Source organism: Scyliorhinus canicula, chromosome 14 (genome assembly GCF_902713615.1).
Source record: "Scyliorhinus canicula chromosome 14, sScyCan1.1, whole genome shotgun sequence".
NCBI lineage: Eukaryota > Metazoa > Chordata > Chondrichthyes > Carcharhiniformes > Scyliorhinidae > Scyliorhinus > Scyliorhinus canicula.
Genome location: NC_052159.1, coordinates 4999943 through 5062762, shown reverse-complemented (window position 1 = coordinate 5062762; position 62820 = coordinate 4999943). Strand labels below are relative to the sequence as shown.

General features: G+C 50.2%; 3 protein-coding genes across 3 annotated transcripts in view; 1 reads left to right on the top strand and 2 right to left on the bottom strand.

Annotated features, from left to right (window-relative positions):
• The first annotated feature begins 6951 nt into the window (after positions 1 to 6951).
• Positions 6952 to 47709, top strand: lamtor1 (late endosomal/lysosomal adaptor, MAPK and MTOR activator 1). Its single transcript, XM_038818071.1, has 5 exons — positions 6952 to 7107; positions 21919 to 22070; positions 35394 to 35471; positions 44016 to 44139; positions 44721 to 47709. Exons 1-5 carry the CDS (start codon positions 7066 to 7068, stop codon positions 44811 to 44813), a joined length of 489 nt encoding a protein of 162 aa, XP_038673999.1. The 5' UTR covers positions 6952 to 7065; the 3' UTR covers positions 44814 to 47709.
• A 284-nt stretch (positions 47710 to 47993) lies between these two features.
• On the bottom strand, positions 47994 to 52093 carry LOC119977785 (collagen alpha-1(III) chain-like). The gene is made up of 2 exons (XM_038818993.1): positions 52006 to 52093; positions 47994 to 50344 (listed from the first exon to the last, which is right to left on the bottom strand). The coding sequence occupies exons 1-2, from the start codon at positions 52091 to 52093 to the stop codon at positions 47994 to 47996; spliced, it is 2439 nt and encodes an 812-aa protein (XP_038674921.1).
• Positions 52094 to 56106: 4013 nt separating this feature from the next.
• lrrc51 (leucine rich repeat containing 51) overlaps positions 56107 to 62820 on the bottom strand; it is a 23575-nt gene continuing 16861 nt past the window's right edge. Inside the window, exons 4-5 of the mRNA XM_038818001.1 lie at positions 58921 to 59069; positions 56107 to 56377 (exon numbers count right to left, since the gene is read on the bottom strand). Coding sequence (XP_038673929.1) covers positions 56242 to 56377; positions 58921 to 59069 — 285 coding nt within the window. The 3' untranslated portion in view covers positions 56107 to 56241. The remainder of the gene's footprint in view (positions 56378 to 58920; positions 59070 to 62820) is intronic.

Here is a 62820-nt window from a genome sequence, read left to right as displayed (position 1 = left end):
ACCTGGGAACCCCACCACCTGGAGGTTCCCCTCCAAGTCACTCACCAGTGAGAATAGGGAATGGGGATGAGAAAACTATCATCCATGATTGAATGGCAGAGCAGACTGGATGGGCCGAGTGGCCTAATTCTGCTCCTATATCTGATGATCTCATTAGCATGGATAGACGACTGGCTAATTAACAGGAATGGAGAACCGGGATAATGGGTTATTTACATAGAAATATAGAACATACAGTGCAAAGGAGGCCATTATCGGCCCATCGATCTGCACCAACCCACTTAAGCCCTCACTTCCACCCTATCCCCGTAACCCAATAACCCCTCCTTACCTTTTTTTGGTCACTAAGGGCAATTTATCATGGCCAATCCACCTAACCCGCATATCTTTGGACTATGGGAGGAAACCGGAGCATCCGCAGGAAACACACGGACACACATGGGGAGACTCCACACAGACAGTGACAGCGGGGAATCGAACCTGGGACTCTGGCGCTGTGAAGTCACAGTCGTTTGTGCTCCTGTGCTGCCCACAATCCCAACTTCTCCAATCCATCATCATGTCTGAAGTTCCTCGTCGCTGGAACCATCCCCATGAATCTTTTCTGCACCCTCTCTCTCTCTCTAACGCCTTCACATCCTTCCGAAAATGTGACGCCCAGAACTGAGCACGATACCATAGCTGAGGCTGAACTAGCAACTCATCGAAATTCAGGAGCAAAGAGGTTAGGGGAAGATGAGAATAAATATTTTCACCCAGGGGTGATAGGGGTCTGGAACCCACGACCTGAAAGGGCGGAAGGACCATCAACTCTAAAGTGTCAGTAGAAGAACATTTAGGGGACAGCGGTCATTGTATCGTAAGGTTTGGAGGTGAATATGGAAAGGGGCAAAGAACAATCCAGAGTGAGAATAATCAACTGGGAAAAACCCAACTTCAATGGGGTCAGGGCAAATCAGGGCCGTCAAAGGTTGGAGTAAAAATGGAGCTGAACAATAAGCTGCTTTCAAAGAAGAGATCGTTCAGACAGAGTTAACGTATACTCCCACTTTGAAGGGGGAAGGCACGGCAAACAAATCCAGGGCTCCCTGGATGACAAAAGAAATAAAAATTTAGACGAAGCAGAAAAAATGCTTATGACCGATGTCAGGTGGAAACAATAGTTGAAAACTCGGCCAAAGGGAGAGGGTTCAGAGGAAAGGGGAGGAAGCAAATAAGAGAAGCAAAGAGCGAGCATGAAGAGAGACTGGCAGCTAACATGACAAGGAAACCCAAAGTCTTCTGTGGGAAAATAATCAGTATAAGGATGGCAAAAGGAAGACTGGGGCTGATTGGGAGCCAAAAAGGGGAATTTATTAGACACAAGTAGGCTTACATTAACACTGTAATAAAGTTACTGTGAAAATCCGCACAATTTACACATATGAACAGGTGGAAAAGCTGACATAAATGAATACTTTGCATCTGTCTTTCCTAAGGAAGAAGATGCAGCCCAGGCCCAGCTGAAAGAGGAGGAAATTCAGATATGCAGAGTATTTAAAATTGTTAAGGAGGAGTGTGGTAAACCACTGAACATACATTATATGTATTATGGTACACTGCCATTATACTCCAGTTATTACGGTAAATCCCAGCCTGCTGGCTCCGCCCAGCAGGCTCTGTATAAAAGTGTACGCTCTCCTGTACTGCCCCCATTCTTGGGTCCAGCTACAGGAGGCTTTACATCCAGCACAATAAAGCCACAATAGTTCACCATTCGTCTCGTGGTCATTGATGGTATATCAAGGAGGTATTGGGAATGCTGGCTGTACTGAAAGTTGATATGGCAGCAGGAATGGACGAGATACAGATACCTGGTCAACTCTCAGCAGTGACCATGATATTGGACCCGAAGCAGAGCGTTTTAAAGCTTTAAGGTGGTGCGAAAAGATTGATCCGTTCTCGGAGTGACAACATAAAAAATAGAGCTTGGTTATTTCATAAACAAACTTTATTAAAACAAAAGAAAAGCAATATTTAAACTTTTAAACTTCAACCCTAATAATAACAGATTACATGTAGTTTCTTAACCGTAACACAAAGATTGAGGGAGTTGCTGATAGTGCCGAGGATTGTCAGAGGATACAACAGGATATGGATAGATTGGAGACTTGGGCACAGAAATGGCAGATGGAGTTTAACCCGGACAAATGCGAGGTGATGCATTTTGGAGGATCAAATCTTGGTATGAATTATACTGTAAATGGCAGAACCCTTAGGAACATTAACATACGGAGAGATTTGGGTGGGCAGGGCCACAGTTCCCTAAAGGTGGCAGCACATCTGGCCACGGTGATTAAGAAGGCAAATGGCATGCTTACCTTCATCAGCCAGGGCATTGAGTACAGGAGTTGAGAATTCATGTTGCAGCTGTATAAAACCTTGGTTAGACTGCATTTGGAGTATTGTGTGCAGTTCTGGTCACCACATTATCAGAAGGATATGGACGCTTTGGAGAGAGTGCAAAGAAGGTTCACGGTTGCCTGGTCTCGAGGGTGTTTGGCTATGAGGAGAGGCTGAATAAACTAGGAATGTTTTCATTGGGAAGACGGAGGCTGAGGGGAGACCTGATAGAGGCCTACAAAATTCTGAGAGGCAGAGAGGTTGGATAGTCAGAGGCTTTTTCCAAAGGGTGGAAGTGTCGATTACAAGGGGCCACAGGTTCAAGGTGAGAGGGGGAAAGTTTAAGGGAGATGTGCAGGATAAGCTTATCACGCAGAAAGTGGTGGGTGCCTGGAGTGCGCTGCCAGAGGATGTGGTGGAAGCAGGGACATTAGCAACATTTAAGAGGTATCTGGATGGGCCCATGAATAGGGAGGAAATAGAGGGATACGGACCGAGTAAGGGCAGAAAGTTTTAGTTCGGGCATCATGGTCGGCACAGGCTTGGAGGGCGGAAGGGTCTGTTCCTGCGCCGTACTTTTCTTTCTTCATTGTTCTAAATAGGGTCAGTGTTGGTACCACAACTTGTCATAATAATGATCTGGAAGAAGGAACTGAGGGCACCGTTGCGAAGTTTGCAGATATAATAATAATCTTTATTGTCACAAGTAGGCTTACATTGCAATGAGGTTACTGTGAAAAGCCCCTAGTCGCCACATTCTGGCACCTGTTCGGGTACACAGAGGGAGAATTCAGAATTTCCAAACTACCTAACCTGCCCATCTCTGGGCTGTGGGAGGAAACCGGAGCACCCGGAGGAAACCCACGCAGACACGGGGGTCCAAACTCCACACAGACAGTGACCCAGTAGGGAATCGAACCTGGGACCCTGGCGCTGTGAAGCCACAGTACTAACCATTGTGCTAAAGGTGCCCTGCCCTCTATATGTAAAGGGACAGGTAGTATTGAAGAAGCAGGGGGGCTGCAGAAGGACTTGGACAGGCCAGGAGAGCGGGCAAAGAAGTGGCAGATGGAATACAATGTGGAAAAGTGTGAGATTCTGTACTTTGGTCAGAAGAATGGAGGTATAGACTCTTTTGTAAATGGGAAAAGGCTGAGGAAATCAGAAGCACAAAGGGACTTGGGAGTCCTAGTTCAGGATTCTCTTAAGGTTAACGTGCAGGTTCAGTCAACAGTTAGGAAGGCAAATGCAATGTTAACATTCATGTTGAGACAGCTGGAATACAAGACCAGGGATGTACTCCTGAGGCTGTATAAGGCTCTGGTCAGACCCCATTTGGAGTGTTGTGAGCAGTTTTGGGCTCTGTATTTAAGGAAGGATGTGCTGGCCTTGGAAAGGGTCCAGAGGAAGTTCACAAGAATGATCCCTGGAATGAAGAGCTTGTCATGTGAGGAGCAGTTGAGGACCCTGGGTCTGTACTCGTTGGAGTTCAGAAGGATGAGGGGGAGATCTTATTGAAACTTACAGGATACTGCGAGGCCTGGATAGAGTGGAAGCGGAGTGGATGTTTCTACTAGTGAGAAAAACTAGAACCAGAGGACACAGCCTCAGACTGAAAGGACGATCCTTTAAAACTGAGATGAGGAGGAATTTCTTCAGCTAGAGGGTAGTGAATCAGTGGATCTCTTTGCCATAGAAGGCTGTGGAGGCCAAATCACGGAGTGTCTTTAAGATAGAAACACTGTAGGCGGCACGGTAGCACAGTAGTTAGCACTGTTGCTTCACAGCTCCAGGGTCCCAGGTTCGATTCCTGGCTTGGGTCACTGTCTGTGCGGAGTCTGCACGTTCTCCCCGTGTCCGCGTGGGTTTCCTCCGGGTGCTCCGGTTTCCTCCCACAATCCAAAAATGTACAGGTTAGGTCGATTGACCATCCTAAATTGCTCTTAGTGTCCAAAAAAACCCAAGAATGTTAGGTGGGGTTATTGGGTTAGGGGAATAGGGTGGAGATGTGGGTTGAGATAGGTTTCTCTTTCCAAGGGCCGGTGCAGACTGATGGACCGAATGGCCTCTTTCTGCACTGTAAATTCTATGATTCTATGAAGATAGATAGGTTCTTTTTTTAATATAAAATTAGAGCACCCAATTCATTTTTTTTCCAATTAAGGGGCAATTTAGCGTGGCCAATCCACCTACCCTGTACATCTTTGGGTTGTGGGGGCGAAATCCACACAGACACGGGGAGAATGTGCAAATTCCACACGGACAGTGACCCAGAGCCGGGATCGAACCTGGGACCTCGGCACCGTGAGGCGGCAGTGCTAACCACTGTGCCACCGTGCTGCCCTAGATAGGTTCTTGATTAATAAGGGGGTCGGGGTTATGGAGAGAAGGCAGGAGAATGGGGATGAGAAACATATCAGCCGTGATTGAAGGGCTGAGCAAACCCGATGGGCCTGATGGCCTAATTCTGCCCATATGTCTTAATATACCGGTTCCATTTAAACAGGACGTCAAAGGAACACACAGCTCTCATTCCACTGACACAGTGAGGAAAAGGTGATACTTGCATTTATAAACCAATATTTCTGCTGTTAGTGAAGTTCCTTCAGAACCCTTTTTGAAAGTCTAGTTCTGGGACAGGACCTCTTTTGGTGGCTTTTAAAATCCTTTTCCTCACCTGTTCAAACAGGATTCTTTCTCTCTCCCCCGAGCTCCACCCACCCACCCTCTCAAAGAAAGGTTCTCTCCTGGAGTGTCCAGACTTGAACCCATTATCGTTAACATGCCTCTCTGATTTCCCATTCCTGTTTGTACAAAAGGTCAGGGCCATGCGACTGAGAGGCAACTAACCTCCCATTTATGGAAAAAAAGACCATCAGACTCTGTAATGGGCTAATCGCTGGTTAAACAAGAGTGTCTTGAAGGACAATGGATCTTGAGTGAATCATCCTGGCTGAACTTGGATCTTGAGTGAATCATCCTGTGTATTTACACAAACCAGTTTAAGTCTGAATGGGACAATGTAACTCAGGTCCAGTGTGGTTGTATCCCTCTGACTCTGTACTAGCAGTTTTTTCCCTCAGTCTGTTTAACCCCTAAATTGCCGACCAGATCTTCGATCCCATTTCTGGACCCAAGTTCCTAATATCTCCCTGTCGTAACACAAGGATACTGAGGAATGTGAGAGTGGAAATTGCAGATGCACTGGCCATAATTTTTCAGTCTTTCTTAAGACTCAAGGATGGTGCCAGAGGACTGGAGATTTGGAGACATTGAACCCTTGTTCAAATAAGGGAGTAAAAATAAGTGAGGAACTCCAAGTCAGTCACTTTAACTTTGATGGGGGGATAGCTCTGGAACCAATATTTTGGGATAAAATTAAGTCACATGGACAAGTTGGGTTAATTAAAGTAAGCCTGCATGGATTTGTGAAAGGAAAAGCTTGGTTGCCGAAGTGACTGGAGTTCTTTGAACAGATAATAGAGGGCCAATGAGAGTAATGCTCTTGATATAGCATACTTGGACTTCCAAAAAACATTTTATTGTGCCACACAACAGACTTGTGACAAAAGCTGTTGTCACAGCTTGTGGAATAAAAGGGGCAGTAGGAAAACAAATAAGAGATTGGCCGAATGACAGGAAACAGAGAATAATGGTTATGGATGATTTTCAGGCTGGGGGTAGGTTTGTAGTGGAGTTCCCCAGGGGTCAGTGTTGGGATCTTTGCTCTTCCTGATGTATATTAATGATCTGGACCTTGGTGTAAAGGGAACAATTTCAAGTGGATGGGGAGAAGCTGTTTGAGGACCAGGGGGCACAGATTTAAGGCAAAGGTAGAATAATGGTCCCCAGGCCGGTGCTGGAGCCCAAGGGAAGAGGAAGAATGGTGAAGGTGGGAGAGCCAGCACAGACTGGAAGGGCCGAATGGCCTCCTTCTGCTCAAAACAACACTGTTTTTCCCAAAGGTTCAAATCTCTTAAAGCTTTTGGTGAAAGAATAACCAGGAAGCCCCAGTTTGTTTGTTTATTTCGTTTGCTCCCTGACCTCTAACCCAATCTGGGGCAGGTCACGTGAGAAGCCGAGGCCCGTTACACGTGACCGAAAGTTCCGGTCATGGAGAGCGCAATTGCAGTGCGGGCGGGTGCCGGAAGAGAGGTCAGAACACGGGATGATTGACAGCCCCAGACGGAAGTGACATCAGAAACGTGGTCGTTGGAAGTTGGAACGTTGGAAGTGGTGTTATCATGCGGGCGGTCGGGCTATTGATTACAGGTCATGTCGGAAGTGATGTTTTCATATCGGCTGTCCTGCTGTCGATTGGCAGGCCAGGCCGGAAGTGAGGAAAACATGTGGGCGGCTCTGCTGTTGATTGGCAAGCCACGCCGGAGGTGAGGCAACCATGTGGGCTGTTCTGTTGATTGGCAGGCCCCGCCGGAAGTGAGGCGACCATGTGGGCGGTTCTGCTGTTGATTGGCAGGCCACGCCGGAAGTGAGGCGACCATGTGGGCTGTTCTGCTGTTGATTGGCAGGCCATGCCGGAAGTGAGGCAACCATTTGGGGGGTTCTGCTGTTGATTGGCAGGCCCCGCCGGAAGTGAGGCAGCGGTTGCTAGGTCCGGTCAGGTGATGTTGTAAATAGGGGAGGCCGAGGCCTGCGCTCCGCTCGGCTCCTCCCGGATCCACAATGGGCTGTTGTTACAGCAGCGAGGGTGACACCAGTGAACAGGTGAGGGGGATGACCGGGGAGCTGTCTCCCATTCATTTAATGTCGGTTATTCATGAACCCAAATCTGTTTTCAACAAATAAATTGTTTAATTTCCCTTCATATGTCGACTGGAGTTAAATTTACCCCCTGTGGGGTGAAGGGGACCTGACCTGGAGGGTGGGGCAGCCTGACCTCTGAACTGTACACTTCTGACCCCCTGATCTGGGCACGTCTGCCCCCCTGAACTGGGCACGTCTGCCCCCCTGAACTGGGCGTGTCTGACCCCCTGAACTGGGTGCGTCTGACCCCCTGAACTGGGCGCGTCTGACCCCCTGAACTGGGTGCGTCTGACCCCCTGCACTGGGCACGTCTGACCCCCTGCACTGGGCGCGTCTGACCCCCTGCACTGGGCGCGTCTGACCCCCTGCACTGGGCGCGTCTGACCCCCTGCACTGGGCGCGTCTGACCCCCTGCACTGGGCGCGTCTGACCCCCTGCACTGGGCGCGTCTGACCCCCTGCACTGGGTGCGTCTGACCCCCTGAACTGGGCTCGTCTGACCCCCTGAACTGGGCGCGTCTGACCCCCTGAACTGGGCACGTCTGACCCCCTGAACTGGGCGCGTCTGACCCCCTGAACTGGGCGCGTCTGACCGCTTGAACTGGGCACGTCTGACCGCTTGAACTGGGCACGTCTGACCGCTTGAACTGGGCACGCCTGACCGCTTGAACTGGGCGTCGTCTGACCCCCCCCCCCCCCCCCCCCCGGGCGGGTGTCGTCTGAGCCCTCCCCCCCCCCCCCCCCCCCCCCCCCGGGCAGGTGTCGTTCGAGCCCCTGAACTGGGGGGATGGAGGGGGACCCCAGGGTGGAGGGGGACCCTCGGACTGGCGATATGGTGATCCCTGAAAGGTGGGATGGGGTGACGATGTTGCTGTGTGACCCCTGAATTGCAGGGACAGTGGTGCTTGGTGAGCCCTGAATGGGGATGAGGGGAGCTGTTGAATGGTGGTTGTGGGGAGGTTGACTAGCCCCAGTGACGAGAACAGGAAGGGGTGTCAGGAGCAGCATTTAAATCCATCCTGCCCAATTATATTCGCAACAATCCTCAGCCAGACTTGTCCAGTGGATGATCCATTTCTGCCTCCTCTGGTGTCCCCAGCAACCCAGATGTCAGTTTTTAGCCAATATGATTGACACCACCTAAAATTCTGTACTCCAGAACTTGCTGCACCCCTAGCCAAGCTGTTCCAGTACAGCTACAATACTGGCATCTACCCAGCAATGTGGAAAATTACTCTGCCCTGTACACAAGAAACAAGATAAATCCAACCGAGCCAATTACCGCCCTATCAGTCTACTCTCCATCATCCACAAAGTGATGGAAGGAGCCATCAACAGTGTTATCAAATGACACTTACTCAGCAATAACCTGCTCACGGCCACTCAGGTTGCGTTCCGCCAGGGTCACTCAGTGCCTGACCTCATTACAGCCTTGGTTCGAACATGGACAAAAGAGCTGAACTCTGGAGGTGAGAGTGACTGTACCAAAGGAGCCTTCGCAAACTGGAGTCAGTGGAAATCATGGGGAAAAACCTCTGGTTGGAGTTACACCTGCACCAAGGATTTGATTTGATTTATTGTCACATGTACCGAAGTACAGTGAAAAGTATTTTTCTGCGGCCGAGGGAACGTACACAGTACAGACAGAGTAGACAAAAGAATAATTAACAGAGAACATTGAGGATTAGCTAGGGTGGACAGTGAGAGCCCTTTTCCTCGGATGGTGATGTCCAGCACGAGGGGACATAGCTTTAAATTGAGGGGAGATAGATATAGGACAGATGTCAGAGGTGGGTTCTTTACTCAGAGAGTAGTAGGGGTGTGGAATGCCCTGCCTGCAACAGTAGTGGACTCGCCAACACTAAACGCATTCAAATGGTCATTGGATAGACATATGGATGATAAGGGAATAGTGTAGGTGGGCTTTATAGGGGTTTCACATGTCGGTGCAACATCGAGGGCCGAAGGGCCTGTACTGCGCTGTAATGTTCTATTGACAAATGGTACATCAACAAACAGTGATTGGTTACAGTGCGGAACAAGGGCCCAAACAAAGCAAATATGTGAGCAAGAGCAGCACAGGGCGTCGTGAATAGTGTTCTTACGGGAACAGAGGGAGGACGAGGGAGAGTTGAGGAGTCCAGTAGCTGTGGGGAAGAAGCTGTTCCTATATCTGGATGTGCGGGTCTTCAGACTTCTGTACCTTCTGCCTGATGGAAGGGTCTGGAAGAAGGCAATGCCTGGGTGGGAGGGGTCTCTGATAATGCTGTCTGCCTTCCTGAGGCAGCGGGAGGTGTATATAGAATCAATGTGGGAAGCTTGTGTGATGCATTGGGCTGAGTTAGAAGATAGTTACTGCTGCTGGAGATCATTTATCTCCGTCTTGACAACTGCAGGAGCCCATCAGAGTCATGCTTGGCCCAACCATCTTCAGCTGCTTCATGTCAGAAGTGGGGATGCTCGCTGATGACTACAATTGTCAGCACCACTTGCGACTCCTGAGATAATGGAGCAGTCCATGTGCAAAAGCAGCAAGACCTGGACAATATCCAGGCTTGGGCTGACAAGTGGTAAGTAACATTCATGCCACACAAATGCCATTCAGTGACCATTTTCAACATTAAAGAATCTAACCATCTTATTTTACAGTCAATGGCATTGCCATCGCTGAATCCCCCACTTTGGACAATCTGAGAGTTATCATAGACAAGAAACTGAACTGGACCAGCCGTATAAATACTCTGGTTGCAAGACCAGATCAGAAGCGAGGAATTGTGCGGCGCGTAACTCAACGCCTGATGCCCCAAAGCCTGACCACCATCTACAAGGCACAAGTCAGGAGTGTGATGGAATAATCTCCCCTTGCTTGGATAAGTGGGGCTCCAACAACACTCCATTATTGTGTACAGTTCTGGAATTCATATTGTAGGAGGGATGTGATAGCACTGGAAAAGGTGCAGAGGAGATTGTTGCCTGGGCTGGAGAGTTTTATAGGAGGGATGTGATAGCATTGGAAAAGGTGCAGAGGATTTTTACCAGGATGTTGCCTGGGCTGGAGAGTTTTAGCTATGAACAGAGGTTGGGTAGACTGGGGTTGTTTTCCTTGGAGCAGAGGAGACTGAGGGGGGATATAATTGAGATGTGTAAAATTATGAGCGACATGGATGGAATAAACAGGAAGAAACTTTTCCCCTTGGTGGAAGGATCATTGACCAGGGTGCAAGGATTTAAGGTGAGGGGCAGGACGTTTAGAGGGGATGGGAAGAAAAACCTTTTCAGCCAGAGATTGTTGGAAGTCTGGAACTCCCTGCATCAAAGGGCAGTGGAGGCAGAGACCCACCAGTATTTAGATGTGTAGTTGTGATCCAAAGGCAAACAAGGCTATGGGTCAAGTGCTGCAAAGTAGGATTAGAATAGTTAGGTTTTTGACTGGTGCAGATGTGATGGCGGAAGGGCCTTTTCTGGTGTGGACCTCTATGCATCAATGACAAAGCAGATTGCTTGATTGGCACCCCACCACTCCCTCCATCACCAACGCACAGTGGTAGTGTGTTCTATCTATAAAATGCACTGCAGGAACTCACCGCGGCTCCTCAGGAAGCACCTTCCGAACCCACAACTCCCATCTCATGGGAACCCCTGGAGGTTCCCCTCCAAGTCACTCACCACCCTCACTTGGAACTATATCACCGTTCCTACACTGTCGCTGGGGCAAAATGCGGGAGTTCCAGGTGGTGGGGTCCCCAGGTATCTGCTGCCCTTGGCCTTTGTAGATGGTAGTGGTGGAGTTGGAAACTGCTGTCAAAGGAGCCTTGGTGAGTTACTGCAGTGCATCTTGTAGATGGTGCACATGGCTGCCACCCTGTTTTGGTGGTGGAGGGAGTGAATCATCTGTAAAGCAATTGTACAGCAGTCTCACTTTTCCTCCGTTCAAATCATTTTGTACAGTGTGAGCATCATAACAAGCCTGTCTGTATTCAACCATTTGGATTTTTAACAAGGGTGTGAGGTGCCTAATGCTTTAAAATTTTTAAAAAAGAGTATCCAATTCTATTGTTTCCCAATTAAGGGGCAATTTAGCGTGGCCAATCCACCTACCCTGCACATCTTTGGGTTGTGGGGGTGAGACCCACGCAGACACGGGGAGAATGTGCAAACTCCACACGGACAGTGACCTGGGATCGAACCTGGGACCTCGGAGCAGTGAGACAGCAGTGCTAACCCACTGCGCCACCGTGCTGCCCCCTACCCTGCACATCTTTGGGTTGTGGGGGTGAGACCCTCGCAGGAGAGAAAGAAGATATTCAGGAAGAAAATGGACCAAACAGCCCAATGTAATCATTTTCTTGTTATCTAACAGGTCCCTGATTGGTCAATAGTGCGAGTTAAATGTAGACGAGTAACCTGGATAACCTGGAGCTGAATGCTAAGTAAATAAGATGATTGTGTCTCTTCACAGAGCCAGTGTGCACAGAAACTGACCTCACCCACCATATGTAATTTCTTCAGAACAAAATAACCCCGGATTTTGGGGTGAAATTACTTATTTTGGTAAAATTAATCAGGTGGAATCTTGAAAGAAATATTTGGATTTCCATAGTGTCCGTGAAGTACATTCTGAAGCTTAGTCACTGTTGTAAGAAACTGGTAACCAGTTTGTCAAGTCTGGGGAAGCAGTAGTGTTCGTCGCATTGTCGCTGGATTAGTAACCCAGAGATCCAGTCACGCTCTGGGGACCCGGATTTGAATCCCGCCGTGGCAGATGGTGAAATTTGAATTCCAAACCATTGTGGGTTGTTGTAAAAACCCATCTGGTTCACTGATGTCCTTTAGGGAAGGAAATCTGCCGTCCTTACCCGGTCTGGCCTACATGTGACTCCAGACCCACAGCGATGTGGTTGACACGGAAATGCCCTCAGGGATCGGCAACAAATGCTGGGCTTGCCAGTTACACCCACATCCCTTGAACAAATTTTTAAAAACAGCAAGAACTCGGCATCGCGGTGGCGCAGGGGGTAGCACTACTACCCAGGTTTGATCCCAGCTCTGGGTCACTGTCCATGTGGAGTTTGCACATTCTCCCCGTGTCTACGTGGGTTTCGCCCCCACAACCCAAAGTTGTGCAGGGTGGATGGACTGGCCACGCTAAATTGCCCCTTAATTGGAGAAAATGAATTGGGCACACTAAATTTATTTTTTTTAAACAGCAAGATCCCACAACCAACCATGTCATTGGGACCAAATAATTTGTGTTGTGATAATCTATGATATTTGTTAAAGAGATAAACATTTGAACCAGTAGTGCCAGGAAATCCATCTGAGATGAGGTAAGGGGACCCTTATGGGGTTTAATGTCTCATTTGAAAAATGGCACCTCTGGCAAAGCATCTCTCCCTCAGTACGCACTGGGAGCATCTCCCTCAATACGCACTGGGAGCATCTCTCCCTCAATACGCACTGGGAGCATCTCCCTCAATACGCACTGGGAGCATCTCTCCCTCAATACGCACTGGGAGCATCTCTCCCTCAATACGCACTGGGAGCATCTCCCTCAATACACACTGGGAGCATCTCTCCCTCAATACGCACTGGGAGCATCTCTCCCTCAATACGCACTGGGAGCACCTCCCTCAATACGCACTGGGACCATCTCCCTCAATACGCACTGGGAGCATCTCTCCCTCAATACGCACTGGGAGCATCTCTCCCTCAATACGCACTGGGAGCATCTCTCCCTCAATACGCACTGGGAGCATCTCTCCCTCAATACACACTGGGAGCATCTCCCCCTCAATACGCACTGGGAGCATCTCTCCCTCAATACGCACTGGGAGCATCTCCCTCAATACGCACTGGGAGCATCTCTCCCTCAATACGCACTGGGAGCATCTCTCCCTCAATACGCACTGGGAGCATCTCTCCCTCAGTACGCACTGGGAGCATCTCTCCCTCAATACGCACTGGGAGCATCTCTCCCTCAATACGCACTGGGAGCTTCTCCCTCAATACGCACTGGGAGCATCTCTCCCTCAATACGCACTGGGAGCATCTCTCCCTCAATACGCACTGGGAGCATCTCTCCCTCAATACGCACTGGGAGCATCTCTCCCTCAATACGCACTGGGAGCATCTCTCCCTCAATACGCACTGGGAGCATCTCCCTCAATACGCACTGGGAGCATCTCCCCCTCAATACGCACTGGGAGCATCTCCCTCAATACGCACTGGGAGCATCTCTCCCTCAATACGCACTGGGACCATCTCGCCCTCAATACGCACTGGGACCATCTCCCTCAATACGCACTGGGAGCATCTCTCCCTCAATACGCACTGGGAGCATCTCTCCCTCAATACGCACTGGGAGCATCTCTCCCTCAATACGCACTGGGAGCATCTCTCCCACAATACGCACTGGGAGCATCTCTCCCTCAATACTGTACACACTGGGAGCATCTCTCCCTCAATACGCACTGGGAGCATCTCTCCCTCAATACGCACTGGGAGCATCTCTCCCTCAATACGCACTGGGAGCATCTCTCCCACAATACGCACTGGGAGCATCTCTCCCTCAATACGCACTGGGAGCATCTCTCCCACAATACGCACTGGGAGCATCTCTCCCTCAATACTGTACACACTGGGAGCATCTCTCCCTCAATACGCACTGGGAGCATCTCTCCCTCAATACGCACTGGGAGCATCAGCCTAGATTTTATGCTATGTGTCTGTAGTGGGATTTGAAGCTGGGACCTTCTGACAGATGAGGGCACTGGCGGGTGTCTCCTAACTGACGATACCTTTACCCTGCTGTGCCACTGCTTATCCAGTTCTCTGTTGAAATGTAGGATTGAACCTGCCTCCATGTCATTCACTGTGTGAAAAAGTTTCACTTGTCAGCATCGCTCCTTTTGCCAATAACCTTAAATCTGTGCCCTCTGGCTCTCCCTTCCTCCATCAATGGGAGTAGTTTTACTCTATCTGCTGTCCAGTCCCCTCATGATTTTGAAGACCAATCAAATCTTCTCAACCTTGTCTTTTCTAAGGAGAGACACTTTTTCAATCTGCCCCCGTAACTAAAGTTCCTCATCCCTGGAATGCTTCTCCTCTGTCTCTCCAGCTTCTCCTCTGTCTCTCCAGCTTCTCCTCTGTCTCTCCAGCTTCTCCTCTGCCTCTCCAGCTTCTCCTCTGCCTCTCCAGCTTCTCCTCTGCCTCTCCAGCTTCTCCTCTGCCTCTCCAGCTTCTCCTCTGCCTCTCCAGCTTCTCCTCTGCCTCTCCAGCTTCTCCTCTGCCTCTCCAGCTTCTCCTCTGCCTCTCCAGCTTCTCCTCTGCCTCTCCAGCTTCTCCTCTGCCTCTCCAGCTTCTCCTCTGCCTCTCCAGCATCCTCTATGATGCCTTCACCACCTTCCTCCAGTCTGGTGCTTAGAATTGGACGTGGCATTCCAGTTAAGGCCAAACCAATGATTTTGTAAAGGTTCATCACTGCTTTGAGCTCTGTCTCTATTTATGAAACCCAGAGTCTCCTGTGCCTTTTAACCACTTTCCCAACCAGTCCTGCCACCTTCAACGATTTGTGCATTTATGCCCCCAGGTCCCTCTGCTCCTACAGTCTCTCCCCCCCCCCCCCCACCCACCCACCCACCCACCCACTTTTTATTGTCTCTCTGCTTACTTTGTACCAAAATAAATCTTCACACATCACTGTGTGCCTGCCCATTTTACCAACCTGTCTGTGCCCTCTTAAAGTCTCTCACTATCCTCACAGTTCACGATATTTCCCAAGTATAGGTCATTGGTGAAGAAAACCACTGACCCTGGGAACTCGTCCAGTCCAAAAAAACAGCCACTCACCATTACTCTGCCTCCTGTCCCCCGGCCTGCGTTCTATTTCAACTTGTGTTCTGTCAGCTTCAACTTTGCAAATAAGCCTATGGTGTAGCATTTTATTAAATGCCTTTTTGAAGGCCTTATAGACATCAACCCTGTTTGTAACCTCATCACAAAACTCAACTTACTTCAACAGAAAATACTCAGCAGGTCTGGCAGCAACTGTGGAAAGAAACAGAGTTAACGTTTCGGATCGGTGACCTTCAGAACCAAACATGATTTGCTTCAATTTATCGATGCTGGTTCTCTTTAACTGACCCACACTTCCACAGGATCCCTGCAGTGCAGGTGGAGGCCATTCGGCCCATAGAGTCTGCATGACCTTCTGAAAGAGTCCTCTACCCAGGCCCACTCCCCCACCGTACCCCCACACATTGGTCATGGCCAATCCACCTGCCATCACAGGACAGTAGGAGGAAACCGGAGCACCTGGAGGAAACCTTTGCAGACTTCCCAAGGCTGGAATTGAACCCGGGCCATAGAATCATAGAATTTACAGTGCAGAAGGAGACCATTCAGCCCATCAAGTCTGCACCGGTCCTTGGAAAGAGCACCCTTCTGAAGCCTACGTATGTACCCTATCCCCATAACCCAGTAACCCCCACTTAACATGTTTAGGACACTAGGGGCAATTTATCATGGCCAATCCACCTAACCTGCACATCTTTGGACTGTGGGAGGATACTGGAGAACCCGGAGGAAACCCACACAGACACGGGGAGGATGTGGAGACTTCGCACAGACTGTGACCCAAGTCAGGAATCGAACCTGGGACCCTGGAGCTGTGAAGCACAGATCTAACCACTGTGCTGCCTGTGTGACTGTTAACTTTGTCCCAGGTGATCATTCCTAAAACTTTCTCCTCACGAGGTTAAACTAACTGGCCTTTGCTTTTTGGAATTCACCTTTTTCTCTTTTCTGAATAATTATGTAACATTTGCAATTCTCCACCGCCTTGTCGTCATCCCTGTTCCTCAGAAGCATAGAATCATAGAATGTACAGTGTAGAAAGAGGCCATTCGGCCTATCTTGTCTACACCGGCCCCGGAAAGAGTACCCTACCTAACATTTGGACACTAAGGGACAATTTATCATGGCCAATCCACCTAACCTGCACATCTTTGGACTGTGGGAGGAAACTGGAGCACCCGGAGGGAAAATGTAGACTCTGCACAGACAGTGACCCAAGCTGGGAATCGAACCCGGGTCCCTGCCGCTGTGAAGCCACAGTGGTAACCACTGTGCTACCGTGCCGTCACAAATTTGAAGGTTATGGCCACTGTCTCCACAATTGCCACCTTTACTTTTCCTGTATCCTTGGACAAATCCAGTCCTGGTGACTTTAAGCACAGCCAGCATTTTTTAAACTTCCTCTTTATCAACTCTTAGCCCATTCAGTATCAACAGCTTTCTTTTTCACAATGACTTTGGTAACATTTGTTTCCTTGGGAAAGACAGATGGATTAGATGGATTGGCCATGATAAATTGCCCTGAGTGTCCAAAATTGCCCTTAGTGTTGGGTGGGGTTACTGGGTTATGGGGACAGTGAGGAGCTGTTGACCTCTGGTAGGGTGCTCTTTCCGGGAGCCGGTACAGACTCGATGGGCCGAATGGCCTCCTTTTTGCACTAAATTCTATGATAATCTATGATTAATCTAGGACAAAGTTTCGGCACAACATCGTGGGCCGAAGGGTCTGTTCTGTGCTGTATTTTTCTATGTTCTGTGTTCTAACTACCCCAGGCATGTCCTCTACCCCCATGGGTAGCTCTGCCTTCTGGTCCCCAACTGGCCCCACTCCTCTTACTGATTTGTTACTACTTCTTTGCCCGTAGAAGATTTTTAGATTCCCTTTGATGTTAGCTGCCAGTTGCATGTAGCTTCTCTGCCCCTCTTATTTCCGTTTTCACTTCCCCTTCTGAGCTTTCTATAGACGGCCTGGCTTGAAAGTGAGCATGAGTGAAGCTGCAGTTATTGATGATCAGGCTTGAGTTTGGAGCTGCGGGGCAGGGAGACGGGACTTTGGACACGGGATGGAAACGCATACGTCAGTTTTTGAATTTCTGGGAAATTGAGTTGGAGCGGGATACAGTGTCTGTAAATCCCTACCCTGCAGCAGGAGGCAGATGTTTGGGGCTGGTGACGACCGATGTGAATGCGGAGAGGAGATGATTATCACATCAGATGGGGAAGAATTAGTTATTAATGGTTTTTAGACTATTTGGTTCATATGTTCGTCAAATTGCAAGCAAATTTGCGTTGTTTGTTTCCAATGTTGCTCACTCACTCTCTCTATGCTGTTCTACACATATTTTATTTGCTATGAGGTTGTTGATTATCTGTTCTGAGGGATGATATTGTTTGTGGTGGTAATTACAACAGGTCGGGAACTGAAGAACCTATATGGGGGGGGGGGGGGTGTTTGAGGGTAAATCAACATCTGACATGTGGGAGGCTTTGAAATGTCAGTTGAAAGGAATTCAGGACCGGCATGTTCCTGTGCGGAAGAAGGATAAATATGGCAAATTTCGGGAACCTTGGATAACGAGAGATAATGTAGGCCTCGTCAAAAAGAAAAAGGAGGCATTTGTCAGGGCTAGAAGGATGGGAACAGACAAAGCTTGTGTGGAATATAAGGAAAGTAGGAAGGAACTTAAGCAAGGAGTCAGGAGGGCTAGAAGGGGTCATGAAAAGTCATTGGCAAATAGGGTTAAGGAAAATCCCAAGGCTTTTTACACGTACATAAAAAGCAAGAGGGTAGCCAGGGAAAGGGTTGGCCCACTGAAGGACAGGGGAGGGAATCTGTGTGGAGCCAGAGGAAATGGATGAGGTACTAAATGAATACTTTGCATCAGTATTCACCGAAGAGAAGGAATATCATAGAATTTACAGTGCAGAAGGATGCCATTCGGCCCATTGAGTCTGTACCGGCTCTTGGAAAGAGCACCCTATCCAAACCCACACCTCCACCCTATCCCCATAACCCAGTAACCCCACCCAACACTAAGGGAAATTTTGGACACTAAGGGCAATTTAGCATGGCCAATCCACCTAACCTGCACATCTTTGGACTGTGGGAGGAAACCGGAGCACCCGGAGGAAACCCATGCACACATGGGGAGAACGTGCAGACTCCGCACAGACAGTGACCCAAGCCGGGAATCGAACCTGGGATTTTGAAGCTGTGAAGCAAATGTGCTAACCACTATGCTACCGTGCTGCCCACGGTGGATGTTGAGTCTGGGGAAGGGTGTGCAGATAGCCTGGGTCTCATTGAGATCCAAAAAGATGAGGTGTTGGGCATCTTGAAAAATATTAAGGTAGATAAGTTCCCAGGGCCTGATGGGATCTACCCCAGAATACTGAAAGAGGCAAGAGAGGAAATTGCTGAGGCCTTGACGGAAATCTTTGGATCCTCACTGTCGTCAGGTGATGTCCCGGAGGGAAATTACTGGAGAGAATTCTTCGAGACAGGATCTGCTCCCATTTGGAAGTAAGTGGTCGTATTAGCGAGAGGCAGCACGATTTTGTGAAGGGGAGGTCGTGTCTCACTAACTTGATAGCTTTTTTGAGGAGGTCCTAAAGGTAATGATGCAGGTAGGGCAATGGATGTTGTCTGTATGGACTTCAATAAGGCCTTTGACAAGGTCCCTCATGGCAGACTGGTGCAAAAGGTGAAGTCACACGGGATCAGAGGTGAGCTGGCAAGATGGATACAGAACTGGCTAGGTCATAGCGGGCAGAGAGTAGCAATGGAAGGGTGCTTTTCTAATTGGAGGGCTGTGACTAGTGGTGTTCTGAGGGATCAGTGCTGGGACCTTTGCTGCTTGTGTATATATAAATGATTTGGAGGAAAATGTAACTGGTCTGATTAGTATGTTTGCAGACGACACAAAGGTAGGTGGAATTGCGGATAGCGATGAGGACTGTCAGAGGATACAGCAGGATTTAGATTGTTTGGAGACTTGGGCAGGATTTAGATTGTTTGGAGACTTGGGCGGAGAGATGGCAGATGGAGTTTAATCCGGACAAATGTGAGGTAATGCATTTTGGAAGGTCTAATGCAGGTAGGGAATATACAGTGAATGGTAGAACCCTCAAGAGTATTGACAGTCAGAGATCTTGGTGTACAGATCCACAGGTCACTGAAAGGGGCAACACAGGTGGAGAAGGTAGTCAAGAAGGCATACGGCATGCTTGCCTTCATTGGCCAGGGCATTGAGTATAAAAATTGGCAAGTCATGTTGCAGCTGTATAGAACCTTAGTTAGGCCACACTTGGTGTATAGTGTTCAATTCTGGTCGCCACACTACCAGATGGATGTGGTGGCTTTAGAGAGGGTGCAGAAGAGATTTACCAGGATGTTGCCTGGTATGGAGGGCATTAGCTATGAGGAGCGTTTGAATAAACTGGAATGAAGGAGGTTGAGGGGCGACCTTACGAGGGGCATAGAGAGAGTGGATAGTCGGAGACTTTTCCCCAGGGTACAGCGGTCAATTACCAGTGGGCATAGGTTTAAGGTGCGAGGGGCAAGGTTTAGAGTAGATGTCCGAGGGTAAGGTTTTTACACAGGGGGTAGTGGGTGCCTGGAACTCGCTGTCGGAGGAGGTGGTGGAGCAGGGGCGATAGTGACATTTAAGGGGCATCTTGACAAATACATGAATAGGATGGGAATAGAGGGATACGGACCCCGGAAGTGTAGAATATTTTAGTTTAGATGGACAGCATGGTCAGCACGGGCTTGGAGGGCCGAAGGGCCTGTTCCTGTGCTGTACTTTCCTTTGTTGTTTGTCTAGTAACCCGGAGACCTGAATTAATGCTGTGGAAACGTGGGGATATATCCCATCCCGGCAGCTGGTGGAAGTTAAATTAAATTAATAAATGTGGAATAACAATCTTTATTGTTGTCACAAGTAGGTTTACATTGACACTGCAATGAGGTTACTGCGAAAATCCCCTAGTCGTCACATCCCGGTTCCTGTTCGGGTACACCGAGGGAGAATTCAGAAAGTCCAATTCACCTAACCTGCACGTCTTTCGAGACTTGTGGGAGGAAACTGGAGCACCCGGAGGTGCTCGTGATAAGCTGGTGTCCATAATGGTGATGAACCAAAGGCCTTTTTTAAAGTGGGTGAATAGGGTGATCTCTGGTTTTGTGTGGGCGGGTAAAACCCCGTGAGTAAAGTAAGTGCAGCTGGAGCGATGTTTTTTTTTGGGGGGGGGGGGGGGGGGCCTGGCACTGCTGAACTTTAGTGATTACTACTGGATGGCAAATATAGCCATGATTAGGAAGTGAGTAGTGGGTCGGTGTGGGAGTGAGTAGAGGCAGCATCATATAAGGGCACAAATTTGGGGGCATTGGTAATGGCCCCTCTACCGTTCTCACCGGCCCGGTACTCCACAAGCCTCGGTGTGGGTGTCCAATTTGTGGTAATCACCAGTTTGTCCCAGGGAGGCTAGATGGGGGGTTTTGGGGGTGGCAGAGAGCAGGGATTGAGAGGCTGGGGGATCTGTTTATTGATGGGCGCTTTCCATGTTTAGAGGATCTGGAGGAGGAGATTGAATTGCCGGGAGGGAATGCGTTTCGATATTTGAAGATAAAGGATTTTGTGCGAAGGCAGATTGCGACCTTTCCACTTCTACCGCCACAGGGGATACAGGACAAGGTAGTTTCTAAAACGGGGGTGGTGGTGGGGAAGGTATCGGATATCTATAAAGAGCTCATGGATTGGGAGAAAACTCAGATAGGTGAGCAAAAGCGTAAATGGGAGGATGAGCTGGGAGGGGAGGTAGATGCGGGTCTGTGGGAGGATGTTCTTGAGCAGAGTCAACACGTCCTCACGTTCTTTTCATAGAGAATGTTTGCAATTTCATAGCATTTATAATGCAGAAGGAGACCACCCAGCCCATCGAGTCTGCACCGGCTCTTGGAAAGAGAACCCTACCCAAGCCTCCACACCTCCACCCCATCCCCACAACCCGGCAATCCTGCCCAACACTAAGGGGCAATTTAGCATGGCCAATCCACCTAACCTACACATCTTTGGACTGTGGGAGGAAACCAGAGCACCCGGAGGAAACCCACGCAGACACGGGGAGGTTGTGCAGCCTCCGCACAGACAGTGACCCAAGCCGCGAATCGAACCTGGGACCCTGGAGCTGTGAAGAAATTGTGCTAACCACTATGCTACCATGCTGCCGTTCTCCCTGTGTCTGCGTGGGTTTCCTCCAGGTGCTCCGGTTTCCTCCCACAAGTCCCAAAAGATGTGTGGTTAGGTGAACATCTGTTTATTGATCACTCCTTAATCTTCAATACTCGGCAGCCCATCCCAATTTAACCCTTTCAGCCCCAAGAAGAATAAATGTGTGGGTGAAGGGCAAATGGTTGCGTAGATTAGTCATTTAGGTTTTTTTTTCTTTCATGGGATGTGAGTGTCGCTGGCTGGGCCAGCTTTTATTGCCCATGTCTAATTGCCCTGGAACTGAGTGGTTTGCTCTGCCACATTGCTGTGGGTCTGGAGTCACATGTAGGCCAGACCGAGTAAGGACGGCAGATTTCCTTCCCTAAAGGAACCAGATGGGTTTTTACAACAATCGATGATAGTTTCATGGTCACCATTACTGAGACTAGCTTTATATTCCAATTCTTTTTAATTAATTGAACTTAAATTCCACAAGTTGCTGCGGTGGGATTTGAACTTGTGTCCTCAGCGATAGCCTGGGCTTTCCGATTACACCACCCTCTCCCCCGGGTTTAGCTGAGAGGCAAGATTAAATGTCCGTGGAGCTTGAGGTTGTTGGCTTATTTTTGAAAGTGTTGTCAATGAGTGTGTGAAGTGTTGAGTGTGAACTCTCCCGTACTTAGGTTTTGTACTTTTCTCCACTCCAGGAACGCGAGGAAGGAAAACCTCTGCTCATCCCAGTCAACCACGCATCAAACAAATCATCAGGAGGCACTGACCCCACCTACCATAGTATCCCTTCATCCCGCTTCCCAGATGAACAAGCTCTTCTCAACACTATCCTCAGCAAAACAGCACAGTGAGTATTGTCCTGAGAGAGAGCCGGCGGCCCCTCCCCTCACGCGGCGGCCCCTCCCCTCACGCGGCGGCCCCTCCCCTCACGCGGCGGCCCCTCCCCTCACGCGGCGGCCCCTCCCCTCACGCGGCGGCCCCTCCCCTCACGCGGCGGCCCCTCCCCTCACGCGGCGGCCCCTCCCCTCACGCGGCGGCCCCTCCCCTCACGCGGCGGCCCCTCCCCTCACGCGGCGGCCCCTCCCCTCACGCGGCGGCGGCGGCCCCTCCCCTCACGCGGCGGCCCCTCCCCTCACGCGGCGGCCCCTCCCCTCACGCGGCGGCCCCTCCCCTCACGCGGCGGCCCCTCCCCTCACGCGGCGGCCCCTCCCCTCACGCGGCGGCCCCTCCCCTCACGCGGCGGCCCCTCCCCTCACGCGGCGGCCCCTCCCCTCACGCGGCGGCCCCTCCCCTCACGCGGCGGCCCCTCCCCTCACGCGGCGGCCCCTCCCCTCACGCGGCGGCCCCTCCCCTCACGCGGCGGCCCCTCCCCTCACGCGGCGGCCCCTCCCCTCACGCGGCGGCCCCTCCCCTCACGCGGCGGCCCCTCCCCTCACGCGGCGGCCCCTCCCCTCACGCGGCGGCCCCTCCCCTCACGCGGCGGCCCCTCCCCTCACGCGGCGGCCCCTCCCCTCACGCGGCGGCCCCTCCCCTCACCCAGACAGAGTACATGGGGCGAGGGTGATCCCGAGAGGGAGCAAGCAGAGGTGCTTCCTCCCACCTGTGTGACTCTGGGTCTATCTGCTCTGTGGAGGGGCAGCCCCAGGTCCTCTCGCCAGTCTGCCAAGTTCACTGATGGCAGCCATGGCTGTATTTGCCCCAGTGCCTCTTAACGTGGTGGCAAGGGAGATTAGCTGTGATTCCCGACCATGCTGGGACCGGTCTCTGTGTGGTCAGACAGCAACCCATATAGCTCTAATTCTCCCCTGCCCCCTCCATCAAACAGCCATACATGTGGAACAGCTGTTTGCGTTCAGAACACCCATTCAGCCAAGGCTTCAGGCAGCTGTCAGCAAGTTGCTCTCCATTCAGCGCCTATGATATGTTGTTACCAACCCCCCCCCCCCCCCCCCCCCCCTGCCTAGGTTGCAAGTGTGTCCGTGTGTGACAGGTGTTGAACTAATAAACTGCCTGCTCTGCTATTTCTTGCTCGCAGTTCCCGTTTAAACAAAACTCTGATTATTTGGAAAGTCTCTTTGTAAGTTGTGAGTAAGTGAGCCACTGGACTGCTGAATTAATGTAGGGCAGGGGTAGAAATTCACTTTATTGGTAACTAGTCATAGAATCTTGCAGTACAGAAACATGGATGTTTTTTAAAGGCAGTGTTAATGGTAACCCCAGTTCCGTTCCACCCTTGTCAGCCCTAGCTGTACAGTCAATCTCATCTCTCCCACCCCACCTGTCCTCACCACTCTTTACCCATTGCCCTGCAGATCTTTTCTGGATTACAACAGTGGCTTCACTACAAAATATATATAAAATAATCTTTATTAGTGTCACAAGTAGGCTTATATTAACACTGCAATGATGTTACTGTGAAAATCCCCTAGTCGCCACATTCCGGCACCTGTTCGGGTACACTGAGAATTCAGAATGTCCAAATTACCTAACAAGCACATCTTTCGGGACTTGTGGGAGGAAACCCACACAGACACGGAGAGAACATGCAGACTCCACACAGGCAGTGACCCAAGCCGGGAATTGAACGTGGGACCCTGGAGCTGTGAAGCAACAGTGCGAACCACTGTGCTACTGTGCCGCCCATGAATGCAGAATGGTACAGCAGAGGAGGCTGCCATTTGGGCCATTTAGTCTGTTCCAGTGCTTTCGGGTGCTCTGCTTTCTCCATGGTTCGGCTATTTCTCTCCGAGTATTCAACCAATCCATTCATCCGATCATCAACCATCCATGAACAGCTCCCAATCCTGTTTTCTGTGAAGTCTTTCCAGATGTTCTGAGCTAGTGAAACCAGAGGCAGGAGGATAATTATTTTCTCAGTGAGTTCCCACAAGCCCTGAAAAACGTGCTTGTAATACTAATCAAGATAATTGTATTGTTGTTTTAAGGAAGGTGCTGTCTGAAAGGGCAGCAGAAGCAGACTCGGTAATAACTTTCAAAAGGGAATTGGAGAAATACTTTAATTTTGGGGAAAGAGAGGTGTGAGCGGGGCTGTTACAGATGGGTCGAATGGCCCCCCCTTCCATGCTGCGTGATTGCAAAGCTGCAAGGGGGCTAATTGCAGACAGCATCACTGCCCACCGAGATCAGCCAACCTGTCTGTGCAGCTTTATCAAGTCACATGCAGAGAGACTCGGCCATTTAGTGAAACTCTACTTTGCAACGGCTCTTGTTTGAGCGCAGCTTTGTAACTGGGGTTACCATTAACACTGCCTTTAAAAAACATCCATGTTTCTGTGATGTGTAAATCTGTTCAACCACTGCCTATTCCCGAGGGTATTCCGTCAACAACACTGCTGTGTGAACCCAGAGCAGATACAGGGTTCATGCTCTTCCCTGAAGAAACCCAGGAAGCCTGTTGGTTTTTTACAACACGCTTCTATTTGTTGAATTTGGTTTGAGAGCACTGAACACCACCTTGGAGGTACTGTTACAGCAGCAAAGCTGCTTGACCAGGTCCTGCTCAATATCTGTCTGTTCGACCCCGGCTCTGGGTCACTGTCCGTGTGGAGTTTGCACATTGCCTCTGTGTCTGCGTGGGTTTCACCCCCACAACCCAAAGATGTGCCGAGTAGGTGGATTGGCCACGCTAAATTGCTCCTTAATTGGAAAAATGAATTAGGTACTCTAAATTTTTTTTTAATGTAAATGTTGTAACCCTGTCACATTGAAGTGTAAGATGTGGCTGGAAGAGAGCTGCTGGTAATTGGGGAAAGGTTAGGGCATTTTAATGACCACCTCTGGGAGAGGGACCTGTGTTCTCTGGGTTTTGTTGAGGAAAGGGCGGCATGGTAGTGGCAGAGTGGTTAGCACTGCTGCCTCACAGCCCCAGCGACCCAGGTGACTGTGTGGAGTTTGCACGTTCTCCCCATGTTTGCGTGGGCTTCTTCCCACAGTCCAAAGCTGTGCAGCTTGGGTGGATTGGCCGTGATCAATGCTTGGGTTTGCAGGGATCAGGTGGGGGAGTGGGCCTAGCTAGATGCTCTTTTGCAGGGTCAGTGCAGACTTGATGGGCCAATTGGCCTCCTTCTGCACTGTAGGGATTCTATGGGGTAAGCTACCACTATACTGTCCACATTAAACACTCCCAGGACGGGTACAGCATGGGGTTAGTTGCCAAGTAATAATAATATTGATGTTCTCTCTGCTTCCGGGACATGCTGGACTTCAGCCTCTAATGGTCTGATGTATGAGTGATGTTTCTATCAGATACGCTGGCAATCTTGAAGGTCCATTACCAGCGTCACTGGCTAGAACAACACTTGCTGCCCATCCCCAATTGTCCTTGAGAAGGTGGTGGTGAGCTGCCTTCTTCAACCGCTGCAGTCCATCTGGTGTAGGGTTTGGAAGATGCTGTCTAAGGAGCCTTGGTGAGTTACTGCAGTGCATCTTGTAGATGGTGCACACGGCTGCCACTGTGCGTCGTTGATGGAGGGAGTGAATGTTTATGGATGTTTTGTCAATCAAGCGGGGTTGCTTTGTCCTGGATGGTGTCGAGCTTGTTGAGTGTTGCTGAAGCTGCACTTATCCAGGCAAGGAGACTTGTGCCTTGTAGATGATGGACAAGCTTTGGGGAGTCAGAAGGTGAGTTACTCGCTGCCTGATTCCTAGCCTCTGATCTGCTCTGTAGCCACAGTATTTTTATGGCTAGTCCAGTTCAGTTTTGTGCTTAATGGAAAGCCCCAGGTGTGGATAGTGGGAGAATCAGTGATGGTAATGCCATTGAATGCAATGGGGTGATGGTTAGATCCTCTCTTGTTGGAGATGGTCATTGGCTAGCACTTGTGTCGCCTGAGGGCCCACCGTCCAAACTGTCACTGAGGGTCTAGAAAAGGGGCAGATTTACAAGGAAGTTGTCAGACGGGGAAGATCTAACGCAGCAGGTAGATTGACCAGGCTGGGCCTCTTCTCTAGAAAATAGAAGACTCTGGGTCGGCCTGATATAGGAGTTTAAGATGGAGAACTTGATTCTCTCTGTGTACAGGATGTAAACATCACTTGATCTGTGTAAAATAGGCCCTTTGGCCCATCGTGTGTGAGCAGCTGTTTAAACGAGCTGTCTAATGCGTACCGGACCCCCTGCTCTTCCCCCATTGTCCTGCAAGTATTTACCCAATTCCCTGTGGAGTTTCCTGTTGAATCAGTTTCCACCCTTCTTTCCAAGAGTGCATTCCAGATCACAAATCACTGTGTAAAATGGTGGTGTCATGACAATGTCACTGGGCAATCCAGGTCAATGCCCTGGGGAGCATGGGTTCAAATCCCATCACGGCAGCCAGTGGAATTTAAATTCAATAAATCTGGAACATAAAGCTTGTCTCAGTAATGATGACCATGAAACTATCATGGATTGTTGTAAAAACCCATCTGGTTCACTAATGTCCTTTAGGGAAGGAAATCTGCCGTTCTTACCTGGTCTGGCCTACACGTGACTCCAGGCCCACAGCAATGTGGTTGACTCTGAAATGCTCCTTTGGGGTCCAGCAAGACCCTCAATCCAAGGGCAGCTGGGACCCTCAAAATGCTGGGCCTTGCCAGAGATCAATTGGAAAATAGGACATGTTTCCTCATTGTCCCCGGATTGATTCTTTTGCCAATCACCTTCTAGTTACTGACCTACCTCTGGGATTTTCGTACAATCAGAATCCTTACAGTGCAGAAGGGCACCATTCGGCCCATCTAACCAGCACGGCTCTTCAAATGAGTGCTGTACATATGTCCACACCCCTGTTCACCCCACCCTGTCCCCGTAACCCAACCTGCACATCCCTGGACACTAAGTGGCAATTTATCACGGCCAATCCAAAAGGCAGAGAAAGAGCAGGAAGGCAGTGCAGGTGTCCCCTGCGGTCATCTCCCTCCGAAACAGGTATGCTGTTTTGGATACTGTTGGGGGAGATGTCTCACCAGGGGAAGGCAGTAGTAGCCAGGCTCATGGCACCGTGGCTAGCTCTGCTGCACAGAAGGGCGGGAAAAAGGCTGGCAGGGCTATAGTCATAGGGGATTCAATTGTAAGGGGAGGAGACAGGCGTTTCTGTGGTCGAAAACGAGACTCCCGAATGGTATGTTGCCTCCCGGGTGCTCGGATCAGGGATGTCTCAGATCGGCTGCAGGACATACTGAAGGGGGAGGGTGAACAGCCAGTTGTCGTGGTGCATATAGGCACCAACGATATAGGTTCAAAAAAAAGGGATGAGGTCCTACAATCAGAATTTAGGGAGTTAGGAGATAAGTTAAAAAGTAGGACCTCAAAAGTAGTAATCTCAGGATTTCTACCAGTTCCATGGACAGTCAGAGTAGAAATTCAAGAATAGTCAGAATGAATACGTGGCTTGAGAGATGGTGCAGGAGGGGAGGGGTTCAGATTTATGGGACATTGGAACCAGTTCTGGGGGTGGTGGGACCATTACAAACCGGATGGTCTACACCTGGGCAGGACTGGAACCAATGTCCTAGGGGGTGCTTTTGCTAACACTGTTGGGGAGGTTTTAAACTAATGTGGCAGGGGGATGGGAACCAGATTAGGAAGTTAGAGGTCAGTAAAGAAGCAACTAAAGCCAGTAAGGTACGAGACAATAAACTCAATGTGACTAAGGGGAAGAGTAGACAGGGAAGAGATGATGAACGCAAAGGTGGTCTGAGGTGCATTTGTTTTAATGCGAGAAGTGTAGCAGGTAAGGCAGATGAACTTAGGGCTTGGATCAGTACCTGGGAATATGATGCTATTGGTATTACTGAGACTTGGTTGAGGGAAGGGCAGGACTGGCAACTGAATATCCCAGGGTATAGATGCTTCAGGAGGGATAGAGAGGGAGTAGAAGGGGTGGAGGAGTTGCATTACTCGTCAGAGATGATATCACAGCTGTGATTAAGGAGGGCATGATGGAGGATTTGAGCACTGAGGCAATATGGGTGGAGCTGAGAAATAGGAAGGGTGCAGTAACATTGTTGGGACTTTACTACAGGCCTCCCAAAAGCGAGCATAAAGTAGAGGTACAAATATATGCAGACAGATTATAGATGGGAGATTTTAACTTCCCTAACATTGAATGGGATTCGTGTAGTGTTGGAGGCGTAGATGGAGCAGAGTTTGTAAGGAGCATCCAGGAGAGTTTTTTAGAGCAGTATATAAATAGTCCAACTCGGGAAGGGGCCATACTGGACCTGGTATTGGGGAATGATCCCGGCCAGGTGGTTGATGTTTCAGTCGGTGATTACTTTGGGAATAGCGATCACAATTCCGTAAGTTTTAGAATACTCATGGACAAGGACAGGAGGGGTCCGAAAGGAAGAGTGCTAAATTGGGGAAAGGCAGAGTATAACAAAATTCGGCAGGAGCTAGGGAATGTGGATTGGGAGCAGCTGTTTAAGGGTAAATCCACATTTGAAATGTGGAAGTCTTTTAAGGAAAGGTTGATTAGAGAGCAGGACAGACATGTTCCTGTGAAAATGAAAGATAGAAATGGCAAGATTCGGGAACCATGGATGACGGGTGCAATTGTGAGACTAGCTAAGATGAAAAAGGAAGCATACATAGGATCAAGGCAACTCAAAACTGATGAAGCTTTGGAGGAATATCGGGAAAGTAGGACGAATCTCAAACGCGCAATAAAGAGGGCTAAAAGGGGTCATAAAATATCTTTGGCTAACAGGGTTAAGGAAAATCCCAAAGCATTTTATTCGTATGTAAGGAACAAGAGGGTAACTAGAGAAAGGATTGGCCCACTTAAAGACAAAAGAGGAAATTTATGCGTGGACTCAGAGGAAATGGATGAGATTCTTAATGAGTACTTTGCATCGGTATTCCCAAAGGAGAGGGACAAGACGGATGTTGAGGCTAGGGATGGATGTTTAAATACTCTCGGTCAAGTTGTCATATGGAAGGGGGAAGTTTTGGGTATTCTAAAAGACATTAAGGTGAACAAGTCCCCAGGACCGGATGGGATCTATCCCAGGTTACTGAGGGAAGCGAGGGACGAAATAGCTGGGGCCTTAACAGATATCTTTGCAGCATCTTTGAGCACGGGTGAGGTCCCGGAGGACTGAAGAATTGCTAATGTTGTCCCTTTGTTTAAGAAGGGTAGCAGGGATGATCCAGGGAATTATAGACCTGTGAGCTTGACGTCAGTGGTAGGCAAACTGTTGGAGAAGATACTGAGGGATAGGATCTATTCACATCTGGAAGAAAATAGACTTATCAGTGATAGACAGCATGGTTTTGTGCAGGGAAGGTCATGTCTTACAAACCTAATAGAATTCTTTGAGGAAGTGACAAAGTTAATTGATGAGTGAAGGGCTGTAGATGTCGTATACATGGACTTTAGTAAGGCGTTTGATAAGGTTTCCCATGGCAGGTTGATGGAAAAAGTGAAGTCGTATGGGGTTCAGGGTGTACTAGCTAGATGGATAAAGAACTGGCTGGGCAACAGGAGACAGAGAGTAGTGGTGGAAGGGAGTGTCTCAAAATGGAGAAGGGTGACTAGTGGTGTTCCACAGGGATCCGTGCTTGGACCACTGTTGTTTGCGATCTACATAAATGACCTGGGGGAAGGTATAGATGGTCTGATTAGCAAGTTTGCAGATGATACTAAGATTGGTGGAGTTGCAGATAGTGAGGAGGACTGTCAGAGAATACAACAAAATATAGATAGATTGGAGAGTTGGGCAGAGAAATGGCAGATGGAGTTCAATCCAGGCAAATGCGAGGTGATGCATTTTGGAAGATCAAATTCAAGAGCGGGCTATATGGTCAATGGAAGGGTCTTGGGAAAAATTGATGTGCAGAGAGATCTGGGAGTTCAGGTCCATTGTACCCTGAAGGTGGCAGGTCAATAGAGTGGTCAAGAAGGCATACAGCATGCTTGCCTTCATCGGACAGGGTATTGAGTACAAGAGTTGGCAGGTCATGTTACAGTTGTATAGGACTTTGGTTCGGCCACATTTGGAATACTGCGTGCAGTTCTGGTCGCCACATTACCAGAAGGATGTGGATGCCTTGGAGAGGGTGCAGAGGAGGTTCACCAGGATGTTGCCTGGTATGGAAGGTGCTAGCTATGAAGAAAGGTTGAGTAGATTAGGATTGTATGGTTGAGGGGGGACCTAATTGAGGTCTACAAAATTATGAGAGGTATGGACAGGGTGGATAGCAACAAGCTTTTCCCAAGAGTGGGGGTGTCAGTTACAAGGGGTCACGATTTCAAAGTGAGAGGGGGAAAGTTTAAGGGAGATGTGCGTGGAAAGTTTTTTACGCAGAGGGTGGTGGGTGCCTGGAACGCTTTACCAGCGGAGGTGGTAGAGGCGGGCACGATAGCATCATTTAAGAAGCATCTGGACAGATATATGAACGGGTGGGGAACAGAGGGAAGTAGACCTTGGAAAATAGGAGACAGGTTTAGATAAAGGATCTGGATTGGCGCAGGCTGGGAGGGCCGAAGGGCCTGTTCCTGTGCTGTAATTTTCTTTGTTCTTTGTTCTAATCCACCTAACCTGCACATTTGGACTGTGGAAGGAAACCGGAGCACCCGGAGGAAACCCACGCAGACACTGAGAGAACACAGCACAGACAGTACCCAAGGCCGGAATTGAAGCCGGGTCCCTGGCGCTATGAGGCAGCAGTGCTAACCACTGTGCCACCATGCCACCCTGGCGCTGTGAAGCAACAGTGCTAACCTTGGGGCTGGTTTAGCACAGTGGGCTAAACAGCTGGCTTGTAATGTAGAACAAGGCCAGCAATGCGAGTTCAATTCCCGTACCAGCCTCCCTGAACAGGTGCCGAAATGTGGTGACTAGGGGCTTTTCACAGTAACTTCATTGAAACCTACTTTGACCCCAATATTGACTGGGACTCACGTAGTGCGAGGGGCTTAGACAGGGCAGAGTTTGTAAGGAGCATCCAGGAGGGCTTCTTAAAACAATAAGTCCAACTAGGGAAGGGGCTGTACTGGACCTGGTATTGGGGAATGAGCCCGGCCAGGTGGGAGAAGTTTCAGGGGACCATTTCGGGAACAGTGACCATAATTCAGTAAGTTTTAAAGTGCTGGTGGACAAGGATAAGAGTGGCCCTCGGGTGAATGTGCTAAATTGGGGGAAGGCTAATTATAACAATATTAGGCGGGAACTGAAGAACCTAGATTGGGGGCGGATGTTTGAGGATAAATCAACAGCTGACATGTGGGAGGCTTTCAAGTGTCAGTTGAAAGGAATTCAGGACCGGCATGTTCCTGTGTAGAAGAAGGATAAATATGGCAAATTTCGGGAACCGTGGATAACGAGAGATATTGTAGGCCTCGTCAAAAAGAAAAAGGAGGCATTTGTCAGGGCTAGAAGGCTGGGAACAGACAAAGCCTGTGTGGAATATAAGGAAAGTAGGAAGGGACTTAAGCAAGGAATTAGGAGGGCTAGAAGAGGTCACGAAAAGTCATTGGCAAATAGGGTTAAGGAAAATCCCAAGGCTTTTTACACGTACATAAAAAGCAAGAGGGTAGCCAGGGAATGGGTTGGCCCACTAAAGGATAGGCAAGGGAATCTATGTGAGGAGCCTGAGGAAATGGGCGAGGTACTAAATGAATACTTTGCATCAGTATTCACCAAAGAGGAGGAATTGGTGGTTGTTGAGTCTGGAGAAGGGTGTGTAGATAGCCTGGGTCACATTGAGATCCAAAAAGACGAGATGTTGGGCGTCTTGAAAAATATTAAGGTAGATAAATCTCCAGGGCCTGATGGGATCTACCCCAGAATACTGAAAGAGGCAAGAGAGGAAATTGCTGAGGCCGTGACAGAAATCTTTGGATCCTCACTGTCTTCAGGTGATGTCCCGGAGGACTGGAGAATAGCCAATGTTATTGCTTTGTTTAAGAAGGGTAGCAAGGATAATCCAGGGAACTACAGACCGGTGAGCCTTACGTCAGTGGTAGGGTAATTACTGGAGAGAATTCTTCGAGACAGGATCTACTCCCATTTGGAAGCAAATGGACGTATTAGTGAGAGGCAGCATGGTTTTGTGAAGGGGAGGTCGTGTCTCACTAACTTGATCAAGATTTTCGAGGAGGCCACAAAGATGACTGATGCAGGTAAGGCAGTGGATGTTGTCTATATGGACTTCAATAAGGCCTTTGACAAGGTCCCTCATGGCAGACGTACAAAAGATGAAGTTGCACGGGATCTGGGGTGAGCTGGCAAGGTGGATACAGAACTGGCTAGGTCACAGAAGGCAGAGAGTAACAATGGAAGGGTGCTTTTCTAATTGGAGGGCTGTGACTAGTGGTATTCCACAGGGATCAGTGCTGGGACATTTGCTGTTTGTGGTATATATAAATGATTTGGAGGAAAATGAAACTGGTCTGATTAGTAAGTTTGCAGATGACACAAAGGTTGGTGGAATTGCGGATAGCGATGAGGACTGTCAGAGGATACAGCAGGATTTAGATCAGTTGGAGACTTGGGCGGAGAGATGGCAGATGGAGTTTAATCCGGACAAATGTAAGGTAATGCATTTTGGAAGGTCTAATGCAGGTAGGGAATATACAGTGAATGGTAGAACCATCAAGAGTATTGAAAGTCGAGGAGGAGCTGGGCGGGGAAATGGAGGATGGGCTGTGGGCAGAGGCCCTGAGTAGGGTAAACTCGACCGCGACATGTGCTAGGCTCGGGCTGATCCAATTTAAGGTCGTTCACCGGGCCCATATGACGGTGGCTCGGATGAGCAAATTTTTCGGGATAGAGGACAAATGCGCTAGGTGCGCGGGAGGACCAGCGAACCATGTGCACATGTTTTGGGCATGCCCTGAGCTGAGGGGGTACTGGGAGGGATTTGCGGGGGTCATGTCCCAGGTGCTAAAAACAAGGGTGGTGATGAGTCCAGGGGTGGCAATTTTTGGGGTTTCGGAAGACCCGGGCGTCCAGGGGGAGAAAGCGGCCGATGTGCTGGCCTTTGCTTCCCTGATAGCCCGGCGACGAATATTATTGGCGTGGAGGGACTCAAAGCCCCCGAAGACTGAGTGGTGGCTTGCGGACATGTCAAGTTTCCTGGGGATGGAAAAAATTAAGTTCGCCTTGAGGGGATCTGTACTGGGGTTCACCCCGAGGTGGCAACCATTTATTGACTTCTTTGCGGGAGAGTGAGCGTCAGCAGGGGGGTGGGGGGGGTAGGGTAGAGTAGAGTAGGAGGGAAAATATGGCGGGTAGTACGGGTGGGAGGGGAGCGGGCTTGTGCAATACGGTACGATGGAAGTATTGAAAGTACGTGGACGTTTGCACATTTTTGCCTTTTTTGCTTCCTTTCTGATGATGTCTGTAACTGTTTATAAAGCCAAAAACTACCTCAATAAAATTGTTTATTAAAAAAAAATATGAAGAGTATTGAAAGTCAGAGCGATCTAGGTGTACAGGTCCACAGGTCACTGAAAGGGGCAACACAGGTGGAGAAGGTAGTCAAGAAGGCATACGGCATGCTTGCCTTCATTGGCCGGGGCATTGAGTATAAGAATTGGCAAGTCGTGTTGCAGCTGTGTAGAACCTTAGTTAGGCCACGTTTGGAGTATAGTGTTTAATTCTGGTCGCCACACTACCAGAAGGATGTGGAGGCTTTAGAGAGGGTGCAGAAGAAATGTACCAGGATGTTGCCTGGTATGGAGGGCATTAGCTATGAGGAACGGTTGAATAAACTCGGTTTGTTCTCACTGTAATGACGGAGGTTGAGGGGTGACCTGATAGAGGACTACAAAATTATGAGGGGCATAGACAGAGTGGACAGTCGGAGACTTTTCCCCAGTGTAGAGGGGTCAATTACTTGGAGGCATAGGTTTAAGGTGCGAGGGGCAAGGTTTAGAGGAGATTTACGAGGCGAGTATTTTTTTACACAGAGGGTAGTGGGTGCCTGGAACTCGCTGCCGGAGGAGGTGCTGGAAGCAGGGACGATAGTGACATTTAAGGGGCATCTTGACAAATACAAGAATAATGTTGGGAATAGAGGGATACGGACCCATGAAGTGTAGAAGATTTTAGTTTAGAACATAGAGCATATAGTGCAGAAGGAGGCCATTCGGCCCATCGAGTCAGCACCGACCCACTTAGTCCCTTTACATCCACCCTATCCCCATAATCCAATAACCCCTCCTAACCTTTTTGATCACTAAGGGCAATTTAGCATAGCCAATCCACCTAACCTGCACGTCTTTGGACTGTGGGAGGAAACCGGAGCACCCGGAGGAAACCCACGCAGACACGGGGAGAACATGCAAACTCCACACAGACAGTGACCCAGCGGGGAATCGAACCTGGGACCCTGGCGCTGTGAAGACAGGCTGCATGGTCGGCACGGGCTTGGAGGGCCGAAGGGCCTGTTCCTGTGCTGTACTTTTCTTTGTTCTTTGTACTTGTGACAATAAGTGATTATTATTATTAACCACTGTACCACCATGCCACCCTGGTGCTGAGGCAGCAGTGCTAACCGCTGTACCACCCTGCTGCCCTTGTTGTTGTTGTTGTCAATAATAAATTAATAAAAGTGGGAGTTGAGGGGGAGCATTTTTTGTTACCCAGAGAGTTGGAAGAATGTGGAACTCACCACAAAGGGTGATTGAGACAGATAGATTGGATGCATCGGGGGAAGCTCAGCAGATGAGGGAGAAAGGAATACAGTATAAGGTTACTCTGATGGTATTCGCTACACTGGGCGAAGGCTCGGATGGAGCATATACACCAGCATGGACTAGTTGGGTCAAATGGCCTGTGTTGTATGATCCAATGTAATTTACTCTGAGGCTTGGATGTCTTTAGGATTTCGGGGGCATTTGTCCAATTTATTTTCAGTCTGTTTGGCCTCTCAAAAGGATGTGTGGGCAGTGTGTGAGCTGGTAGGGAGAAGGGTGTTAAAGGACCTCTGAAACTGCAGTGTTTGGTTGGGACCAGTTGGTCTCTTCCTGTGTGTGTTTTTTGTGTCTGATTTGCTGTTGTGGCTGAAGCTGCCCGCTTGCGACACTGCTGCTCTCGCCACTCGTGAAGCTGACTGAGAGCCGGTTGACCAGACGAGGCACTCTAGGCATGTTGGGTTAGAAAAACATATCCCACTGGCCCCTGCTGCAGCTCACTAACGTGATTGTCCTTCCATCCCCAGTAACATCATCGATGTGTCAGCCGCAGATTCACAGAGCATGGAGCAGCACGAGTACATGGATCGAGCGCGGCAGTACAGGTGAGGGGATCGAGCGCGGCAGTACAGGTGAGGGGATCGAGTGCGGCAGTACAGGTGAGGAGATCGCACGCAGCAGTACAAGTGAGGGGATCGAGCGGGCAGTACAGGTGAGGGGATCGAGCGCGGCAGTACAGGTGATGGGATCGAGCGCGGCAGTACAGGTGATGGGATCGAGCGCGGCAGTACAGGTGAGGGGATCGAGCGCGGCAGTACAGGTGAGGGGATCGAGCGCGGCAGTACAGGTGAGGGGATCGAGCGCGGCAGTACAGGTGAGGGGATCGAGCGCGGCAGTACAGGTGAGGGGATCGAGCGCGGCAGTACAGGTGAGGGGATAGAGCGCTGCAGTACAGGTGAGGGGATCGAGCGGGGCAGTACAGGTGAGGGGATCGAGCGGGCAGTACAGGTGAGGGGATCGAGCGGGCAGTACAGGTGAGGGGATCGAGCGGGGCAGTACAGGTGAGGGGATCGAGCGGGGCAGTACAGGTGAGGGGATTGAGCGCGGCAGTACAGGTGAGGGGATCGAGCAGGGCAGTACAGGTGAGGGGATCGAGCGCGGCAGTACAGGTGAGGGGATCGAGCGGGGCAGTACAGGTGAGGGGATCGAGCGGGGCAGTACAGGTGAGGGGATCGAGCGGGGCAGTACAGGTGAGGGGATCGAGCGGGCAGTACAGGTGAGGGTATCGAGCAGGGCAGTACAGGTGAGGGGATCGAGCGCGGCAGTACAGGTGAGGGGATCGAGCGGGGCAGTACAGGTGAGGGGATCGAGCGGGCAGTACAGGTGAGGGGATCGAGCGCGGCAGTACAGGTGAGGGGATCGAGCGCGGCAGTACAGGTGAGGGGATCGAGCGCGGCAGTACAGGTGAGGGGATCGAGCGCGGCAGTACAGGTGAGGGATCGAGCGCTGCAGTACAGGTGAGGGGATCGAGCGGGGCAGTACAGGTGAGGGGATCGAGCGCGGCAGTACAGGTGAGGGGATCGAGCGCGGCAGTACAGGTGAGGGGATCGAGCGGGGCAGTACAGGTGAGGGGATCGAGCGGGGCAGTACAGGTGAGGGGATCGAGCGCGGCAGTACAGGTGAGGGGATCGAGCGGGCAGTACAGGTGAGGGGATCGAGCGGGCAGTACAGGTGAGGGGATCGAGCGGGGCAGTACAGGTGAGGGGATCGAGCGGGGCAGTACAGGTGAGGGGATTGAGCGCGGCAGTACAGGTGAGGGGATCGAGCAGGGCAGTACAGGTGAGGGGATCGAGCGCGGCAGTACAGGTGAGGGGATCGAGCGCGGCAGTACAGGTGAGGGGATCGAGCGGGCAGTACAGGTGAGGGGATCGAGCGGGGCAGTACAGGTGAGGGGATCGAGCGCGGCAGTACAGGTGAGGGGATCGAGCGCGGCAGTACAGGTGAGGGGATCGAGCGCGGCAGTACAGGTGAGGGGATCGAGCGCGGCAGTACAGGTGAGGGGATCGAGCGCGGCAGTACAGGTGAGGGGATCGAGCGCTGCAGTACAGGTGAGGGGATCGAGCGGGGCAGTACAGGTGAGGGGATCGAGCGTGGCAGTACAGGTGAGGGGATCGAGCGCGGCAGTACAGGTGAGGGGATCGAGCGGGGCAGTACAGGTGAGGGGATCGAGCGGGGCAGTACAGGTGAGGGGATCGAGCGCGGAATACAGCTGAGGGGATCGAGCTCGGCAGTACAGGTGAGGGGATCGAGCGCGGCAGTACAGGTGAGGGGATCGAGCGGGGCAGTACAGGTGAGGGGATCGAGCGCGGCAGTACAGGTGAGGGGATCGAGCGCGGCAGTACAGGTGAGGGGATCGAGCGGGGCAGTACAGGTGAGGGGATCGAGCGCGGCAGTACAGGTGAGGGGATCGAGCGCGGCAGTACAGGTGAGGGGATCGAGCTCGGCAGTACAGGTGAGGGGATCGAGCGGGGCAGTACAGGTGAGGGGATCGAGCGCGGCAGTGCAGCTGAGGGGATCGAGCGCGGCAGTACAGGTGAGGGGATCGAGCGGGGCAGTACAGGTGAGGGGATCGAGCGGGGCAGTACAGGTGAGGGGATCGAGCGGGGCAGTACAGGTGCGGGGATCGAGCGCGGCAGTACAGGTGAGGGGATCGAGCGCGGCAGTACAGGTGAGGGGATCGAGCGCGGCAGTACAGGTGAGGGGATCGAGCGGGGCAGTACAGGTGAGGGGATCGAGCGCGGCAGTACAGGTGAGGGGATCGAGCGCGGCAGTACAGGTGAGGGGATCGAGCGCCGCAGTACAGGTGAGGGGATCGAGCGCCGCAGTACAGGTGAGGGGATCGAGCGCGGCAGTACAGGTGAGGGGATCGAGCGGGGCAGTACAGCTGAGGGGATCGAGCTCGGCAGTACAGGTGAGGGGATCGAGCGCGGCAGTACAGCTGAGGGGATCGAGCGGGGCAGTACAGGTGAGGGGATCGAGCGTGGCAGTACAGGTGAGGGGATCGAGCGCGGCAGTACAGGTGAGGGGATCGAGCGGGGCAGTACAGGTGAGGGGATCGAGCGGGGCAGTACAGGTGAGGGGATCGAGCGCGGAATACAGCTGAGGGGATCGAGCTCGGCAGTACAGGTGAGGGGATCGAGCGCGGCAGTACAGGTGAGGGGATCGAGCGGGGCAGTACAGGTGAGGGGATCGAGCGCGGCAGTACAGGTGAGGGGATCGAGCTCGGCAGTACAGGTGAGGGGATCGAGCGGGGCAGTACAGGTGAGGGGATCGAGCGCGGCAGTGCAGCTGAGGGGATCGAGCGCGGCAGTACAGGTGAGGGGATCGAGCGCGGCAGTACAGGTGAGGGGATCGAGCGCGGCAGTACAGGTGAGGGGATCGAGCGCGGAATACAGCTGAGGGGATCGAGCTCGGCAGTACAGGTGAGGGGATCGAGCGGGGCAGTACAGGTGAGGGGATCGAGCGCGGCAGTACAGGTGAGGGGATCGAGCGCCGCAGTACAGGTGAGGGGATCGAGCGCCGCAGTACAGGTGAGGGGATCGAGCGCGGCAGTACAGGTGAGGGGATCGAGCGGGGCAGTACAGCTGAGGGGATCGAGCTCGGCAGTACAGGTGAGGGGATCGAGCGCGGCAGTACAGCTGAGGGGATCGAGCGCGGCAGTACAGCTTTTTTTTATAAATGTTTTTTTATTGAGTTTTCATATTTTATATATGACAAATTACAAGTTATTAGAGAGAGAGAAAAAAAAAAGGAAAACACAAAAATTTAACATGAATATTTACAGGTAAGCATCTTCATAACAATAATTGTGGCCGCCCCCTTTAGCCAGCATACATATTTTACATTCCCCAATATGGCCGAGGCACATGTTTATAGGCATTTATTTACAGTTTGGTTTTGGGCCTTGGCTTGCCATCAAACCCCCATACCAAGCCCGTAACCCCCCCCCCCCCCCCACCCCGGCTACCTTCCCCCGATTCCCGTCCATTTTCCCCTGGTTCTTGGCCACCCGACTATTCTTCCTCATGTACGTTGGCCACAAACAGGTCCCGGAACAGTTGCATGAATGGCTCCCACGTTCTGTGGAAGCCGTCGTCCGACCCTCGGATGGCGAATTTGATTTTCTCCATTTGGAGAGATTCCGAGAGGTCGGACAGCCAGTCTGCAGCTCTGGGTGGTGCTGCTGACCGCCAGCCAAACAGGATTCTACGGCGGGCAATCAGGGAGGCAAAGGTAAGGGCGTCCGCCCTCCTCCCCAGGAATAGATCTGGCTGGTCTGAAACGCCGAAGACCGCCACTATCGGGCATGGCTCCACCCTCACCCCCACCACTTTGGACATAGCCTCGAAGAAGGCTGTCCAGTACTCCACAAGTCTGGGGCAAGACCAGAACATGTGGGCGTGGTTGGCCGGGCCTCTCTGGCACCGCTCACATTTGTCCTCCACCTCCGGGAAGAACCTACTCATACGGTTTCTCGTGAAGTGGGCTCTATGTCCCACTTTTAGTTGCGTCAGGCTGAGCCTTGCGCACGTGGAGGTGGAGTTGACCCTATGCCGTGCTTCGCTCCAGAGTCCCCACCCCATCTCCATCCCCAGGTCGTCCTCCCATTTCCTTCTTGTTGCGTCCAGTACGGTGTCGTCCCTATCTACCAGTCGGTCATACATGTCACTACAGTTCCCTTTCTCTAGGATACTTGCGTCCAGTAGGTCTTCCAGTAGTGTCTGTCGTGGCGGTTGTGGGTACGTCCTTGTCTCCTTTCGTAGGAAGTTTTTGAGCTGCAGGTACCGTAGCTCGTTCCCCCCAGCTAGCTGAAATTTCTCTGTCAGTTCGTCCAGTGTTGCGATCCTGTCGTCCGTGTATAGGTCCCTGACTGTCAGTGTGCGGCAGTACAGCTGAGGGGATCGAGCGCGGCAGTACAGGTGAGGGGATCGAGCGCGGCAGTACAGGTGCGGGGATCGAGCGCGGCAGTACAGGTGAGGGGATCGAGCGCCGCAGTACAGGTGAGGGGATCGAGCGCGGCAGTACAGGTGAGGGGATCGAGCGCGGCAGTACAGGTGAGGGGATCGAGCGCGGCAGTACAGGTGAGGGGATCGAGCGCGGCAGTACAGGTGAGGGGATCGAGCGCGGCAGTACAGCTGAGGGGATCGAGCGCGGCAGTACAGGTGAGGGGATCGAGCGCGGCAGTACAGGTGCGGGGATCGAGCGCGGCAGTACAGGTGCGGGGATCGAGCGCGGCAGTACAGGTGAGGGGATCGAGCGCGGCAGTACAGGTGAGGGGATCGAGCGCGGCAGTACAGGTGAGGGGATCGAGCGCGGCAGTACAGGTGAGGGGATCGAGCGCGGCAGTACAGGTGAGGGGATCGAGCACGGCAGTACAGGTGAGGGGATCGAGCGGGGCAGTACAGGTGAGGGGATCGAGCGGGGCAGTACAGGTGACCCCTTCCTCTGAGATGATGCCCTCTGGAACTAGAATCTCCCACAAAGGGAAACATTCTCTCTGCATTTACCCTGTCAAGTCCCCTGAGAATCTGAAATGACTCAATAAGGTCATGTCTCATTCTTTCAAACTCCAATGAGTACTGGCCCAACCAACTCTACCTCTCCTCATAAGAAAATCCCTCCACACCTGGGATTAGCCGAGTGAACCTTTTCTGGACAGCCTCCAATGCCGGTATATATTCCCTTAGCTAAAAATTCCAGGTATGGTCTAACTGGTGCTCTTTATAGTTTCAGCAAGATTTCCCTATTTTTAAACTCCATTTCTTTTGAAATAAAGACCAGCTTCCATTTGCCTTCCCAATTAACTTCTGAACCTGCAGGCTCGCTTTGTGTGATTTATACATGAGGACCCCAGATCCCTCTATGCTGCGGTTTTCTGCAGTCTGTCTCCATTTAAATAATATTCAGCTCCTTTATTCTTCCTACCAAAGGGCACAACTTCACATTTCCCTACATTATATTCCGTCTGCCACATCTTTGCCCACTCACCTAACCTATATTTCTCTGTAGACTCTTTGTTATCCTTACCACTTGCCTTCTCGCCTATTTTTGTGTTATTCACGAACTTGGGAATAGGACTTTCTCTTCTTTCATCCAAGAAAATAACAATAGTAAATAATTGTGGTCCCAGCACAGGTCCTGTGGCACTAGTTACAGATTGCCATGTTGAAAATGCCCCTCCTATCCCAACTCTGTCTTCTACCAGTTAGCCAATCCTCTACCCATTCTAATATATTACCCCCCAACGCCATGGGCTCTTATCTTGAGCAGCCTTTTGTGTGGCACCTTATTGGAAATCCAGTTATATTCCCCTTCATCTACTCTGCTCGTTACCACAGAATTATAATACATTTGTCAGACATGATTTCCCCTTCATTAAGCCATGCTGACTCTAAATGCCCTGCTATTCCATCCTTTATATTTTCCCAATGACAGAAGCTAACTGGTCTCTAGCTGTTTTTTTTTATCTCCTCCTTTTTTTTGAATAAAGGTGCTACATTGGCAGTTTTCTAATCTTCTGGGGCTTTTCCAGAATTTAAGGACTCTTGGAAGATTTCTACCAGTGCACCCACTATATCTGTAGCTACTTCCTTAAATATCCGGGATTCCATCCATCAGATCGAGGGGATGTCCCTTTAGCCCCAGTAGCTTCATTATTGTATTTATTCCCCCCACCCCCTTTATTTTATTTTTGGGATGTTATTAAATGTCTTCCACCGTGAATGCTGCCACAAAATATTTTTTTAACTCCTATGCCATTTTCTGGTTCCCCATTATAATTTCCCCAGTCTCATTTGCTAAGTGGCCTAATGTTCACTTATCCTCGCTCTCTTTTATATATTTAAAGAGGCTCTTTCTGTCTGTTTTTCTATTGCTAGTTTATCCTCATAGTTTATCTTAATTTTTTGATCATCTTCTGTTGATTTAAATGTTCCCAGTCCTCTGGTTTGTCACTGATCTTTTTAAAAAATTAATTCAGAGTACCCAATTATTTTTTCCCAATTAAAGGGCAATTTAGCGTGGCCAATCCACCTACCCTGCACATCTTTGGGTTGTGGGGGTGAGACCCACGTGGGCAAGGGGAAAATGTGCAAACTCGACACGGACAATGACCCGGGGTCGGGATCGAACCTGGATACTTGTCGTTGTGAAGCAGCAGTGCTAACCACTGCGGCACCATGCTGCCGACCTAGAACCATAGAATTTACTGTGCAGAAGGTGGCCATTTGGCCCATCGAGACTGCACCGGCCCTTGGAAAGAGCAACCTACTTAGCCCACACCTCCACCCTATCCCGGTAACCCAGTAACCACACCTAACCTTTATTGGACTCTAACGCAGTGTACCTCAAACTTTTTTTCTGGGGACCCATTTTTACCAACCGGCCAACCTTCGGGGCCCACGCCGGCCGACCTGAGCGACCCACCATCTTCTCTTACCTTGTTTGCTGCTGACAAAAATGGAGGAAATGGTTTTAGGTCCCTTTGGTCCTCGTACACGCTCCTCCAATGGAACCTGTTGGATGAAGGTGAAGCCTTCCGGTGTCGGAAAGTATGGAGTCTCCATCTGTCCAAAGTTCAAAATTTTTTTCCTGTAAAATTTTATCAAATAAACCCCCCCCCCCCCCGAACTTGTAAAAAAAAATAATAAAATAAATGAATGAAAACCACTACAGAACTTGTAAAACAAAGCTGCAACCGTTTCAAAAAAAAAAAAATAGCGGCCACACTGCAAATTGGGCACACACGCAGTGCGGCCAAAATTTTTTTACATGTTTGCGGAATGCCCATGCGGCAAATTTTTTTTTTAACATGTTCGCGGCCGCTTTCAGCCGGTGTTATGAAAAGCCGGCTGCTGCGCGTGGATTTGCGTTATCAGGAGCGCCGCGGACAACGGCTCCGCGACCCTCCCAACACCCGCGGGTTGCGCCCCTGACTTTGAAGAACACTGCTCTAAGGGGAAATTTTAGCATGGCCAATCCACCCAACCTGCACATCTTTGGACTGTGGGAGGAAACCGGAGCATCCGGAGGAAACCCACGCAGACATGGTGGGAAAGTGCGAACTCCACTCAGGACGGAATTGATCCCGGGAGCCTGGAGCTGTGAGGCAAGATTGCTAACCACTGTGCCGCCCCTTGTGCCACCTCACTGGGATATATTTTGTTGAGAGTCATGAACTATTTTCTTAAACGTTTGCCACTGCTGATCAACCATCTTTCCTGCTAAACTCCTTCGCCAGTCCACTCCAGCCAACTCTGCCCTCATTTCTATAATTACCCTTATTTAAATTTAGCTCATTTGTTTCTGACCCAAGTTTATCACTCTCAAATTGAATGCTAAACTCTACCATGTTATGGTTACTGCTTCCTCGGGGATCTTTTACTCTGAGATATTTTATTAAACCTGCCTCATTGCACATTACCAAATCCAAAATAGCAGGAAACTGCTCCGTATACTCCCGAATTCGTCCCCATAGCTACCTCTGCCAATTTGGTTTTCCTCATCTACATAAAGGTTAAAGTCACCCAGTATGCCTTTATTTACATGCCTTTATTATCTCCTGATTTATTCTCTATTCTACAGTGCAACTAATGTTAGAGGGCCTATAGACTACTCCCACCAGTGCCATCTTCCTCTTGGCATCTCTTACCTCTGCGTCTTCCAATCCAAGATCATTTCTGCCTATCGTACTTACTCCATCGCCACTTGGACTCCAGCGGTTCAAGAAGGCAGCTCATCATCACCTTTTCAACAGCAATTAGGGATCGGCAATAAATGCTGATCTAATCAGTAAAACCCATATCCCACGAGTTTTTAAAGAAAAGTTATTTAAACTCCAGAATACTGATTTTTCACTGTGGCCTGCCTAATGACTGGAATTGGCTAAATAATCAGAAGAATGGGGCTTTTATTTTGAATGTAACGGGTTATGATCTGGAACACACTGCCTTAAAGGCAGTTGAAGCAGATTCAATAGTAACTTTCTCAAAGGAATTGAATGCATACACGATGGGAGAATGGGTCACAAGGTTATGGGTGGCTCTATGCTGAGATGGGTTGTAACGTTGTGCCTTGGTTCTTTTCATCAGCACGAGGTTAGCAATGATCAGCGGTTCGACGCAATGCAAGCGGGTCACTTCCCTGCCAACGTTGACCAGCCAACCACACCAAGTATTGGCCAGTGAACCCGTGCCCCCTTCAGACATCCAGCAGGTATGTGGTACTGCTCTCTCCTTGGCACCAGTGGCAAGGTGTTGGGAGATGACTAGTAGGTTGGTTATCTTAATCTACTAACCCTTTCAATTCCTGGCTGTAAAATAATGTTGAGACACCAGCGGGTGGCCGAGGTTTGCAGAGGAGCCGCTGTCTCCTACTGGGCACTGGGTGGGCTGGAGAGAGATTGGGTGACTTGTTCTTCCTCAATGGAATGATTTAATGGACAAGTGATGATCTTTGTGCACTTGGAATAGCTGAGGGCTGTTTTTTTGGCTGATGGCGGGTGTTGTGGAGGATGGCCGGGGGCGGGGGGGGACGGTGACTGAGCTGGAAGGGGAAGGAATGGAGGAGGGCCGAGCCTGGGAAAGGGGAGGGGGGGAGGATGGCTAAGGCCAGTGCTGTTGATGTGTTAAAATTAGTCTGTCACTTTTTGCAGTTGGTCAAGGAGTGAATTGACCAATCATCTCCATTCTGCCTGGGATTTATGCCACTTGTACAGCCTGTTTCTATTTTCAAAATAAAATCTGGATGGAGGCGTTTGTGGATATGTTCAACAGTGTTTGTTTCTCTTGTCTCAGGTCACTAAAATCGCTGCTTACGCATCAAGTGCTCTTTCCCAGATCAAAGTGGATGCCAAGGAAGAACTTGTAGTGCAGTTTGCGATTCCCTGACCCCTCCACCTGCATCGGAACCCATTCTCCGAAGACTTTAACATTGGGACTAACTATCCACAGAGAGATGTAGAGACACCTCCATGCCAGTGGGTGTCTGCTCCCGTAAATCACGCCTATTTTTTAAATTAAGCTTCTTGTGCTGTATATTTACCTGATTTGATTTTTCTAGATTGCCATGTGTTTTTTTTTTTGAGTTAAAGCTTTAGGTGGTTTATGACCTGGGAGACTTTGTGAAACATACTTCACCTGCTTTTAAACACTTTCATTTGTTTTCCCCTATTTAGCAACTAACTGTACATTATTTACCCTGAGCGATAGTGGGAATTTATTTTATTAAATATTATGCCTGACAAAATTAACATTTGTTGCTCCCAGAGACACATCCTTCTGTCATGAGATATCCATTTATTCCCTGTGTTTAGCTTCTACTTTATTTAATTTCTAATTGTGTTTCTGGAAAGAGACCCTTGACTATGTTTGTCGTTAATTTTCATTTTTTAATGGTCTGTCTCTGGAGTGTGAGCAGGTTCTGAGTGTTGTCGTGATCGGGTTGTTGAGCTGCTGCGGGTTGTTGCTGTACTGACACAGTCTTAGCACTCAAGTTAACCTGTCTGCTATTACCACCCCTCCTCTTCCTCGGTTGCTCAAAGGAAACAGTGTGTTGGGGACACGTTTGAATGCAATGGTTGTCAGTTAGTGTAAATTGCCCCAGCACTGCCCAGGGTGCCTGCTATTCTATTTATTTTGGTTTGGACGTGGGGTAAGTAATGGAAATTGAATTGCACATTTGTGAGCCCCCCCCCCCCCCCCCCCCCCCTCTGCCAGGGGCCACTGCACATACCTTGGGAGGGGCAGAATTGTACAGAGATGGTATTGGTTAGTGGGCAGCGGTTTCCATAATGAACATGTTCTGTTAATTTATCGCCACCTAAACCTCATCCCAGAGCTTTGCAAAGTCATCTCGGCAGGATCGCGAAAGCTGAACTGCTAGCATTGCTCTGAAGGTGGAATTAGTTACTCACCTGCAATTGTTTGTCCTCCCTAAAGTCCCGGTAGCAGTAACTGGCATAGATGTGGATGCAGAACACTCTATACAAATCTGTGTGTGAAGACCACATTCCTCAATCACATAATCTCACTTAGTCACTAATTAGCTGTGAATCTGAATTTGATAAAATGACCATAAATTGTCTTGGGCTCAGAGTTTTAAAATATCCTGATACAGTGGCGTATGTTCAACCCCCCACAACACATCTGCTTGGTAGCCGAGAGATTTGAGGTTCCCTTTCCTATCTGTTATCATTTTAACATTCATTTTTCATTTAGTTGGAGGGGGATCTTTTCTGCGATCCAGAAACTGGACTTTGTTGTGTCTCTATCCACTGCTCTGGAAAGGGTTTGGTTTAATTTACTGTATTTATCCCCTGTCTGAGTTATTTCAATCCATTATCAGAATTTGAGTGGAAGGAAATCTCAATACATGGAGAAGAAGAATAGAGAATTAAATTGATTGATGTTTCTTGTTTCTCATTTCCAAATCTCATCCCCCCCCCCCCCCCCCCCCCCCCCCCGATAACGAGCCACTGAATGGGATTTGTACCAGTACCTAAATACTTTGTCCCCTATCCTATTTACTCAGCACTTCCTATTTCACGATGTACACCTGATCACTGAGTACAAATTGTTTTGATTTTAATTTTCCCCTTTGATTTCCACAGACTGGTTGAAAATCCAGCATTTTCCTCAGCAGTTGACATGGGATCCAAACTGTTGGTGACACAGCTTTTCCCTGGGTTTTGTGTGTATGATTTTGGTTGCACTGTTACTATTTCACAGATACTGTCAGCTCTCTGAAACAGCTGGCAGTGAGGGTGGGGAGGGAGTGTGAAGTTCCAGCCTCTTCGCTGGAGTGACCATGTCTTTTTAAAAAATCCATGCCAAGGTACGGGCTGAAAGCTGTTTGAATTAACTCTGCCTCTACTTTGTCACTTCCTGCAGGATCGAATGCAGTTGTAGAATTGGGTTAACAGTTTAGATGTATGCAGATTCAAGTGACAGATTTTTGCTAAAGGTTGTTTTCTCTCTCTCTCCTGAACCTGACACACTCCATATTCTCAGCCTTCCTTTTAATTTCCAGCCTTTTAATCTGTTTCCTCTAACTGAGGAACTCGATTGTCGTTTAACTGACCTCCACAGGTCTGTCCGTATCAAGTGTTTTGGGCATGTTTTGTTCTCTGCCTGTGTTCAGTTTAACGGTGTGGCTATTGCCAGTCTGAAATACAGTGGGTCATGCAGTTAAATCTCCTGGTATCTCAATCAATTTCATGATGGAATGGTGTGATTTTTTTTTTTAAAAACTAGGGAATAAAATCCGATTTGACCTTGTGCAGAACCCCTGGTGAACCCTTTTTGCAAACACCTTGTCATTTATAATTGCCTGTCTCTTCCTCCTTTTAAAGAAAATAAAAATTGTGACTGTTGGGTTTCTCAGGAGATGTAGTACCTCCGGGAGCTGCAGCTGGTGTGGCCAATGGGACTTGGACAATTGTTCTCGCAGCTTAGGGGACAATCATGTATTGGGATGTTTCCTGGTGCCTATCTGGTGACTGTGCGGGGTGAAGATGGGTTTGGGATTGACTGTGGTTGGCACTCACTTTGTACATTAAACAACCACTGAAGTGAGGTACAGAGCCTGTGGAACTGAATCACACCTCCCTCCCCAAACAGCTAGTTTGCAGGAGAAACTGTGGATAGGTGGGACGAGGGAAAGGAGAATGTCACCCGAACACTCATTTAACAGATGGAAGTGTGAATTGGGTATGGCTGGAATATTGAGAAAAATGTGCTGAATTCAACCTGTCTGGAATAAAAGTAAATAAACTTTCAAAGTACATCCCAGTTTGACTCCCTGTTCACAGTACATGCTGGCAAAGAGATTCCATCTAATGCTGCTGGAGTGGGAAACGTGCATTTAACGTGCTTGCTTTTTAACTTATTTTGGATTCTCTAAGGTACCTGCTGGGCTCCGAGAGAATCCCTGCTCCTGGGCACTTGCTGGGTTCCCGGGGAATCCCTGCTCCCAGGTGCCTGCTGGGTTCTGGGTGATCCCTCCTCCCGCGTACATGCTGGGCATCCGGGGGGGGGGGGGGGGGGGGGGGGTGGAATCCCTCATCTTGGTTACCTGCTGGGTTCTGAGACATCCCTGTGCCCGGGTACATGCTGGGTTCTGGGGGAATCCCTGCTCCTGGGCTCTGGGGGAATCTCTGTTCCTGGGCTCTGGGGGAGTCCCTGTTCCTGGGCTCTGGGGGAAATCCCTGTTCCTGGGGGAATCCCTGCTCCTGGGCTCTGGGGGAATCCCTGCTCCTGGGCTCTGGGGGGAATCCCTGCTCCTGGGCTCTGGGGGAATCTCTGCTCCTGGGTTCCGGGGGAATCCCTGCCCCTGGGGGAATCCCTGCTCCTGGGGGAATCCCTGCTCCTGGGGGAATCCCTGCTCCTGGGGGAATCCCTGCTCCTGGGGGAATCCCGGCTCCTGGGGGAAATCCCGGCTCCTGGGGGAAATCCCGGCTCCTGGGGGAAATCCCGGCTCCTGGGGGAAATCCCGGCTCCTGGGGGAAATCCCGGCTCCTGGGGGAAATCCCGGCTCCTGGGGGAAATCCCGGCTCCTGGGGGAAATCCCGGCTCCTGGGGGAAATCCCGGCTCCTGGGGGAATCCCGGCTCCTGGGGGAATCCCTGCTCCCGGGGGGAATCCCTGCTCCCGGGGGGAATCCCGGCTCCCGGGGGAAATCCCGGCTCCCGGGGGAAATCCCGGCTCCCGGGGGAAATCCCGGCTCCCGGGGGAATCCCTGCTCCCGGGGGAATCCCTGCTCCCGGGGGAATCCCTGCTCCCGGGGGAATCCCTGCTCCCGGGGGAATCCCTGCTCCCGGGGGAATCCCTGCTCCCGGGCTCTGGGGGAATAACTTGCTCCCGGGCTCTGGGGGAATAACTTGCTCCCGGGCTCTGGGGGAATCCCTGCTCCCGGGCTCTGGGGGAATCCCTGCTCCCGGGCTCTGGGGGAATCCCTGCTCCCGGGCTCTGGGGGAATCCCTGCTCCCGGGCTCTGGGGGAATCCCTGCTCCCGGGCTCTGGGGGAATCCCTGCTCCCGGGCTCTGGGGGAATCCCTGCTCCCGGGCTCTGGGGGAATCCCTGCTCCCGGGCTCTGGGGGAATCCCTGCTCCCGGGCTCTGGGGGAATCCCTGCTCCCGGGCTCTGGGGGAATCCCTGCTCCCGGGCTCTGGGGGAATCCCTGCTCCCGGGGTCTGGGGGAACCCCTGCTCCGGGCTCTGGGGGAATCCCTGCTCCCGGGCTCTGGGGGAATCCCTGCACCCGGGCTCTGGGGGAATCCCTGCACCCGGGCTCTGGGGGAATCCCTGCTCCCGGGCTCTGGGGGAATCCCTGCTCCCGGGCTCTGGGGGAATCCCTGCTCCCGGGCTCGGGGGGAATCCCTGCTCCCGGGCTCTGGGGGAATCCCTGCTCCCGGGCTCTGGGGGAATCCCTGCTCCCGGGCTCTGGGGGAATCCCTGCTCCCGGGCTCTGGGGGAATCCCTGCTCCCGGGCTCTGGGGGAATCCCTGCTCCCGGGCTCTGGGGGAATCCCTGCTCCCGGGCTCTGGGGGAATCCCTGCTCCCGGGCTCTGGGGGAATCCCTGCTCCCGGGCTCTGGGGGAATCCCTGCTCCCGGGCTCTGGGGGAATCCCGGGCTCTGGGGGAATCCCTGCTCCCGGGCTCTGGGGGAATCCCTGCTCCCGGGCTCTGGGGGAATCCCTGCTCCCGGGCTCTGGGGGAATCCCTGCTCCCGGGCTCTGGGGGAATCCCTGCTCCCGGGCTCTGGGGGAATCCCTGCTCCCGGGCTCTGGGGGAATCCCTGCTCCCGGGCTCTGGGGGAATCCCTGCTCCCGGGCTCTGGGGGAATCCCTGCTCCCGGGCTCTGGGGGAATCCCTGCTCCCGGGCTCTGGGGGAATCCCTGCTCCCGGGCTCTGGGGGAATCCCTGCTCCCGGGCTCTGGGGGAATCCCTGCTCCCGGGGGAGTCCCTGCTCCCGGGCTCTGGGGGAATCCCTGCTCCCGGGGGAGTCCCTGCTCCCGGGCTCTGGGGGAATCCCTGCTCCCGGGGGAGTCCCTGCTCCCGGGCTCTGGGGGAATCCCTGCTCCCGGGGGAATCCCTGCTCCTGGGGGAATCCCTGCTCCCCGGGCTCTGGGGGAAATCCCTGCTCCTGGGGGAATCCCTGCTCCCCGGGCTCTGGGGGAAATCCCTGCTCCTGGGGGAATCCCTGCTCCCCGGGCTCTGGGGGAAATCCCTGCTCCTGGGGGAATCCCTGCTCCCCGGGCTCTGGGGGAAATCCCTGCTCCTGGGGGAATCCCTGCTCCCCGGGCTCTGGGGGAAATCCCTGCTCCGGGGGAATCCCTGCTCCTGGGGGAATCCCTGCTCCTGGGCTCTGGGGGAATCCCTGCTCCTGGGCTCTGGGGGAATCCCTGCTCCCGGGGGGAATCCCTGCTCCCGGACACCTGGGTTCTGGGTGATCACTCCTGAATACGCGCTGGGCTCTGGGGAGATACCTGCTCTCGGCGAGCTGCTGAGTTCTGGGGAGATCCCTGCTCCTGGGTTCCAGGGGAATCCTGCTCCCGGTTACCTCCTGGTCTCCAGGGAGATCCCTGCTCTCTGGTACCTGCTGTGCTCTGGAGAGATGCCTATTCTCTGGGCTCCGGGGAATTTCTGCTCCTGTGGACCTGCTGGGCTTCAGGTGGGAATACCTACTTGTGGATATTTACTGGTCTCTTTGGGGGGGGGCGGGGGGCGGAGTTATTTTTATTTACTCTGAAATACCTGCTGCATCCCTGCTCCTGGGTTCCTGATGGGCTAGAGGTAATCCTGCTCTCCCATATGCCATCTCCTTTTTCTGCATGTTTAGCGTCCTATGTAATTCTCTCCCCACATCTTAAATTAGACACAGACTCACTTCCACACTTCTGTAACTGAATCATTTAGATAACTGTTTACACATTTGCTGCTGTTTAAAATCTTCACATTAGCATGGTCACTTGAGACTGGGTGCGAACTCTAGTCATTCCTGTGAAGGTGTGTCGGGTGCCAGTATTTTTGAACTCGTAATCTTGTGATTTGGAGACCAGTCTGACAATGCAGCACGGTATTGAGAGAGAGAGCTGCGTTGTTGGGAGATGCTGTGCAGATGAGATACACAGACCCCAATCTACCTTTTCAGACATATCTAAAAATAATCCTATGATGCAGTTTTGAATTAGGGTATGAGAAGATTTCGCAACCGTCTTGGGGCCAATATTTATCCCTCATTCAACATCACAAAAACAGATTACCTGGTCATTATCATGTTGTTTGTGGTCTTGTTTGGGGAGGGCGAACCTGCTCCCGGGTGCCTGCTGGGCTCTGGGGGAACCCTGCTCCAAAGTTTGTGGGACCTTGCTGGGTACAAATTCACCATCTCGTTTCAAACATTACAACAGTGACTCCACTCAAAGTATTGTTGGAAAAGACATGTCGAAGCTTTTTGACTTGCACTCATCAGGACACGGCAGGAATATCATTTGTAAAGGGAAAACAAATGATATGTGGTGAGCAATGATTCACTGTATGCCTTCCAGAGAGCATTGGGTCAGTGTATGGATGGGACACTTTGTATCTTACAGTGAGTAGGTACAATCGTTCATCGGGTTGCTTTTACCCTTCACTTGGCCTCGGGTATTTCAAATCTGAGTTTTCGACTCTCCCAGGAGACGTTACTGAGAAAAGGTTGCAGGGAATGTGGTGGGGTGGTATTCATATCATTGAGTTTACAGCACAAAAAGAGGCCCTTTGGCCAATTGTGTCTTTCTTAAATTAATTTATGGGATGTGGGCATTGCTGGTTAGGCCAACATTTCTTGCCCATCCCTAGTTGCCCTTCAGAAGGTGGTGGTGAGCTGCCTTCTTGAACCGCTGCAGTCCCTGAGGTGTAGGTACACCCACTGTGCTGTTAGGAAGGGAGTTCCAGGATGTTGCCCCAGTGACAGTGAAGTAACGGTGATATATTTCCAAGTCGGGGTGGTGAGTGACTTGGAAGGGAACCTCCAGGTGGTGGGGTTCCCAGGTATCTGCTGGGTGTTCTTTGGGGGGGCGGAGTTATTTACTCTGAAATACCTGCTGCATCCCTGCTGCTGGGTTCCTGATGGGCTAGAGGTAATCCTGCTCTCCCATATGCCATCTCCTTTTTCTGCATGTTTAGCATCCTATGTGATTCTCTCTTTCCCCCCCCCCCCCCCCAAGAGACCAGTAAATATCCGCAAGTAGGTATTCCCCCAGAGAAGTATACCTGGGTTCCCAGGTATACTTCTTGATGGTAGTGGTCGTGGCTTTGGAAGTTGCTGTCTAAGGAGCCATGGTGAGTTACTGCAGTGCATCTTATAGATGGTGTACACAGCTGCTGATGTTCATCAGTGGTGGAGGGAGTGAATGTTTGTGGAAGGGGGAAGCAATCAAGCGGGGCTGCTTTGTCCTGGATGGTGTTGAGCTTCTTGAGTGTTGTTTAAGCTGTACTCGGGGGCTGGTTTAGCACAGTGGGCTAAACAGCTGGTTTATAAAAGCAGAATAAGGCCAGCAGCGCGGGTTCAATTCCCTTACCAGCCTCCCCGAACAGGCGCCGGAATGTGGCGACTAGGGTCTTTTCACAGTAACTTCATTTGACGTTGTCTTGTGACAATAAGCAATTTTCATTACACTCCTGACTTGTACCTTGTAGATGGTGTACAGGCTTTGGGGGGGTGGGGGGGTCAGGAGCCGAGTTACCCACCATTGTAATACTAGCCTTTGATCTGCTCTGGTAGCTACAGTACTAATTATGGCTAGTCCAGTTCAGTTTCTGATCAATGGTAACCCTCCAAGATGTTGATTGTGGGGGTTCAGCGATGGTAATGCCATTAAATGTCCAGGGGTGGTAGTTAGATCCTGGCTTGTAGGAGATGGTCATTGCCTGGCATTGATGTGTGGTGCAAATGTAACTGGCCACTTTTCTGTCCAAGCCTGGATATTGTCCAGGTCTTGCTGCATTTGGACATGGACTGCTTCATTACTTGAGGAGTTGCAAATGGTGCTGAACATTGTGCAGTCATCCGCAAACATCCCCACTTCTGACCTTATGATGGAAGGCAGGTCATTGATGAAGTAGCTGAAGATGGTTGGGGCTAGGACACTACCCTGAGGATCTCTTGCAGTGATGTCCTGGAGCTGAGATGATTGACCTCCAACCACCACAGCCATCTTCCTTTGTGCCAGGTATGACTCCAACCAGCGGAGAGTTTTTTCCTGATTCCCACTGACTCCAGTTTCGCTAGGGCTCTTTGATGTCAAGGGTAATCACTCTCGCCTCACCTCTGGCATTCAGCTCTTTTGTCCATGTTTGAACCATGGCTGTAATGAGGTGAGGAGCTGAGTGACCCTGGCAGCACCCAAACTGAGCGTCCGTTAGCAGGTTATTGCCGAGTAAGTGCTGCTTGTCAGCAGTTTATTTTTTTTTTAAATTTAGATTACCCAATTATTTTTTCCAATTAAGGGGCAATTTAGCCTGGCCAATCCACCTCCTCTGCACATTTTTGGGTTGTGGGGGCGAAACCCACGCAGACACGGGGAGAATGTGCAAACTCCACACAGACAGTCACCCAGAGCCGGGATCGAACCTGGGACCTCAGCGCCGTGAGGCGGTTGTGCTAACCACTAGGCCACCGTGCTGCCCTGTCAGCACTGTTTATGATTCATTCCATCATTTTGCTAATGATGGAGAGTAGACTGATAGGGTGGTAATTGGCTGGGTTGGATTTGTCCTGTTTCTTGTGTAGAGGACACACCTGGGTCCACGTTGCCGGGTAGAGGCCAGTGTTGTAGCTGTACTGGAACAGCTTGGCTAGGGGTGTGGCAAGTTCTGGAGAACCTCTTCAGTCCTATTATGGATTGTTGTCAGGGCTGATCGCCTCTCCAGTGCCTTCAGCCACTTCTTGATATGACATGGAGTGAATTGTATTGGCTGCAAACTAACATCTGTGATGCTGGGGACCTCCGGAGGAGAACGAGATGGATCATCCACTCGGCACTTCTGGCTGCAGATTGTTATGAATGCCTCAGCCTTGTCTTTAGCACTGACCTGCTGGGCTCCTCCATAATTGAGGATGGGGATATTTGTGGAGTCTCCTCCACAAATGTTTAATTGTCCACCACTATTCACAGCTGGACGTGGCAGGACTGCAGAGCTTCGATCTGATGCGTTTGTTGTGCAATCGCTTAGCCCTGTCTATTACTTGCTGCTTATGATTGGCACACAAGTAGGCCTGTGTTGTAGCTTCACCAGATTGACACCTTATTTTTTGGTATGGCTGGTGTTGCTCGTGGCATGCTCTCCTGCATTGAGCCAGGGTTGATGCCCTGGCTTGGTGGTAATGGTAGAGTGGGGGATATGCCGGGCCATGATGTTACAGATTATGGTTGAATATGGTTGAACAGGGGCTGTTTAGCTCACAGGGCTAATCGCTAGCTTTGAAAGCAGACCAAGGCAAGCCAGCAGCACGGTTCGATTCCCGTAACAGCCTCCCCGAACAAGCGCCGGAATATGGCGACTAGGGGCTTTTCACAGTAACTTCATTTGAAGCCTACTCGTGACAATAAGCGATTTTCATTTCATTTCAATACAATTCTGCTGCTGCTGATGGCCCACAGCGCCTCATGGATGCTCAGTCTTGAGATGTTAGATCTGTTCAAAGTCTCCCCCATTTAGCATGGTGGTAGTGCCACACAACACAATGGAAGTTCTCCACAAGGACTGTGCGGTGGTCACTTCTACCGATACTGTATCTGGACAGATGCGTCTGCAGCAGGGAGATTGGTGAGGGTGAGGTAAAGTATGTTTTTCCCTCATCATCTGCTGCAATCCCAGTCTAGCAGTTATGTTCTTTAGGACCCCGCCAGTTTGGTCTGTGGTGGTAGCACTGAGCCACTCTTGGTGATGGACATTGAAGTCCCCTACACACAGCATATTCTGCACCCGAGCCACCCTCTGTGCTTCCTCCAAGTGGTGTTCAACATGGAGGAGTACTAGGGCAGCACAGTGGGTTAGCCCTGCTGCCTCATGGCGTCGAGATCCCAGGTTCGATCCCGGCTCTGGGTCACTGTCCGTGTGGAGTTTGCACATTCTCCCTGTGTTTGTGTGAATTTCGCCCCCGCAGCCCAAAAAAGATGTGCAGGCTAGGTGGATTGGCCTCGATAAATTGCCACTTAATTAGAAAAAAAGAATTGGATACTCTAAAAATGTATTAAAAAAAAACATGGAGTACTGATTCATCAGCTGATGGTAGTCAGCACGTGGTGATTTCCTTGCCCATGTTTAACCTGAAGCTATGAGACTTCATGGGTCCAGGATCGATGTTGAGGACTCCCAGGGCAACTCCCTCCCAACTGTATACCACTGTGCCGCCACTTCTGCTGGGTCTGTCCTGCCGGTGGGACAGGACATGCCCAGGAATGGTGGTAATGCTGTCTGGGACGTTGTCTGAAAGGTATGATTCTGTGAGTATGACCATGTCAGGCTGCTGCTTGACTCGTCTGAGACAAGCTGCCAGATGTTAGGAAGGAAGACTTTGCAGCGTGGGCTTTGTCGTTGTCGCGTTCGGTGCCTGGTTTGATGCTAGGTTGTCCATCCAGATTCATTCTTTTGTTTTCATAGCGGTTGAATACAACAGAGTGGCTTGCTGGGTCATTTCAGAGTCAACCACATTGCTGTGCATCGGAGTCACTTGTAGGCCAGACCAGCTAAGGAAGCAGATTTCTCTCAATAAAGGACTTTAGTGAACCAAATGGGTTTTTACAACAATTGTTTCATGGTTATCATTAGACTTGTAATTCCAGATATTTTATGGAGATTGAAGTCCACCACCTGCCATGGTGGGATGTGAACTCGGGTCCCCAGATTACTGGTCCAGCGACAATGCCACCGCCTCCCCTATGCGCCAGCCATCAAGCACCTATCTATCCAAACCTATTTTCCAGCACTTGGTCCGGAGCCTTGTCTGCAGCTGTGGCTTTTCAAGGGTTCCTGTCTCTGTTACCCATTTGTGCTGAAAAACCTCTAAGGGAGTGAAAAGCAGAATGGGAGCGGGAGGAAAAAACACACACACACACACACACACACACACACTAACCTCGCCCTCAAGAAGGGAAAGACATTGAATAATCTTATTAATAATCAGCAGCAATCAGCAGGACTTTTTGGAATCAAATTAATTTGTAAAAGTTGCAGAGAGAGTTCCAGCATTCCTTAGTGAGCGGCTCTGCTCCAGCGGGGAATCCAGTGCCAACAGTGTGCAGGGGACAAACCCACTGTCATGTAACCTGCAATCAGTCATATTTTCTCCTTGCAACATGCTTGCGTTTGATGAATTTCTTGAAAACAGCGGCAGTTGAACGATCTTGTTTGGTGATTAAACTGTAGTCTAGTGTCTTTAACTGTGGGATAACTTCCACCACATAACTCCTTGGGGAGAAAGAGAGAGAGTGTTAAACTCTGGTACCTAGGATTCATGGACTCTTGCAGTCAAGAAGGCGGTCACAGCCTCTCAGAGTACCTGTGTCAGCTCTTTGAAAAAGCTTCCCTATTAGCTCCACTCTTTCAACAACAACAAAAAGCAACCAATATGCCACTATATACCACTGGTTTAGCACAGGGCTGGGCTGGTTTAGCACAGGGCTAAAGAGCTGGCTTTGAAAGCAGGACAGCAGCACGGTTCAATTCCCGTACCAGCCTCCCCGAACAGGTGCCAGAATGTGGCGACTAGGGGCTTTTCACTAACTTCATTTGAAGCCTACTTGTGACAAGCGGTTTTCATTTTATTTCATTTTTCATTTCATTTTCGATGTCAAATCTCCCAAATTATATCACAGCAGCATTACCAAAGTTCCTCATTGACTTGAAGCCTTAGAATGTGGGCTTTGCTGGCAGACCAGTATTTTTTACCCATCCCTAATTGCTCTCGAAGGTGAGGTGGATTCTTCCTGAACCGCTGCAGTCCATGTGGTGGGGGCAATGGTCAACAAAATGTCTTGTGGGCCACACTCCGAACAAAGATGGGCCTCTGGCCACAGGGTGCCCACCACTGTTGTAGACGGTGTACATTGCTGCCACTGTCAGCGGTGGAGGATGTGGATGGCCAAGGTGGTGGATGGGATGCCAATCAAACGGCGGCTACATCCTGGTAGGTATTGAGCTACTGGAGTTTTGTTGGAGCTGCACTCATCCAGGCAAGTATACAGCCAAGTGACTGTTGAATTTACGATTAAATCTGATCTCGCTGCTGTTTCAGGAGGTGTGCCCAAGATCATAATTTTGAATGAGAAAATATTCTCATCTCTCCCTCTGATTCTCTTGCTGATGACCTTAAACATATGTCCTCTGGTTCCTGGCCCTCCTGCAGTTTCTATTAAATCCAGAGGACAATGCCAGTCTCTCCAATCCCTAACTCCAGTCATTCATCCCTGGTATCTCTGATAAATCTCAGTGGCACCCTCTCCAAGGCCTTGACACCTTTACTGAAGTGTTGTGCACAGAACTTGATTCAGTTCTCCCGCAGGGACCTAACCAGCCATCTCTACAGGGTCAGTTTAACATCATTGCTTTTATACTCTATTCCTGTCAACAATGATCCTATTAACAAAAGGTTGCAGACTAGGGACAAGGAATTAGGGGAAAGGAAATTGGTGGGGATTACAGAATTAGTTGTGACTGCCTAAAAGTGCAGTGAAGCAGATTCAACAGTAACTTTCAGAAGGAATTTGGATAAATACTTAAAGACAAAAATGGAGGGCTCTGTGGGTGGGGGGGGGAGAGACCAGGGGGAATGGGTCTGATTGAAGTTTCAGTTAAACACTTAAGTCATAAATAAAATGGCTTGTGCAGTCTGGAATTATGACTCCTACATCCCCAACACATCAGATATCGGCTTGGACATCTACGAGTGGCTGAATGGCCATATCTTGTGTTATATCATATTCGGATTCTCAGAGACAAAGAAAGCATTTTATTTAATGATGTCTAACTATGACTATCGGAGAGCAGGGTTTTGATTGTGGATGCAATGGGGAACCGCTGCAGTCTATGTGGTGGGGGCAATGGTCAACAAAATGTCTCGTGTGCCACACTCCGAACTCAGATGGGCCTCTGGCCACAGGGTGCCCACCACTGTTGTAGATGGTTCAGAACTCCAATGAGCTTAGGCCCATGTGCAATGTGATAAATGATGAGGAATCTGTTTGAGAAAACATGAAGAAATAGCAGCATTCTCTTCTTCTTTGAAATGTGCGATAGAATCCTTTACATCCACCCCAAGTTAGCAAACATGAAAGATCGTGACAACTCGTTGTTCTTGATTATTGCTGAAAAGAGACTCTTGCCAAAGTTTTTCATCTTGCACTCCTCAGGAGGAAAAGGTCATCAATGTCCTGATGTGTGCAAAACAAAAAGCTTCGACAACGCATCCCTTCAACAATATTCAAGTTCCGTACCACCAAGTGATTTTATTATTAATTAGTCATTTTCCCTTTATCCTAATAATAATCTTTATTGTCACATGTGGGCTTACATTAACACGGCAATGAAGTTACTGCGAAAATCCCCTCGTCGCCACATTCCGGCGCCTGTTCTGGCAAAGTGTCCTGAGTGAAGACGAAAAGGTTTAAAATAGAATCCTAGAATTGGCAGCACGGTGGTACAGTGGTTAGCACTGCTGCTTCACAGCACCAGGGATCTAGGTTTGATTCCGCCCTCGGGTCACTTGTGGAGTTTGCACATTCTTCCTGTGTCTGCTTGGGTCTCACCCCCACAACCCAAAGATGTGCTGTGTAGGTGGATTGGTCGTGCTAAATTGCCCCTTGGAGAAGAAAAAATTAAATATAAAAAGAGTAGTCAGTGCCTGTCAGAAGAAGATATATTTGGTCTTGGATTCATCTGTAGTTCACTGAGAAGGGAAATTAAGTCATGTAGCTGTAGAGGCCAGAGGAGGCAGGGACTACCCGCCCAGGTACCTGTATCCTTTGGTCTGCTCCATTGGGTTACCGTGCAATGTTAGGTTCCGCAGGTTGTTCAGCGAGACCAACTTGTCCACCTCAAACAGCTCGCTAATCTGGTTGGCGTGGAGATTGAGGATCTGCAACCTGGTTAACTTCAGCAGGACCTGTCGAAAGATTAAACACGTGAGAGTCATTGGTAAAAATCTCCAAGCCAAAGTGACAGCAGCTGCACTTTATATTCAAACATTACCAGTTAATTCAATGCACTTATTCCCAATCCCTGAAAACAGCCATGCCTCTGATTCAGAACATGTGGGTTCAAGTCACCTCCCAGACACCCTCAGTGCAATGCTGAGAAACTTCTGCACTGTCTGTGCTTACTGTCTTTCAGACGAGACATCAAGCAAGGACGTGAAAGATGGTACTATTGGAAGAAAAGCAGGGAGTTCTCCCTGGTCCTTGGATCAATAGTTAGTCATCATCCAGGAAGGCTAAATCAAATGATCAGTTATCATCTCGTTGTTATTTGTGGGAGCTTGCAGAGTCCAAATTATCTGCCCCGTTTCCTACATTTCAATGGTGACTACAAGGTATAGGCTGTAAGGAATGTGAAAGGTGCTATATAATGAAATGTTTTCATTGCATTTGTTTTCTCATCACTTTTGGGCTGAAGGTGAAGAATATTGATATGGTGAAAAGAGAACCCATTCAAGTCCATTCTGTCAGCATTTCCAAGCATCTGCTTTTTGACTTGAGTTAACAAAATAAAACTTTAAAAAAATTTAAAGTACCCAATTCATTTTTGTTTCAATTAAGGGGCAATTTAGTGTGGCCAATCCACCCTATGCTGCACTTCTTTGGGTTGTGGAGGTGAAACCCACGCAAACACGGGGAGAATGTGCAAACTCCACACGGACAGTGACCCAGAGCCGGGATCGAACCTGGGACCTTGGTGCTGTGAGGCAGCAGTGCTCACCAGTGCGGCGCCCTAATAAAATAAACCTAGGCATTGTTATTTAGAAAGTAGTGCTCCCTTCTACTCTGTCCCCATCAAACATGCCCAGGACAGGTACAGCACAAGGCAGTATTACAGGACATATATCTGCTTGCTGAACAGTGGATCGTGGCAGCCGAACCCATGTCGAACAAACGGCACCTCCCCAAAAGCCAGAAGGGCCGGGTCTGGATTTCAACCCAAACCATCACCCAGTCCCTGAATATCCCTGCAGCTGATACGCAGACTGTGAATTGGACACTGAACACAATAATCTCCCAAAACAGCAGTAATAATTGGCCGGGGGGGGGGGGGGGGGCTAATGGGGACCCGAGGGGTTGCTGGCATGTGGGAAATAAATGTACAGACAACTGGGTGCTCACCTCCGGAGAATTTTTCATTAAAACAGTGAGTTGTGATCCCGAACGCGCTGCCTGACAGGGCTGTGGCAGCAAATTCAATAATAGCTTTGGAAAAGGAATTGGCGAAATCGTTCAAAGGAAACAAATTGCAGGGAAATGGGGAAAGGACAGAAGTGCGGGAATAATTCAATGTCTTTCAAAGGGCTGCAGAGGCACAATGGACTGAATGGCCTCCAATGCTGTATGAATTTTACAGTGGGAGAACTGCAGAGTTAGGAACGTCATTGACTCATGCAGTAGTTTAGATCAACAACCAAGCCAATCTGAAAATGGCACAAACTCCAATTGGATTTCTGAAGCAGTGTTTTAGGATGCAAATCAGAACATAGAACATACAGTGCAGAAGGAGACCATTCAGCCCATCGAGTCTGCACCGACCCACTTAAGCCCTCACTTCCACCCTATCCCCCTAACCCAATAACCCCTCCTAACATTTTGTTTTTTTTTTTGCACACTAAGGTCAATTTAGCATGGTAAATCCACCTAATCTGCACATCTTTGGACTGTGGGAGGAAACCGGAGCACCCGGAGGAAACCCACGCAGACATGAGAACGTGCAGACTCTGCACAGACAGTGACCCAGCGGGGAATCGAACCCGGGACCCTGGAGCTGTGAAGCCACAGTGCTAATCACTGTGCTGCCCTTACTCAACTGATGAGTTGATGCGAGTATTTAATACTGAGTGCTTTGGCATCATGTTTAATACTGTGCACCAATCAGGTCACCCAATCGTTGGAGTGATATGGTCTCAAATTTGAGTCAGTGTCAGGGAGAGAGTGTGCATTTATCATCTTCTGTTCTCTGAACGAAGGCAGGCCCTTGGCGATCATTCAACAAGCCACAGTAAACAGTTGAAACCCAGGACTCTGGGTAGGGTGAGGAGGCAGGCCCTGGGTCTACCTCAGCTTTAAAGGGGGATTGTGCTGTTCTCATTACTCTGATCTGCATGCTAGATGGGGCTGGTTTGGCACAGTGGGCTAAAACAGCTGGCTTGTAATGCAGAACAAGGCCAGCAGCATTGTTTCAATTCCCGTACCAGCCTCCCCGAACAGGCGCCGGAATGTGGCGACTAGGGGCTTTTCACAGTAACTTCATTGAAGCCTATTTGTGACAATGAGCAATTATTATTATGAGCCGAGCAGCCAACTGAGCTAACCAGACCCCCAGTGTATTTGTGTTGTGTCCTTAATTTTGTAAAACATCCCAAGGCAATTCATTGGGGCAGTATCAAATGGAAAATTGACACCAAGTCACCAAGTGAGGAGCAGCCACCAGTGGTGAGCGATTAAAATCTGAGATACGCAAGAGCAATTGGAGCAAGTTCCCAGAATTGGAGAGCTAGCTACAACAACAACTTGTTTCTCACTTTAATTGTAATATCTCAAGGCACTTTACAGGAAGATCATAAAGCCAAACCTGAAATACACAACAGAAGGAAGATGACCGACAGCTTGGTCAGAGAAGCAATGTTTCAGAGTAGAGAGGCAAGAGGAGTAGAGAAGCAGAGAGAATTTAGAGAGGGAATTCCGGAGCTCGAAATCTCAGGAAGGCGAAGGCACGGCTGTCAATGGTGGAGCGATTAAAATCAAGGTTTCCAAGAGGCCACGATGGTACAGTGGTTAGCACTGCTGCCTCACAGCACCAGGGTCCCAGGTTTGATTCCAGCTTTGGGTCACTGTCTGTGCGGAGTCTCCACGTTCTCCCCGTGTCTGCGTGGGCTTCCTCCGGGTGCTCCGGTTTCCTCCCACAGTCCAAAGATGTGCAGGCGGATTGGTTTTGCTAAATTGCCCCTTAGTGTCCAAAGGTTAGGTGGGGTTACTGGGATCGGGGGGCGGGGGGGGGGGGTGCTCTTTCCAAGGGTCGGTGTAGACTCATAGGCCAAATGGCCTCCTTCTGCATTGTTCTTAGACTCATGATTGCAGAGATCTCGGAGGGGTTTAGAGAGATGAGGAAGTGAGACCATAGAGGGATTTGAAAACATAGATGAGAATTTTAATATAAAGGAAGGCATTGTTGGACTGAGGGCCAATGTAGGTCAGGAGTAAAGTGGATGATAGGTGAATGGGACCCGACTAGCAGAAAGTTACAGAGTGCGGAAGGCTGACAGAGTATTGGAGAGTCAAGTCTGGAAGTAAATGAGTTCAGCAACAAGTGAGATGAGTAAAGATAGTGGTGAAGTCTGGCAATGTTTCAGAGGATGGAACAAGTGAGATGAGTAAAGATAGTGGTGAAGTCTGGCAATGTTTCAGAGGATGGAAGTAAACAGAATTAGTGACGGGACAAGTGCATATTTGGAAGCTCCCCTCAGGGTCATAGAACCATTACGATGCAGAAGGGTTAGGGCCAGCCTATCGAGTCTGCACTGGCTCTCAAACATCATTCCACAGGAGTCCCACTGCCCCTAACCTTGCACATTTTTTCTTTCCAGATAGCAATCCAATTCTCTTTGAATACCTCAATTAAACCTGCCTCCACCACCCTCTCTTCCAGACCCCAAC

Excerpts from the sequence above, each read along its gene's own strand:
- LOC119977785 (XM_038818993.1), bottom strand. The coding sequence starts at position 52,093 with ATGCTAAACATGCAGAAAAAGGAGATGGCATATGGGAGAGCAGGATTA. Across the intron at positions 50,345-52,005 it reads CAGCAGCAGGGATGCAGCAG|GGATTCCCCCCGGGAGCAGG; the intron begins GTATTTCAGAGT and ends GTCCGGGAGCAG.
- lamtor1 (XM_038818071.1), top strand. The coding sequence starts at position 7,066 with ATGGGCTGTTGTTACAGCAGCGAGGGTGACACCAGTGAACAG. Across the intron at positions 7,108-21,918 it reads AGGGTGACACCAGTGAACAG|GAACGCGAGGAAGGAAAACC; the intron begins GTGAGGGGGATG and ends TCTCCACTCCAG. Across the intron at positions 35,472-44,015 it reads GATCGAGCGCGGCAGTACAG|CACGAGGTTAGCAATGATCA; the intron begins GTGAGGGGATCG and ends TCTTTTCATCAG.